Source organism: Ptychodera flava, chromosome 19 (assembly GCF_041260155.1).
Source record: "Ptychodera flava strain L36383 chromosome 19, AS_Pfla_20210202, whole genome shotgun sequence".
Taxonomy (NCBI): domain Eukaryota; kingdom Metazoa; phylum Hemichordata; class Enteropneusta; family Ptychoderidae; genus Ptychodera; species Ptychodera flava.
In genome coordinates, this window is record NC_091946.1 from 32,339,954 (window position 1) to 32,405,961 (window position 66,008).

General features: G+C 38.5%; 4 protein-coding genes across 4 annotated transcripts; all 4 read right to left on the bottom strand.

The window, feature by feature from the left end:
- Positions 1 to 2,487: 2,487 nt before the first annotated feature.
- LOC139119304 (hematopoietic prostaglandin D synthase-like) lies at positions 2,488 to 6,491 on the bottom strand. The gene is made up of 5 exons (XM_070683052.1): positions 6,235 to 6,491; positions 5,790 to 5,882; positions 3,654 to 3,769; positions 3,216 to 3,326; positions 2,488 to 3,038 (listed from the first exon to the last, which is right to left on the bottom strand). The coding sequence occupies exons 1-5, from the start codon at positions 6,374 to 6,376 to the stop codon at positions 2,895 to 2,897; spliced, it is 606 nt and encodes a 201-aa protein (XP_070539153.1). The 5' UTR covers positions 6,377 to 6,491; the 3' UTR covers positions 2,488 to 2,894.
- Positions 6,492 to 8,338: 1,847 nt separating this feature from the next.
- Positions 8,339 to 32,744, bottom strand: LOC139119303 (inter-alpha-trypsin inhibitor heavy chain H4-like). Its single transcript, XM_070683051.1, has 16 exons — positions 32,500 to 32,744; positions 32,231 to 32,278; positions 28,918 to 29,072; positions 27,358 to 27,468; positions 26,428 to 26,566; positions 25,802 to 26,077; positions 24,418 to 24,712; positions 23,092 to 23,639; positions 20,971 to 21,265; positions 19,148 to 19,228; positions 18,847 to 18,897; positions 17,725 to 17,802; positions 15,614 to 15,661; positions 14,868 to 14,990; positions 11,123 to 11,344; positions 8,339 to 8,905 (listed from the first exon to the last, which is right to left on the bottom strand). The coding sequence occupies exons 1-16, from the start codon at positions 32,581 to 32,583 to the stop codon at positions 8,772 to 8,774; spliced, it is 2,688 nt and encodes an 895-aa protein (XP_070539152.1). The 5' UTR covers positions 32,584 to 32,744; the 3' UTR covers positions 8,339 to 8,771.
- A 7,319-nt stretch (positions 32,745 to 40,063) lies between these two features.
- LOC139118161 (galanin receptor 2a-like) lies at positions 40,064 to 41,125 on the bottom strand. The gene has a single exon (XM_070681454.1). It carries the CDS (start codon positions 41,123 to 41,125, stop codon positions 40,064 to 40,066), a length of 1,062 nt encoding a protein of 353 aa, XP_070537555.1.
- Positions 41,126 to 56,240: 15,115 nt separating this feature from the next.
- Positions 56,241 to 57,308, bottom strand: LOC139118162 (octopamine receptor beta-2R-like). Its single transcript, XM_070681455.1, has one exon. It carries the CDS (start codon positions 57,306 to 57,308, stop codon positions 56,241 to 56,243), a length of 1,068 nt encoding a protein of 355 aa, XP_070537556.1.
- Between the last annotated feature and the right edge of the window lie 8,700 nt (positions 57,309 to 66,008).

The following is a 66,008-nucleotide window of genomic DNA, read 5'->3' on the forward strand; positions in this document are numbered from 1 at the left end:
CTAATAGATAAAAGCGGATAAAATAGAACGTGTCAAAGGAAGGTGGAACGACTACAGGAAAGTAAAATCATGATGACAAATCCTGCACAAAGACTAAAAAAGGCGATAAAAATACAGTACTCAGAATAAAAACACTGGAATGATGTAAAATACAGGAATGAAAATGAGAATGTGAAAATCAACATAGGTTAAATGAAGAAGGGACTCTACTAACCTAGATCGTGTGAGGTCTGGATGGAAAATGAAATGTCATTGTCAAGGGAACCCTTATGTACATGTTGAAGAGACGGAGCAACAAGACCCCCTAACTGGAGAACAGAGAGCGGGGGGGGGGGGCTTACAGAAAAGTGGAAAAGAAATTACCCTTCTTTACGGTTGATACCAATGGGTGACAGCTTTTCAAGTGTAGTAATGTATGAAAGTTCAGTTTTTCTTCTGAGTTGGGTACTAATAGAATGCATTTTACAAATGCCACTTACTTGAAAATGAGAAAGATTGTGACCGGGTTTGTTGAAGTGTTCGGAGACCGGAGTGGATTTTCTATTGCGAATAGTGTAGACATGCTCATATATACGTCATATAGACGTATATATGAGCATGTCTACACTATATACACGTGCTCATATATACATCTATATGACGTATATATGAGCATGTCTACACTATTCGCAATAGAAAATCCACTCCGGTCTCCGAACACTTCAACAAACCCGTTCAACAAACCGGTCACAATCTTTCTCATTTTCAAGTAAGTGGCATTTGTAAAATGCATTCTATTAGTACCCAACTCAGAAGAAAAACTGAACTTTCATACATTACTACACTTGAAAAGCTGTCACCCATTGGTATCAACCGTAAAGAAGGGTAATTTCTCTTCCACTTTTCTGTAAGCCCCCCCTCCCCCGCTCTCTGTTCTCCAGTTAGGGGGTCTTGTTGCTCCGTCTCTTCAACATGTACATAAGGGTTCCCTTGACAATGACATTTCATTTTCCATCCAGACCTCACACGATCTAGGTTAGTAGAGTCCCTTCTCCATTTAACCTATGTTGATTTTCACATTCTCATTTTTATTTCTGTATTTTACATCATTCCAGTGTTTTTATTCTGAGTACTGTATTTTTATCGCCTTTTTTAGTCTTTGTGAGGATTTGTCATCATGATTTTACTTTCTGTAGTCGTCCCACCTTCCTTTGACACGTTCTATTTTATCCGCTTTTATCTATTAGTTTTTACCCTGAGGAAGGCAATCTGTGTATTGCCGAAACGTCGGTTTTATTAATAAAGATCGTTTGAAGATTGAAGAAATTGGTCGAGTACGCCTTTCATTTCTCCACACTGTGTCAAGACTTTGCTGTACTCCCGCTTCTTCCTGATGACTTCAATAGTTGCAGTTGGACTGACTCTATTTCTTGGAATTCTATACAACTAATATACTTAATATCTGCTCATCGATTTTGAATTTTGCAAGTGCATTTTTTCTAAGCCAGCACCATTTTATTTCATACAGAAAAACAAACGTGTTTCTATGTATCCCTGTTAAACTTTATTTTAGATTCCTAATTTGATCAAACTTTAACGTACATGTTTTGGCAAAAATTTCACGAGAAACCGAAAACATATATGCAGGTATTATCCCTTCTAGTTTGTTTGTTTGTTTGTTTGAAAAGTTCTCAAGATACTATCAACGTAGAGTTACACGATTAAGATGACTTATTGGCTCTGAGGACCGGGTCGGTCGGGCTGCGGTGCGAAGCGGGCCTGGAACCGCACCGTGACTGGGCGAGGCCCGCCTGCCGCCTGCGGGCGGTTCAGGCGCGGTGGAGCCCGGCTTATTATAAGTTTGTTCTCACAACTTAGCTAATGCTGAGGACGTGCGAACAAACTAGATGTAATAATTTACTCTAGGCGACTGGCCCTCTCCAATAAATTCTGTTCATTCGCAGAGAACCATTTTCAGGTTGCCTCCTGGCACATGAAAATTGATCGAGCCATTTACTTTACACAATCAAATTATTTGTAGATGTTTTCGTATAGCCAAGTCTAAAATAAGAATCACAATATCAGAGTGAAGATAAGACAAACATTTCAAAACAAGTTCTTCAGTTCTGCAATTTAATCACAGCATCTTTGTTGGCAAATATTTATCGCAATGCTTAACACGTGATTCAGTTTTTCTTTCCCTCTTTCGGAATAATACCATATGCAGGATTATACACATTCTGTGTAAATGCAGTAATGATAACTGAGATGAACATTTGTTCATGACAACTCTAAACAGAGATATTTTTCGTTTTTTGTTACATCTCCTAAAGTAGATATTTTTATTATCAGTTTTTTCGTCACCTCTGCTGATTCCGACTGGTCAACAAATTTGCGTAAAACATCATCAAAGTAAGCAAAAAATCGTGGATGTTATCATTCACCGTTACAATCTTTTTACAAATATACTTACAAGACATCAAAACAATAGTTACACAACTCTATCCGTGGTTTATCGAACGTTAAACAGTGATTTATTTATAGTATCGGAATATTTACACACCATAATATCATTTTTACAATTTTTAAAATATAATGCTCTCGTTTTCAATTTCTGGGAAATGCTCGTTGTAACATGTTAACAGTCAACCAAGTTACGTCAACAATAAGGCTCGAAATGCAATAATTTGTTGCAGTGTTTATGTGCTCAACGATGCATAAATGATAAAAATATCCGAGGTGTGCTACAACCAGTTTGATTTTCATAAATTCTACCCATGTCATGCGAGCGCCAACTTTAATACATGAAAATCTTCATTTCCGATTTTTTGCAATATTTTAAATAATTCACAGCTAAAAAAATACGTTGGGAACAACTCATCGCAAGTGGATTGTCATAATATTTGTACGACCAATTACTTCAAACACTCAGCTATCACAGGCATTGCTTTCAGCCTTTCTGCCAATGCGGTCAGCTTCGGGAAGTTTTTCAACACTTCAGGGTCCACTTTCTTCCAGCGTTCGGAGATTGAAAGGAATGTAGTGTCAGCGTAGGTTAGCTAAAGCAAAAATGAAACAAGGAGAGTGCTATAAATGATAAAGGAATGAATCCAATCCAGTCTACAGTCACGGATTGCAAATGGTAAATTTTCATGAAATTGCCCAACACATTCTAAACAGACTGAGAATTATGACTCATATTGTTGTGTGCTGTATTGTATAATGATATCGCTCACCCCGTCGCCGACAAAGAATCCGTCACCACCGTTGTTGTTCACAAGCATCCTTTCCAGGTTGGAGCATGCTGGAGGGAATACATTCTTGGCAATGTTATCAGCAACCGCTTTCTGTGACAGAAACATGAAGCAAGATATAAGTAGCATAATGGTATATTTTAGAGTGAGCAACATTCCATATTTGAATCTTATCTATGTCAACTGGTTGGAATGCTTGATACAAGATTACTACTGCAGGTAACACGGGCTACTTTTTGTAACAAATTCAATGTGTTTCTGAGTTGCACTCTGGTCTTTTATGTTCCAGTCAGAGTACACGTGGTGACAGCCTAAATGTATACTCTGTTGAAACTTTCTTGACTTTGTTCTTCTTCTGATAACTCGAGAAAACAATACAACCTTGGGCTACGAGTGAACACTGATATGCGATGACTTTACCTTCTTTTCAGGGTCTTTTTCATGGGCCCACACCTTGACGTGTTCCACTACGTCATAGATGCTGTCAACAATGGAATCAGCGTAGGCTTGCTCTAGGTTATCTTTGCCTGCAAGGCCTAGAGAGAGGAAAAGAAAGTTAAACTGAAGTAAATGTATACAAAATATAGCATAAATGTTCTTGAATATGTCTGTATGTCTGCCTGTCTGTCTGACTATCCGTTTTGCCTATCTGTCAGTCTGTCCGACATGTATGTATGTATGTATGTATGTATGTATGTATGTATGTATGTATGTATGTATGTATGTATGTATGTATGTATGTATGTATGTATGTATGTATGTATGTATGTATGTATGTATGTATGTATGTATGTATGTATGTATGTATGTATGTATGTATGTATGTATGTATGTAGGTATGTATGTATGTATGTATGTATGTATGTATGTATGTATGTATGTATGTATGTATGTATGTATGTATGTATGTATGTATGTATGTATGTATGTATGTATGTATGTATGTATGTATGTATGTATGTATGTATGTGCATGTGTGTATCGATCTGTAAAATTGCCGAGTCACAGTGATTGTGATCAAAGTCTGCATTACAATCATCGTCTATAAATAGACATGATAGTAACGACGCGCGTCCAATGCCTTGTCGATAACTCTTAGTAGGTACATAGTCGAAGCTAGAGGATGTACACTTGAAGAATGCCTTGATTGTCATGTTCCACAGTGACCAATGGCTCGGGCGCCAAAGTGCGTTCCTAAAAGCTTGGTCTCGTAGAGACGTGCAAATCTTCATCACCGATGGATCATTCCACTTTAGGCTGGGTGTTCAGAAAATATTTTGACCTGTTTTTACACTTGAGACTTTGTTCGAGTCGATAGTTCCGTCCTTAGTGTGGCTTTATTTGCTTTATTGTCTTCTTAAGAAAGTACGGTATGTGTGAAAAAAGTCTGGGTTTTGGTTTATTGCGGTCCCTCGAGATAGTGATTGAAAAATATGAATAAACTAAGTTATAACAAGTGCCAAACGTGTATTTGCATTTGCATATTTAAATGAGACACAAAATAATTCATCAATCGTCCTCCTATGTTTGAAACAATCGCAATTGTACCAGTAAGATGTTTTACGGAATGAACATTCACTACCGTCACTCAAATGCAGAGTTAGCAATTATTGAATTTGTATCTGATTAGTTAGTCGTTGACTACTGCATCCCAGTTGATCTATTAGTACATTCCTTGGCAGATATGGACTTCGAATCTTCGAATACGACACAAATTGAAACGTTCTTGCCCTAGTGGCAATTCAGCAAAGGCTGCACATTTGATAGGCTTATTATTGTTGCCAAGGTTACTTAGTGAAATGAAAAAAATAACTGTAGATTTTCAAATATAAATTCCAGGCGCTATAATAGGGTCTTAATGATCGCAAAAGTATCAATTTCAGCAACTTATATGCTCTAACTCGCTTAACGCTCTCATTTTTTCAGGGCACATGCAATGATCAGCGAATGTTATTTTCCATGCGTCATCACCTAGTTACTACGAACTTATCTACGATCAAATGGTCTGAGAATAAGAAATTTACATTCATGGAAGGCACTGTGGAGTCTTTTTACTCGTAAACATAGCTAAATTTATTTGTCGTTGTATCAATATACCGCTTGTGTCCTATCCTTGTGCATAGCAGCCTTTATGAAAATACCTACATAGTAAAGAATGTTTATAGATTATTGACATAACAAATAGAAATCATGTTAGACAGGATTGTGCCTGTACCGTGGCATGGTTAATATCAGGTCAGATTCCAAAGGGTAGTACTCTAGTTATCTGTGAATACTGACCTCATCACCTGTGAACAAAGACTTCGCCTAGCCAAGTTATCTGTTTATTTACAAGGACGACTCAGTGGCGTTACTAGAATGCGCGGCCCATGGAGCTCGTTCCCAAAAAACGAGTGAAAACTCACTGCTTTTATCCAGAACTGCATCCTCTCCCCTTTCCTCTTTGTCTTTCACTACCACCCAGCCTGGCCCCTGTCTCTGTCAAATACTAGGACCGCCACGGAAGCATGAAATGAATGCTAGTGGCACATTTGAAATGCAGAGTGAGTCACTTACCATTTTCTTTGGCGATGTATCTGGCGATGGCTCTACTCTGAGCTAGTGTCTTCCCATCGAATTCTAAAATAGGCATCGCTTGAAATGGAAACCCTGAATTGCGGAATTATATCAACAAAAACATAGCATTATAAAACGATTTCAACCACATTCCCGAGTCATTCTAAGTGTCTCAATGTTTTGTTCACTCTTTATATTGCATGGTTCAGGTGAGGGTAAACCTCATGTTTCAATTTAAAATACGCATGCTTGGGAACAATATAAGTACACGGTCTTCTATATGTATGGTTTAATTAAACACATCCAATGATGTAATTTGGAAATCCTTCTGTAACTCTACTAAATTAAACTCGACCAGGCTGACATCCTTGCGCAGCCAGCCTCGGAGCAGTAAGGTTTAATCCTTTATAATGGGAAGGTGAAGGTCAATATCCTAGATACTTACTGCCCGAGAATTTCTGTTTCTTCCATTCTTCCGGTGGGATCCTTTCAATGTCACAATCAATACCGGCCAAAGCAAACACTAATTTGCAAGAACCGACAAGACCACACACCTGTGGACACACAAGCTTGTATTTCGCTGACATCGTGAGTGGAGAGATAACTGGCCAACCTTACGACAGTCGCTCGTTGTTTATATAGAAGCGACTGCAGCGCCCGGCAATTTATAGGTCAACATTTCCGAAAACTACCGTAGGTGTCGTCTGCACTGAACACTAGCAGAGTACGGAGCCACTCACCTAACGTGAAGACCTGTACAGGCGTTGTAATTCGACTGTTTTCAGCTAGCTGCGAGCGGCTACCTCTGGGGGCGCCAAATGTAACATAATTAGTTTACACGTTAATTACATTTGTGCAGGTATACAGTCGAATTACAAAGATACAAATTATTGGCATGAAAACAACACACTCAGACATTCAGTCTTTGCACGCGCATATCCAGTTTATATGTGAATCAGTAATGCATACAAGTGTGCTTGAATAAATATGAATGTAAATCACACAAGCTTGCACATACATACATACATACATACATACATACATACATACATACATACATACATACATACATACATACATACATACATACATACATACATACATACATACATACATACATATTATTTCTATTAACGTATTTGGCTAAGAAAAACTACATTGAAAAAAGTGATAAAACAAAGTTTAAGATATTCTGGCCCGCTCGTTGAGGACGTACCTGAGCCGAGGGTACCTTCTCTGTACATAAAATTGTTCGTACACTGTTGATGTGCACTAGCCATGTAGGAAAGCAAGCGCAAAGTCCCCGGGCGTACAACACGTGACTCCAGTTTAATTGAACGGCAGTGCCGTGATTAAAATGTAAGTACGACTAGCTACAAACAATACTGTGCCCTTTTTAAGAAATATAATTGATAACAATGTGTGTGAGTGTGTATGTCTGTATGTTTGTGTGTGTACGCATGTATTTGGTATTATTGCGAACCAGCAAGGGGGTGTCAAAAAGACTGAGGCACGGGACTGCTAAAAATTGCTGAATGCCCGAGGCAATTCTTTAGACCCACCCCCTGGAAGTAAATAATGACGGCTCCCTTACGGCGGAATTTAATATGGTAGAGGCCAAGATTGGTGGCAGTTTAAACCCCTCGGGCACCATTCTAAGGATAGTCATTCAGTCTTCTCAATTTTATATTTGATCACATGAACTGGCCCGGATCACCACCCCAGTGACGTGGACCAGCACAGATCAAATATCCAGTTTACATCTGTACATGTTCTTCTGGAACTTATTGTCTCGGGTGCGTAATGACCGGTCTGTTGCAAATGACACCGTATACTGTATTCTCTCAATGAAAGGTGATGCGATAAATTTAGACATGGAAGGCATGTCCAACAAAACTTCAAGTTGCTATAGCTTTAGCGATTCAATTAGCTTAATAAAGTCCAAGCACCGGTAGTATGGCTAAATGTGGACGTCGTACCTGGCCATAAACCTGAAAGCTACTTCAAATTGTAAGTTCAACAGAATTAATATAGAAGGCTCAAATTATGAAGTCATTCGACGAACAATGATAAATTTCCTTCATCACCTAAAAAATTCCATAAATTAATTTTCGGAATCGGACCCACAGCGTAGCCTTAGGACTAGAGAAGACATAAGCTGTCAGCTGTAGCCTGAAATCTTCAGTGCCGTGGATGTATTATCGTCGACAACAAAACAGAGCTTCCGTCAAGTTACGAACGTTTAAAGGTATCTACGTGTGGGAAATCCTTTTACCTACAGGTGCCGTCTATATGTCTTAAGGTTTTTTCCACGAAAATTTGCCTTTATATTTCATGTTTAACCAAACACGAACATGCATTCTAGAATACATTTCTTCTTTCCAAGTTGAACGCTCGCTCCTTCTGCTTTGTTACCGAAATCAGTGAGTTCATGAACGTCACAGACTTTCGCCGACTCCAACCAGTGGCGGCGCTCTAACTATCCATGTAGAACACTACCATTGGCTTGCAAAGATGGCGCTACCACACCAAAAGAAAGCATGCCGTCCTCCATCTGAGTAATATTTATTTAGAGTATCATAAATGAACAGCTATTACTGAGTCGAGTCCAGTTGTGAATTTAGAAGAATTCCGTCACAGTGCAGCTATGGCACTGACAAATAAGTCAACATTATAATCAGACAAATCTTGTGTACACAAACTTTACCGAATTGAATAACCTGAGAATTTTTCGTGCATTTTTGCTAAGATCGACAACTTCGTCAAGATATTTATACATGCAAAGGTCTTACAATGAAGAGTTTTCTTTGGGTGATTACGAGTATACCATCACCGATGCGTATGCCCCAATACAATGTTATATAGAAGTCGATGGGACACATTTCTGACAGTTTTCTACGGATTTTCTGTTGCAGTAAATCGTTTTGAATATTGACTTTCTTTTAATTTCCACTGCAGCTCTGTGGCTGGCAAGTCACGTGACTATGGTTCGAACAGAGATTCGGGATAATGCCCTTTGTCGCTGGATAAAAGGAGCAATTTTCTGCCTTGAACTTGTGTTATCTCGCCGTCTGTCGTTTTCAGATCGATGTTTGCGGCATACGCTGCCAGTTTACCTGTTGGTAAAAAAATAGCGTTTCATTTAAAACGAACGATGCAAAGGGAGGTTGTATCATTGTATCAGTAAACTTTCCTCTGATTGGACGCCTACACCTTTCAGTTTTCAAATATTTCATATATTCAGGCACCAAAAGACGCATTTAACGACTGCTTTCGAGATCTTGTAACCATGGTTGTTGCTTACTTGTGAACATGTTATTCTAAAAATTTAGGAAAAAAAATCAGTTTGAAAAATACTTTCCCCTCTAGCTGGTGCACTGCCCTCTAGCAACGTGGAAGTTCGTAACTGAAGTAGCACTCTCCCTCTTACAAAAGTTCCTTACCACCCTCTCTCTAGCCTGTAAGTTTGTAAAGGCAGAACGCAACTCGGGGACAGACATTCGGACTCTCAAACTTTTACAATTCTCTTCTGATATACCACATGTGGGGGTTCATTTTAAAGCTCTTGGTGAAAGAAAACTTTTCACCGGCTTAGTTTTTCGAAATTCGAAAATTTTATTTTTCACCATAGAGTTAACAGAGGGATGGCGGCCATTTTGAATTTCTAATATCGGTAAATCTTGGGTGATTTGTTTCTCTAGTACCAAAATTTGCATGATGATCCCCTGTTTTTATTCTTGATTTTGAAAGAGAATGTTTGAAAGATTCCTTGAGGAAAGTTAGAGCAAAAGTTTAAGTCTTTCACTTTCGAGGTGCATACTACCTTAATTAACACTTTTCCTCACGGACAACAATGTTTTCTGCGTTTTCTGTACCCTGATCTTGAAACATAGCTCGCTCAGCGCATATAGGCTGCATCACAAATACTTGGGAGGGGATGGGGCTATAGGAATCGTGATTGAAATCTTAATTCGATTTCAACACATTTCAAAGTCCACAATCCATGCGATCATGAATTTTCACCCACCCTGACTATTATACGGCTAAACACACAGTCAGCAAACAATATTAAACTAAACTTTTGATATCTTTCTTCAGTATTTTGATCTTTGTATCAACTTTATTCTCTTGTTTTACACCCTATCATGTTGACTCATTCAGTATTCAGCTTATCAACACAGCCCGTGTATGTGTACTGCGCACTCGTACCGTTGACAGATGATTTCAGTCTGGACTATGACTCACTCGTCAACAAGAGTAGTATATACACATACGCAGGCTTTGGTGACAGGTGAAAATTGTGTGTTTCAGCATGTTGTAGGCAGATAACAAGAGACTGCAGTTGATCATCAGTTGCAGCTTCCGTCACCTATTTCAAGCTTTAAGGTCTGCTTGTTGTTTTTCACGTTTATATTCAATGGCATTCATACTATTCATTCATTCAGAATAAAAGTGATGAAATGCTATGATTCCAGATTTTGTTTAATTATTATTAATATTAGAGCCATTGGATAACATAAGTGTTTTTCTATCATTCATTTTTACTATGCTAAAAAACTGTGGAACCTGAAAATATAAAAAGTAGGCAACCAAATAATTTCAGATCCCATCCCCAGATCCACTACAAACCCTTCAAATTACCCTCTACTGCCCAAGGAACTTCCAAATACCCCTTGAATTCCTCCGACCCCACCCCCACCCACCAGTATCAGTGAATGCAGCATGACCTAGCTATTGATACAGATGCATTACAGACCCCGGGACTGATGGAAATTGAGCCCTAACAATCACGTGACTAAGGAAGATGTTATCCATACATGTAGCAATTGCAGCCAGCAGTAAGCTCAAAAATGCTGACCATTTCATCATTTTTGCTACAACAAAACGCAATCACCTGCTACATTATTATCCAAATACATAAATTTGACAATATCTTCACAAAGCGATCGTACCGTAGCTAACATCATTGTCTGCTGTGTGTCTGAAAGGGAAAATTTAAACCTTAAACCTGAAAAAATCAGTTCAACCTTCACAGAAGTTGATGTCCCATAGAAAACAACTTGCTTGTGTCAAAATTTGGTAGTGAAATAATAGGTGAAAGGTAACTCGCCACTTACATATATTCTGAACAAATTTGAATGTCTTGGAAGCTTGAGATAGTTCGCCCATATACCTTTCCATTTAACCTTTTCGGTGAGATATTGTATCATCTAATTCTACGAACCCACTTTCACTGTCTTGATGTGCAGTTGGGTACAAGGGTTATATAAGTAAATAAATTGCGTTACTTGTGCGTGTATGCGTGTGTTTATCCTAATAGATGAATTACCTACCGATGAGGGCACTAACATATCGTGTCTTGTCGTCCCCAAATAGCGCGTGGAAATAATGGCACATTCTAAAGCCCACGCCACTCAAGTATCCTTGGGTTTTTAAGAGCATAAAGTGCTCCTTGTCGTTGTTCAGGAGTTTGAGGTTCCAGCACGCTGTAGCAGAGTTCCTTACTGTTCGACTTCCAAATGGTTGAAAACTTCCTGTCGTTTTTATTTCTGTACCTGAATAAACATTCAGAAATTGCACAATTCATATTACCTACAAAGTTGTTGTTTTTTGGTGTTTTTTATGTAACCTTTGTTTTCGGTATAAACCTATCTTTGCTATACTACGCCTCAACGGAACAATTTCTGCCTGGTGGTCACACGAGTGTTCGTGAAAAGTTTTGTCGTGCTCATGACATTAACGGTAAGCCACGACTGTTTGTAATATTTACACAACTTTCCATGTAATCGGGCTGGCTGAGAGATAAGTATGTGAGTATGACTAACACACGTGCTGGAAATGCATTTTGCAAATGTGAAGAAGATAAAAATGATGGTGAATATAAAAACTTAGTAATAATGCACATGACAATTGGAATTTTCACGGGAACAACGTGCTATCATTAATGTGAACCCTTAACACCGAATTTTCTCCACTAGGATGTCGTATTTTTCGTTTTCTTTGTAATAAAATAAGTTTTTTTCCAAATTGACTGGATATTTTTTAAGAAGTGAAAAGTTAGATGTGTATGCCAAATTGAATTCTGCCACATTTGAAATTTTTGTAATGTCTTAAAAGGCTATTCCGTCTAAGGAGCAGAATTTAAAAAGTGTTCAAGAAAATTGCAAAATATTTTGACGTCGAACGTTTTTGAAGGGAATGCCGATCAAGGGGTTTGAATGTGTCAATACAGGTGCAGGGATATGTATCAATCACGTATACAGTTGTATTAAACTCAAAGAGCAAGAAATTTCATGCCCGATAATGCAAACTTACCAAAATTTAGAATTTGATACTATAAGTCAAACATTCTTCATTATGTCCTCTGTTCGGTATCAAATCGGTTACTCCAGACAATAAAAACGGAGACATTTCTAACCGATTACTTGGCGCTAGTGTTTTGGTTAGGGTGAGAGTCTAGTGGGTAAATGTCGTAATGGACGGGGGGAGGGTAATGTATTGTCTTTGAAAAGAACCCAATAAGCTATCTCAATCCCCCTTACCGGAAAAAGGCGGTTATCCCTAGGACATGTCTCATTTGAACATATTTGGGACTGTGTTTAGTGATTTGGTAAGGGTAGGTGTCCATTGGCCAAATGTCCAGGGATTATCTGTCCTAGAAGGCCATCAACCAATTCACCCTATTCAATTTTAGGATGTGAGAACCGTTACCCCTTTCCCCTACACGTACCATCGGGATATAACCAGGGATGGGGTTTGGGTAAGGGAGCTTTCAGTAATTACAGGGGGGTGGGCCGGGGAATTTCGCGACACCTGTACCGTAAAATGTGACCCTCCCCCCATCCTCCTGTCTAAAATGTGACCCTCCCCCTTGTCCGACATTCTAAAACTTGACCCTCCCCCCAACCACTGCGGTATTCTCCTCAGGAATAACTAAAACAGTATCAGCTAATTTACATAACAATTGGTTCAATTGTTATGTTAGGGACAAATTACAGAGGGGAGGGCTGGTGTTTTTTGGAGGGACAGTCGCAATTTATCACGCAAGAATTTTTGAAGAGATATGGTATTTCATACATTTTAGGGAGGGTCACCATATTTTGTGCAACTATAAGAAGGCAAGATGTAGCTGATTTAGTGCTTCATCCAAAAATATCAAATCATAATACATGGCGTCTATAATCAGGCAAATTATTGACAATTTACCCCAGCAAAACATGCTATATCTGTATTTTATATATGTTTGATAATGTATTTAAATGTACTTTGCTTGAATAGGGAAGTAAAATGTGCATTTGTGTACAAGAAATTGATTTCTGAATTTCATCTAAAAAGTTGGTTCACTATCCATGGTGTCTATGATGAAATTATGAATAGTTTTTCCAATACAAAAATAGGTAAATCTTTGCATTTGTGTACTCTTGATTATTGATATCAATTTTCTTGATTAGACTAGAATGGTTACAAGGCTATGGTTGTGTAAGAATTTTGATTTTGGAATTTCACTGAAAAGTCGATTCACTATGCATTGCGGTCTATGGTGAAACTATGAATAATTTTTTTTCAGTATAAAATTAGATAAATCTGTTCATTTATGTATGCTTGATTATTTAGATTATTGTTCTTGATTAGACTAGAGTGGTTACAAGTCCATGGTTGTGCAAGAAATATGATTTTGGAATTTCACCAAAATGTCAATACACTATGCATTGGGGTCTATGATGAAACTATGAATAATTTTTTTCAGTACAAAATTAGATAAATCTGTGCATTTATGTATGCTTGATTATTCACATTATTGTTCTTGATTACACTAGAGCGGTTACAAGACCATGGTTGTGCAAGAAATTTGATTTTGGAATTTCACCAAAATGTCAATACACTATGCATTGGGGTCTATGATGAAACTATGAATAATTTTTTTTCAGTACAAAATTAGATAAATCTGTGCATTTATGTATGCTTGATTATTCAGATTATTGTTCTTGATTAGACTAGAGTGGTTACAAGTCCATGGTTGTGCAAGAAATATGATTTTGGAATTTCACCAAAATGTCAATACACTATGCATTAGGGTCTATGATGAAACTATGAATAATTTTTTTTCAGTACAAAATTAGATAAATCTGTGCATTTATGTAGGCTTGATTATTTAGATTATTGTTCTTGATTAGACTAGAGTGGTTACAAGTCTATGGTTGTGTAAGAAATTTGATTTTGGAATTTCACCAAAATGTCAATTCACTATGCATGGCGGTCTATAAGTGTGTGCGTATTTTGTTGGTGATTTCCTATTCAGGAAATATCACATGGACAATCAAAGTTTTGGCCATAATATCAGCTTCTGTCAAAAGTGACCCTCCCCCCAAAATAGGTTATAAAAGGTGACCCTCCCCCTTGTACTGTTTTCTAAAAAGTGCCCCTCCCCCCAATTCCCCCGGCCCACCCCCCTTGTAATTACTGAAGGCTCCCTAAGTGTCCGTGGGTCATATATCCAGGGGGTAGCTGTCCTAGAGTGCCATTAACCAATCCTGGTCCATTGTAGGGTGTGAAGACAGTTACCCCCTGGATATTTACCATCGGGATGTAATTAGGGATGGGTTTGAGTCCGTCGAGTACACCTGCAGCAGCTATCCTGATGTCTTCCCCACTCACAGCGCAGGAGTTATATGCATATGTATAGGCACATTTGATTATTGTGAATATTCATTAAAATTATAATAGAATAGAGACACCAATATGATTTTTCATTCTTACCATAATTCGTAGGTATTAATCGATCAGGTTGACTTCAACAGGCCTACTGTAGGCAGTATTTAATGAATTCTTTGATTGCTAGTCTATATGCACCTTCTTTTTGAAAAAAGTGATTTTATCTCGACAAACTTTTCATTTTTTAGTACTATATACCGCTAAACACACCGAAATATGAAGTCATATGCAGGCAATTGACAGTGTGCTATTTTCTTGGAATAATTCAACGATTTCGATTTGTTCAACTATTACCAAAATTTTAGTGAAAAGATTTGAAAGACCCAGATAGAATTCCCCTCTCGTTACAAAGATTTCATGACTTACCCTGTGATTGTACTTCAAATAGAGTATAGGTCCTGTTGATGAACTTGCGTGGGACTCTGAAGCAAATGAATGGTTCCATTGGATTGAATGCCACACCAACTTCGCACATTCCATTGTAACCTCCTAATATAAGAACAAGCATCAAAAATGTTGGGCTTTGCTGAAGGACACAGTACATACAAAATAAATTAATAAACATAGATAGATAGATAGATAGATAGATAGATAGATAGATAGATAGATAGATAGATAGATAGATAGATAGATAGATAGATAGATAGATAGATAGATAGATAGATAGATAGATAGATAGATAGATAGATAGATAGATAGGTAGGTAGGTAGGTAGGTAGGTAGGTAGGTAGGTAGGTAGATAGATAGGTAGATAGATAGATAGATAGATAGATAGATAGATAGATAGATAGATAGATAGATAGATAGATAGATAGATAGATAGATAGATAGATAGATAGATAGATAGATAGATAGATAGATAGATACGTACATACATACATACATACATACATACATACATACATACATACATACATACATACATACATACATACATACATACATACATACATACATACATACATACATACATACATACATACATACATACATACATACATACATACATACATACATACATACCAATACATAGACATAACACATTCATAGCACTTGTCTCGTTTTGCTTGTTTTCAAAATCATGAAATTAAGTTGTATATACCAGTACTTACCGATAACAAATGAGTACATTTCTCTGGGTTGAACGGCAATTTGTAAACCTACAAACAAACAGAATTCAATAATCACTATATTACACTCTTTTTGACAAAAATATGAAAAATATGAACTCATAATATGCCATCAGTCTTTTCAAATGTTATTGTGTCCGTCCTTTAGAGTATGCGTGTTGTCATGACGAAATAATTAGTGATAACTGAAAAAATCTGCCAAAATCTACGCAATTTAGTATGGACACGGAAATATTTGCTTTAATATTTTATCGGGTATAATTAGACCAATTTGTATTGTTACGATTTTAGCTTATCCACGTTATGTAAATAGTTACTGAATAGCTTTCGTTGTGACCGTGGTAGACTGCCGACCGTCTCCTGTGCTTTTCTTTTCGAATATTCAAGTTGCAGATTTTCAGAGATAAGATATCGACGATTCTGCTGCTGGAAAAGATGTCTTTGTGAGTGTGCCTAAAAGAAGTGGCAAATCCATGTGCTTTGAAGTAGTCCAATAAATATTGATATGGCCAAACACAGCGTTTTAAACTCGGCAAAACCTATGGGCCGGCCAAAAACAACGGCCCTAAATAAGGGTCAGAAGTCAGATGGCGGAATTACAGTCGCTTTGGTAAGCTCGGGATCGGACCTGCGTGATTTGAGTTGTGTTTGTCTGAAAGAAGCTAAGGGGACATTCAAATAAAGTAAGGGCGGAAACGTTTGAGGTTTTACTGAATTACATGCATAAATTTCTATCCTCCATCACACTTAAGCTTGTACCGAATAGTTATTAGTATACTCACTGGCCATGAACTCGACTAGTCCTTTCAGACTATTTTCATGGCCCCCACCAGATTTTACAATATAGCAATGTTCTTTTCTTTTCTTTGACTTTGTACAATTTCAGTAACACACGGTTTTCTGATAATTTTCATTATTGTACATACTGTGAAGCATCTGGTGAAATAAAGCATTCATTCATTCATTCATTCAAATTAGTGGATACAGCCGCTGTTCTCAAACTCAAGATAAGTCGATATACTGTATGGTTTCATTCATGTCACTTGCATTCATGAACTCTATACAATTTCTTCCTCTGTCCTGTTCTTCCTCCGCCCTGTTCTCGACGTCATACACACACATACACCCATACATACACATACATACATATACATACATACATACATACATACATACATACATCTCATGAATAATTAATAGCAATCAATCTATGATGTAATCGCACTTATTAAAAGGTTAATCGAATATAGTCAGAATTTGTTTTATTGAAGCTTTGCTGAAGGTGACACCGATTGTGAACTCATTTAAGGTTTCAAAAAAAGTATTTTAATCAAACATGTGGAGAATTCGTTAACTTGCAGATTGCAGAGCTAGCACTTTAGAACACATTTTCTAATGCAGTCTTATACAGCCGTTCGCACTTATTGTAATAGAAACCATAAACTGCGCGCAAAACTCTTAAAATAAGTTAAAAAGTGCCTGTAATCAAAAGTGTAATATACAAGACTAGATTGCACAAACTTCCTTCCTCCAACGGCCTTTACATAGGTGTCATTACCTAAGTTCACAGGTGCCATGGCAATGGTAAAGTTTGGTCACTCTAAAAGCTTGATACCATTGCCTGACAAATAATAACGTTATTTACCAGTTATGTGTATAATTTATATGAAGTGTTGCAATTACGCTTGCTCATTGCAATAGACCATGTTCCGAACCGCGCGAGCCATTCCGAGATATCGCGAGAATATGTGGTTCGCAGTGGACGTGTTCTCGCAACACAGGACAAACTGCGTAAAACAGGACAAGTCGCTAATTAAGTTAAACACTGCATAAAATATATGAAGTTGCAATCTTTGCTCAGTTCTGCACTTTTTCTAGTTCCATACAAAGTTTGACTATTACTATAATACTAAGCTGGAAACCTGTTTCTACGGGCATGTATTAAAGTCTCGCGAGATCTCGCAATCAGCTGAACATCGTCTATTGAGGACAGTTTGTAGCGAAACAGAATCTGTAAGTTATCAATGTGTCCTCAATGGAACACTTAAGTCTTTACTTGCTTTAGCGATTTCTTGAACTGTACACCGACTTACTTTGTTGTGTCGGAGGCACATGTGTAGTCGGAGGAACCATTTGCTGCACTGTAACTATCCGTTCCTGTAACGCTTGTTCTGAAACGCAGATTGAAGAAAATAAACATCAGGCGATACCGATGATTTAAACGTGCTCGGGGCTACTAATATAACCAACGTACCGAACATGCACACGAAAATTTGTACCGTTCAGATAGCTTTGATCTCACTTTTAGACCCTAATCCTATATTAATAAGTAACTTAATTACCTTCAAACCAGAATATTGATTCCATTGTCTTGAGATGTGGCATAGGCATAGTTACTGCTTCAAACAACATAGGCAAGCATAAATGTTCAAAAAGTCTCTGTGACGTAGTTTTTTTTTGGATTTGCCAAATGAATTCGAATCTGTTCAAATTAGGTCGAAAAAACATTTGCCATTTGAAATCAAGGGTTGCCTAAAACAATGGTCCTTGTTCATGCTACTGGGTGAAGAGGGGTCGCATAAGAATAATCTCCGTAAATTTTAGATATTTGATACAACATTCACGTCGTTAAATCACTTTCAAACTCATTTGCATTTTATATGAACAATCGCGCATTAGCATGCCCTGGGTTAGAGAATTGTCATTTATTACATGCATCATATCTCGAACGTCACGCCCCATTGGATTCGGTGGTAAGTTAAAGATGACGTAGAAAGCCGCATAGCCATCCCTTCAGTGGTTGCCTATATCTTTCAAGCCGTTCTACATTTCAAAGACTTTCATTTATCATGGCGAGCCATCAAACAAAATTGTGCCTGAAAATTATATGTTTTATTCAATGGTTCTCTTTTTAAGAAAGGTACGTGCTAAAACACATTAACCTTAAACTCCGGCTTGAAAAGGCCCTTAGGATGAGGTGTCTGTGTCTTTTTTTTCTTTGAAATTGCAATCGTTTTATAAATATGTTGCTAGATTTTAAAATTAAGTCCGAGAGGGGGTTTAACGGGGGACTACGGAACCGTCGGCAGTAGCCCTCTAATTCCCAAAGCAAGGCAGCAGCCGTTACTTAGCGTTTTGAATCGTTCAGCATTGCACTAAAAACTAACACAAAAAAACAAAATGGACGAAAACCTTCAGCTCAAACTCAAAATTACCTGGAAGTCTTATTTTCGCAAGTACTGGTGCTGTTCTCAGTAACACGGGAGCTGCAGAGGAAGGGAAAAAATGATGAAATGACAACATTTTACAGTGAAGTCCCCAGAACCATCGATCATCTTAAATGAAACGGCGGTACTCAAACCGTGAATACTTTTATTTAGATATGGATTATGTGTCTAAATATCAGTTTGCACAGAAAGAGGCTTGCTCGTCGAAACAGCATCAGCACAAATAAGAATAGAACAGTGATAGACAAACACAACATAACTGATGTAGTAAAGAAAATAGGCAACCTACGGTTAGGATTAAGTACAATTGGACGCATTGTTGCGTAATAGGTAGACTTCACCATAGACATTGATCTCAGTGCCGCAAACTCTGTAAATGCAAGGAAAGTAAGAATTAAAATGAATTGCTCGACAGAACCAGCAGAGCGTGATAAACGTAGACTTATATCAATATGTAGACGCGAGGTAGGTCATTGCTTTGTTTCATTAGACCAACATGATAATGTGTGTTTTAACGCGGTTAGTCTGGACATCCGAAACGGGAACAGCTAATATCAAAATCAAGCGACCGCTCTGTCGTCGAACAACAATTCAAAAAACTCCGGGAACAAGCACTGTAAACGAGGATGATACGAAATCTTGGCTACGACAGTGGAAATCAAGCTGACGACGAAAAGTGACTTCTCATGCATGGCAAAGCGTATGCCAAATGTTCCCATTGAAGCACAATTTTATAAGTTCGAATAATTTCTAACCCCGTATTCCCCTTGTTTTGTTTATAAACGCCTGTTTTCGGCATAAGCTTTGTATGCTAGTTCAGAGGCCCGTCTTGGTACGATTAAACTATTTATTATATGATCACATCAGAGTGATGATGGCGAAAATACAGCCATTTATTTTTCAGGATGTGAAAATAATTAGAGGTTATTACCCAATATCGTCTGTTCCTGTGTCGTACCAGCATGAGTGTCATTTGTGCTGCGTCAGACACGAGACGAAGTCGAGGGAGCAGGCGATATCGGGTAATAACCGATTTATCATATACCCATGCCCATAATTTTACTAATAGTACGAAAAACCTTAAATTTTGAGGCTTTACTTTATTACGCCTTGCGCATAAATATCGGAATATTTCTGTGAACAGGCTTCATTCATAAAGTATACGACGAAGAAAACATCACGCGCGACATGGCTGCAAGTCCTCCATATCTCAATGAACCCCGAGAAAAAAGACACCGGGATACAAAAATCGTCATACAGGAGGAACCTATTAAGGTGCAATATGCTATTACGCAATTGTAAGCGATCAAAACTCTCCTCAGCTTTAAGTCTACCCTGATTTCGATCGCGCTCGATCGTCGTACGGTATGGAGCTTGCGCGGAGGGGACCGCCATTTTGTTTGTTTACCCGAAGAGTTGCAATGTCGACAGTCGTCGCGCGGGCGACATCGTTGTCACGCCACGCGCTCACTACCTGTTCGGGGATAGACCGTGCACATGCATAGTGCCGGCGCCGTAGAATGTTTGCTAGAGCCTGACCAAAATACGAGAACTTTAACAGGAAACCATGGGAAAACATTACAAGACTCAACATATTATTTCCGCATTTGGCAACCAGAAATACCCGTGTTCCTCGAAGCCCTTCATTTTTTTAAGTCGGCAACATCGCTTCGCAGGCGGAGAGCGGCAGCCATTTTCTTTGTTTACGTTATTTACCAACAAACTGCTAATGTAGTTCGGGAAAACGCCAAAACCGATGACGTTGATATCGTGCATATCTCGACGTTTACCGTGAAATATCACGGAAGATATTTTACGGTGAACGTCACTTGGATGAAGCAATATGGGCATGGGTATATGGTACAAGCGCTCTATTCGCGATATAGCATATTTTGAATGCCTGCGAGCTCTAAGAAAGAGAACAATCATTTTTTAACGTTTCCTGCCTGAATTTCTATATACTGTTATAATACAATCCTGACAAACTCAGAACTGGGATCTGTCGAATCTCAGGGTATGATCATTGCTGTACTTGAGTCACTTTTGTAACTTTTATGGTACCTCCCCTCGATGACATTTTATATACACTGATATGCTAAACTGTATTCTTACGTATAGGGGGCCTATTGAGTCTTCTATCTGTATTATCAACATCATCTCTGCCCTTAGCAACCCAGTCGAGCACCTGATAATCTTCATCGTCAACGACAACCATTGAGGTGACCCTTGTAACTAAACCGTACGTGATGGATAGGCCAACTGCACGCTGTTTTAGCTTCTCTCTCGAATCTCGATCGTCAGTACGTCTCATCTCGTTCAGGAGTTGATTTACCGTGAGGTAAACCCACAGACGCTCCGTCACGTGATCGACCGAGTCTTTATCTAATTTACCGTAGCCATCGGACTCCTACAATTAAGAGGAACAGCTTAGATTAGTCAATACTCCATGCTTCAGCATGCACCTAGACACGATGTGCTATGTCCTGCTCACAGGGAGACCTCGCGAAAACTGGAAATTTCATGCTCCACTCAGTTGTCTGCAATGTTAAACCAGTCACCTTTAGGGCCCTGGTCACACATTGACGATTTAGCCAGCGTATGCCGACGTGTCAAAATTCTCCAAAACGCTGGCTTTCGCTGAACTACGATGTATTTTTCAATTTTGGGCATATGCATAGCGTATTCATAACGTACTCATAGGTTTTAAAATACGTTTTGGGTACGCTAGACAATTATCTAGACGCATTTCGACTTATGAGTAAATTACAAGTAACGTGTCTGAACGTATGTCAACGAGCGCATAACCTACCTACAATTATGGCCCGCGTGTGCGGGACGTATGAGCCATATGTTAACTGATACAAAAATTAACCATGACGTATTCGACGTACGCCCAGGGTTTGGTAGCCGCCAAATTTTTCATACGTTGGCATACGCTGGCTAAATCGTCAAGGTGTGGCAGCCCATAGCACCTATTGTGCAATCTCAACGCATCTGCTCTGTCCGTGCCGAGTCACTAGAAAATGCCCTAGGCTCTATAGCCTTCACAATCACTTAAGGTGAAGGGCGACGAATTCGGACGCGCACACGCTTTAGAACGTTTCTGCGCAGATTTAACTCCAGCCTGCCGCAAATGGGTTATTTTGTAGCGCATGTATTTAACATCACCTGTCATTGTTGAAATTGCGCTTTAACCTAATTTTTTGACCCAGTGTCTTAGAAATGCATGTGACCTATAACCTTGTCATATTTTGACCCCCTAGGAAGCTGGTTTTTATTCAATATGAGCGAAAAATTAACATTTCTCTCCCATTTATATGGCGCAAATTACCCATTCACCTGGAGATATTGTAAAAAGTAGCGTGGTGACACCCTTTTATTAAAAGTGTAAACTAAATGGTATTATGTCAGGATTTTATTCGCCAAGTTTGGTCAAAATGACACCATTCAAAGCGACAGGAAGAAAGTTCCAAAATTATATAGTGATATAATTTCGATATCGTCATTTTGTAATCGATACTTATGTTAAAATTTCTTCACAAACATCATGAAAACTATACATTCAATAAATATGGATCTTAAGTCTTGGTATTTATTAAAATTAACTCATTTGCTAAGCGTTTTATAATTGCTTTCTTTAGTTTAAGTGAATTATATCATTTTTATTTATTTCTAACGACGCCATTTTAACGTCCGTTTCCATGGAAACAAGCGTGGTGACCCCCATTTTTTATTTCATTTTTGCACTTGCAAAACTTCAAAGAATATTTGTGCAAAGTTTCAAGAAAATGACACCACAACTTAATTTTGACGTAATTCGTAGTACTTCACCTTAAGTTCTCGTCATGCTTCATACTCGCTCAACGCGGAACATGGACAAATATACCGAAAGACAATTGGGGCAACATCAGCTATACTAGGAAAGAGTTGTATATACACGCGATATAACAGTGTTATAAAGTATCGCGTTATTATAAGTCTCGTTCGTCAACTTGTCTCCGGGGGGGGGGGGGACAATTGAGCATCCCAACTCTGACATATCACTTGACTGTACGTCGGTTCGAATGTCAACTTTGTTGTCATCGCAAAATCCACCAACCGGATTCGTGTGTATTCGGTTGTGTGTGCTCCACAAACTTAACGTCCGAAAACTCATCTGTTTCGGAAAGGTGTACAAATAACAATTAGAACCCAATCAGGTTATAATAAGTGCAAAGTAAATAGTTTGTTTACCTGTTCCAGGCTGATTTCTCCCTGAAGGTTCACGGTATTATCCGGAGAAAGAGCGGTCACCTCAGTTTTCAGTTGTTTCTGCCCATCATCTGTCAATTTTCCTACTACAGTGATTTCTGAGCCGTCAAAGAAAACGGGAAACTCTGTCTGGGTGAGTGAATCTTGAACAACGGAGTTCCCAGGATAACTTATGTTTATGTTGAACATAGCAGGGTTAGCGACTTCGTCATAGAAGCTTGCCAACTGCAGACGTGCGTCGGCCGCCACGAATATCTTCCTGGCTACCCCCTTGTTCTGGAAGGACAGTTTTTCTAATTCTTCAAAGATAACGTCGCTTCCGAAACCAAGGCAGAAAATGGAGAACCGACCTTTCGCGAGTGCTGCGACGTTCTCCTGGATTTTCTCGTAGTTGGTGATGCCTTCCGTTGGATTTCCATCTGTCAGCATGATTACCATCCAGGCTTCATGTTCTACCTGGCCTGCTATGTTGTCTCTGAATGTGTTCAACATCTTGAGTCCCTTGACAAGGGCTGCGTTTAGGTCAGTGGCTGAAGAAAGAAGAAACAGAAATGACGTAAGCACAAGATTTTTAACGTCGGCTATGCACTAAGAGTTGTATTTTTATATTTGTCTAAGTTCCTTTCGGCGTATAAATTGAACACACTTTGTCATAGATAATCCACTAAAATACGTGGACACAGACGACGTATGTCCATTAAGACCTATTATAAGTTTAGTGCATATGACATTTTTAAAGTATGAAATACAATGTGCATGCCATTGCATATAGATAAAATCATAAATCAAAACTTTCCATTACATTGCCCTCGGTGTACCAAAAAAAAGAAATAGCGGCATAGGTGTCTCGGAGTGAACACGTCCTGGCAAGATAAAGCCCCTTGTATAAAGGAAGTTATAAACGTGACCAGACTATAGCTGTTGTTTTTTTATTAAAGGTATTCAGTCACCTGATTTTTAATAGCTTATCACATATTTTACGCGGGTGGCCGCTTTTTAAAAAGGGCGCCTCCACATGACCAGTCATAGCATACTCAGCAGCGTTGTCTGCATATCCTTCGACGTCTCAAATATGGAGGATCGACAGCTACAGGTTTTACGGGTAATACTCTAAGCTCCGCCCCTTTACCATATATGGAATATGCAAATTTACAGTGACCGTGTACCTTTAAAGTCTGCTAAGTTTAAAAGTGACTTTTCTACTCGTAGTCTTCTAGAAGGCAAACCTATTATAATAAAGAAAGTTTGTAAAGGATACAGTGTTTTTATAGCCAGGCTTGAGGAAAATGTTTAGTTCAATTTACTTACAGCCTTGTGCAACGAGACCATCGACGAAAGCGACAGCAGAAAGACGATTGTCGTCGGATACGGACATCAGGCTACTGTTATGCCACATCGCCAGTTCATCGTTGAAAGCAATTATGTTAAATTTATCGTCACTGCGCATGTCGCCTAAGATTTCCCGGAACGCCATCTTGGTTTGAATTATCTTTTCTCCAGTCATGGAGCCACTAACGTCAATTATGAAGAGCACGTTCTTTTTGGCGGGTCGCTTGCCGTCGCTGAAAGGGGAAAAGTGATGGACGAAATAGCTGCCGAGGACCTATTGTTTGGACGAGAAACCATAAATGACTTCAAAACGAATTGAAGAGAAATGCCCATATATTCTATATAACCAAGATATCTTCAGCACGTTGAGGCTATCTGTAGTACGTCTATTATACGATCAAGCAACTGATAATGTATGCATGAGCTTTTAACTTGCATTGTTGAATACAAAACAAGATATTATTGGAAAACAAAACAAGAACGAAATAGAAAATTAGCGATAATATTATTACTGAAGATGCTAAATAGAAAACATTTTAGATCGTTCCATATATCCTAAACAATCCAGAATTATAAACATTGATGACGCTGAACCTTCTGTAAACCAGTAATTCGCCTTCATATTTGGTAGCAGTGTATGTACATACTAACATAGATATAAACAATGTATGTACTAACATAAATACAGAAATGAAGGTTACTGATTTTGTCAAGTAAATCGACGGACAACTAAGACTTCGTTCACTTCGATGCAGTGAGTAATTTTTTTCTTGAATTTTCGACTTCAACGATTATGTGAAAACATTGGTTTAGGGCGACAGCAAGAATATAGGGATCTTCGCCTTCAGTTGTACTGCTCTGACGCCAGCCTGGTGCGTTCACACACACACACACACACACACACACGAGGCGGTATTAATTTGCGCTCAACAAAGGCATGTAGTTTGGCAAAAAACCCGGGATGTAATAACGTCTTTATTTCGAGAGCCAGCTCATAGACAAAAAAGAGAAATGCACTTAAAACACAATTCACGCAGGTGAACCAAATCAACGGACGATTGTATAAAATATACATAGAATCATGTCTTTTTTTAACTCAGCGTTACATTTCAGGCAACCACATCATTATCAGTAGCCACAAGCTAGCTTTTCAATATTCCTAACCCTCAGAGGGCTATACATGTGTAATTTGTTTCATAGTAATAGTTATATGCCGGATAAAAATATGGGTTCTGCTTCCAAATCATTTGTCGTTGAAAAGATATATCTGAATTATGTGTTGCCGACATTTTAATATAGAGTTTGTGAGTCTTTTAGTGTGAAACGGTATTTGTTCTGAATATTTATTAAGCTCAGTTCTCACCTGAAGTTCACCTGCATTAAAATTATGCGTGACGTCGTACTGAACAACAAAGTCTCCAGTTATGCCGGTCCAAGACACTGCTCGTTGCTCTTCTCTCGATGGTGTGAATGCAACGCGTACATGCTCCGGTGAAAGTAGGTCAATTGTCGCGAGTTTGTTGGTGGCGTCATTGCCACTCCATCTATCGATTGCATTGGCCTGAATAGGCGGTACTTTTACAAAACGCAATCCCTGCGGTTCTGTGATGAACACACTGACTTTCAAGTCGTCAATTATCTGAAAGAATAGAGAGATTTAATTAAGAATAAATGTATGATCATCTTTTCTATGGTTGCACATTCAGTGAAATATTTTGCCTTCATGTCGGTGTATTTTGAAAAGAAAAGTTGCTAAACTGTGACAACGAGCAATTTAATTCAGTTCCCACAATGCGTCTCCTGCCCCTGCCGCATTTTCTTTCTGTCTCTCATCCTCTCTGTCTGTCTAAGTCTGTCTGTCTGTCTGTCTGTCTGTCTGTCTGTCTCTCTCTCTCTCTCTCTCTCTCTCTCTCTCTCTCTCTCTCTCTCTCTCTCTCTCTCTCTCTCTCTCTCTCTCTCTCTCTCTCTCTCTCTCTCTCTCTCTCTCACCTGACGTGGTCGAACGCTGATGCGGTGTTCATAGATGCCATGACGTCGGTATAGCATTTCCTGGTAGGTTAACACGAATTTGACCCGTGTTCCAGCCTCAACGTTCATCGCCACTCTGAATGACTCTCTTGCACGTACTCTGAAACAATAATGCGATTGTTGAAGCAAAATGGCCTTGATATTTGATACGATATTATATACCACTTAACATCATCTCGTACCATTGTATTGATGGTGCAAATATACCCATCTGACTAGCAGTGGTCGCGAGGTGAAAATATTTGTGCTACATTCAAGATATAGCACAGTTGGAACATGCACAAGTTCTCAGCCCGAGAATATTTTGACGTTTTATGTCAGAATTCTTGTATACTGTTGCAATAAGCCACCTCGCTCGCTTGACCACGTTCAAAATCTCGTGGTACACCCGTCGCTGGGGTGGTTCATTGCAAAACTATTTTCATTATTTATTAGATTTACAAGAACATTCTTCTTTTTCTTCTCTATCTTCTTTTTCTCGACAAGTACCACGTCGAAATAAATTGTCCTAGTGTTACAAACTCCGAGCCCACGGGAGAGTCGACGGGTGATTGTTGACAAATGAATTCTTGTCCGAGCTAAAGGTTGGCTGTTAGCAGTCACATTCGATATGGCACACATACAGGCTGTGTTAATAACTGAACACATTGCATTTTTGTATGACTTTGGTTAAAGCAAAAAAAACTGTTATCATCACAGATATGGAAAACTCGTCAAAAATTACAGCAATTTACGATTTAATACACCAGAGTTGACAGTGAACTTCGTGTCTCCGCAGCGGCATTTGGTTTCAGCGCAAAATGTAAGCTCATAGATGTATTTGATGAATGTTAAGTAAAAGCTAAACATAGATATGGACTTGATATGACCATGCAACTCTGTATTACATACCTCACCCTTACATGACCTGCAGTTTTGCCATTCCTACGAGCTGCTTTGTATACCTTTGCGGCGTCGCCTTTCGCAAAAACTTTCCCGGAATACGTTTTGTTTCCAATCTTGCTGATAATGTGAAGAACAAGAGGATTAATTAAGTAAAGGAACGGGATCGCCGTCGTTATGAGTAAGAAGAAGTTTTGGCGTTTTGCGGTGTGTATGTGTGTTTTGTTTTGCAAAGTGATTATGCTTTCTCGAAAGGACGGGCCACTATTTGGGAGAGGTTGGTAAGGATGAAAACATGCATTGTTTTCACATTCCAGAATTTGAGATATTTTCAATTTCAGATTTTGCATTAATTGCATACTTTTCAATATGTCTACATTTTTCTCTGAAACCTTAATGTGAATGTATACAAAGAAACACTGCAGTACATTATTATTGCACAAGTTATCTTCTTGGCTTGGAACTTGAAACGTTTACTTCCCCCGTGTCCTTGTTTCAACGGAGTATTTTAGCAAGCCTTGCAGGATTTTGAGCTATAACAATATATATAACACTTCATTTATAACTTCCGATTTTCAGGCGCCTAGGGAACAAATAGCATATTAGGACTCTCAAATGTTTGCAATACTTTGAATATCCTATCGCGTTGATCTACTATTAAAAGGTATACTGTCACCTGTTCCACTTTTTGCCACAGTTACCATGGAAAGAGAAAATCTAACCAATCACAGATTTTAAGCGGGTAGCCGCTTTTTTTAAAAACAGCGCCCTCACTTGGGCATTTTGAATGCTAAGGAACGCCCCTTTGACTATAAATGGGCATATTTAGATTACAGGTGACTGCATACCTTTAAGCTTAGGGAGTGAATATAGCTTGCATAGTCTTCAGTTTTTGTGATGCAATCCATCCTCATCGCGTAAACTATTTTGAATTTCAAATATCCCGCAAAGTTTGTTGGTAATTTTTTCTTATACAAAAAATAAGACTTTGATTCCTTCATTATAGTCTTGCTTTTGAAACCCAATAGCTTAAAGTTCCGAAGAGAAGTTATAACAAAAGTTTAAATCTCTCTGTTTCGAGGCGCGCATTACCTTAAACTTTTGCTCAAACTTACCATAAGGAATTTTTCAACCATTCTCTTTCAAATCAAGCATATTTTGCAAATTTTGGTACCAGAAAAGCAATTAACCCAAGATTTACCGATATTTAAAATTCAAAATGGCCGCCATCCCTGTGTTAACTCAATGGAGAAAAATAAAGTTTCATTTTCGAAAACCTAAGCTCAGGCTAGTGAAAACTTTTCTTACACCAAGAGTTTTAAAATGAACCCCCACAAGTGGTATATAAAAAAAGAATTGTAAAAGTTTTGAGAGACCAAATATTTGTCCCCAAGGCGCGTTCTACCTTAATGAAAATAGCAATCGGCCAACATCAACGGTAAAAAATGTAAAACAATCATGTTACGGCTCCATCCTTGATAGAACCTCACCGTTCAGTTCAACCAATACTATGTGACCAGTGCATATATTTTGCCAGCGCATAAAAATATTTAAACTTTTACAACTTACACGTTCAAGCCGGTGACGAAGGCGCTTTCAGGTATTTGCATATCGAAGGTGACCTCCTTAGAGATATCTGCTTGGTTGTCAACCTCGCTTGTAACTTCTGTCACGGCGAATCGGGAGGTGACCCGCGATGTAACATGGAATTTCTGGATTGTCACCTGTGTGAGTTTTAATTAATAACATGATTAATTTTCATCTTTTATGCAAGTTATGATAATAATGATTAAGAAATAAGTCCCATGTTAATAACTTAGCTTTCATGGTTCTAATCATTTCAAACTGATGGGAGATTCTACCGTACTTTCTCCCTCAGTAGATCTCTGTGACGTCATTTTTATGCACATAAATCAAAATGCCATGGGAGAAGCTAGACGTGAAGGCCATGTTGAGATGAGGCGTGTCGTATTCAAAGTATTTGGAACAGATAAAGGAAGAAGAAAAGGGGTGAAGACTCAAGATAACGTTTCGAACACCATCGGACATTTCATTTAGAAGTAAACAAAAACACCAAAGCAGTGACGGAGTCAGATAACAAGAAAGGGGATGCGATTGGATTCGATTAAAAGTAACATCTCATTTGCATTGAAACAAGAGGAGAAAAAAGCTCCCAAGCTCCCAAACCAAGTTTAATTTAGTCTCCTCGCGTGGTCGAGTGTCATGCATTTGATTTGTCGGTTGACAGGTAGTTCATTTGCCCTGCCTCGATCGTCATCGTCATCGCAGACTATGGGCTGATTTGCAGCGTCTCGGAGGCTGTTATCCAATTTGGTTGCTGAATCTTACCGTTATTTTTGAATAATACAAATAGACTCACTAAGTTGCTGTGAATAGTGACAATCGACCAATCAGTTATGACCTTCTGAGCACGCTACACATCAGCAGGAGGCGATACCCTATTTGACGCATGTTTTGAATTATAAACCATTCATAAGGAGAATGGGTATATACTTTAACTTTAACTTTATTGACGTTAGGGACCGTCTCAGATTGTCGCAAAAGTTCAAGAAACGAAATTTCTTCGTTTAGATCAAAACCCCCTCCCCCTCCCCCTAAACGAAACTTCAAAAGTGCAAATAATGTTCATGTCTGCCTGAAAGTACAATGTTGTATTTTGCTATAGCTACTTAAGACGTATTCCCCTTGCCACATTACAACATTAAACAAACCGAGGCTTGGTCTGCAATGCCCTAATGCCATGCACTTGCAAATGCATTAACATCAGAGAAATCGTCATACGGTTCAGGCGATTTACCCATATAAGGATATCCCTCACTTGTTATAGGAAACCCGGTCGAGTTCTGGCCGTTCCAGTATACATTGACTGTTTGATTGCGTTGTCGCAGACACTTGCTTTGATTCCTTACAGCGAATTTAGGCTTCGGTTATATCAGTCTGTTAACACGGTGGTTTTTCCTCACCAGGTAGACATATAGCTAGAGTCACTCCGGCGAGAAACTTCGACATGGGGGCCCAGGCGTGTTCAATCATATTAAAACGACTATGACCAGGTGCATAACAAGTGAAGTAAGAAATCTAGTGGTTAGAGCAGACGCTTATAGATAGCACATTTTAAAAAATGATACTTTTTGTCTTTGAATAATTTGATGAATGAAAGGTTTAGGATACAATGTTACTATCGGTAAATTGTGTTTGAGGAATGAACGAGATGGAAACACTTACAAAGTTGTTGGCACGAGTGAGCATTTTTTTCTTTAATCTAAAATAAAACACGATAACTTGTGATCACAAAATAAAAGTGCGAAAGTGAAGTTCACTAATTGATGGAGGTCAAACCCCCTCCCCCCTAAACGAATAAATTTCGCTTTTTGAACTTCTGCGACAATCTGAGACGGTCCCTTATTCCCTCAAATGTGAACATAGTCAAGAACTAATACTACAAAAATAAGAAAAGGATACTTATCAAAAAATAATAAATATATATATATATATATATATATATATATATATATATATATATATATATATATATATATATATAAGATATAACTTTATGCAGAATTTGAAATGTGGGGTAATCTTAAAAAATATCTGTTTCTTGTATATGTTGCTGGGTTCTGCGCATTCCGCTTCACAGTGAAAAAGGACACCTGGGTAAATATACCTATAAACCGACCCACATTGTATATTCATATACTATTGGCCAATCACGACGCAGAGTAGATAGGAATTGGAATACATCCTCGCATGTATTTTGCTTGTCGGGCATTTGCGGCATACGAACGACAGTGCATGTGTGAGAGGAGTCAGGACAAAATGTGCAGTGTGTCGCATATTTTAACTCATAAAGTGGTAATGTTCGCATTATAATGCAAGTGAGAAAAAACTCATCATGCATAATACAGATATTTAAAAGAGAGAGAACAGCTATGTTTAGGAAGGTGGATGAATACGGTAAATAAGGGCCGCGAACAAAATAATTAAATGTTTTCACGAAAGCAAACAGTGCGTTTTAATGCAACTTTAGAATGTTCTCAATGTTAATCCGAACACTGGAGATACATATAATGAGTGGCATATTGAAGGTAGATACACTTCTTCAATAGGAAAATTTAACACTGGCGGAAAAAGAAACCAAAAAATAGTATATCGCAATTTTCCAAAATACTCCGTCCCACGAAAAGTGATTTCATACAGTTCATAGGCAGTGGTCGACTTATATGTCATGGAGTCAAAAGGTCATCGATCATCGGTAAGGTCACTAGGTAAAGGGTCGGCTCTGATACACGATTGATGCATGTAGGTCGAAGTACACAAGCAACGGTAACGCTCTCGCGATATCTGACGGATGATGACATCGATAATGACCAGGGTATGAACAAGACAAACGCAATTTTCACACGTTTTTCATGTGTCACAAATTATAAAGTCTGTGCTTTCAGATAGAACATGTTAAATATGCTAAACCCCATACCGTAACTTTTGATATACTTTTCAGGTTGTTTTCTTTTTGTGTTTTGTCCGTAAAATACAGTTTCTTGTTCTGAACTGAATTTTACCATTCAACTTGACAACTCAGCCTGTATCTGTATGATTTGCAATATGACTTTCCGGGCACCTGAATGTCAATTGGACGAGCATTGATTTTCCAAGGAGAAGATTGCAGTATTTTCAAACACTGCTTTGTGTCTGCAAGACTGAAATACTTTAAGGACAAGATGTACTTTTACGGCACTAAATTTTGAAAAATCTATCAAAAGTTAGTGATATTGTTCCTCTAACGATAATGAAAATTAGTCATCAAAAAAAATCAGCTTTTGCTGCATGATGCGTGGCAAAACGAGTTTAAAATACTTACATTTCCTTTATGTTCATCAGCTTCGGCATATCTCCGATGTCCAGCCAACTGGAAAAAAGATGATCGAAGGAACTTTTTGTCATTCTTTATCTGATAACATCCGATTGAAAAAATGTACATCGTTCAGATGAAGATTCTGTGTCACTTAAAAGATGTTTCTTCATAGTACAAGAAACGAAGGTCAATGAATCATGACAACTTTGCCTTTGAAGGGAATCGCGGACAAATAGGAAAACAGCATTTTGCGTTGATGCGCAAAGTTACCTTACCTTGCCTAAAGTGAGTATGCCCATAGTGGAACCAGAGGTGGCCACTAACAAGAAAATGACCAGCACCAGCCTTGTGGCGTCCATAATTGCTCGAGTCACGGTTAACCCTAAGAAGCTAGCAAATAGACGTTGTTGCGTTATCACCTACTACGAGACGTAGTGTACTCTCGCCTGAGAGATCTGGACGAATCTCAGATTCTCTAAACTACAACAGGAAGTTAGCGTTGTATGTTATCGGTTTCTACACTCACTTCCTTACATATAAACAACACTATATTGGTGGCGATGGTCCAACAGGTCATCAACAGGTCATCCAATAAGACGAAGGTTAATATTTAGAAAAATAGAATTCGACTTGTTAATTGTTCTTGTTTTTGTAATTTTGTTTGTTTGTGTAACAAGCATACGCTAAGCGTAATCTAACCCAAACCCTTAACTTATGTGCTGCAAATGAATATAATGCTCTACAAGAAGTTAAATTAGATGAAATTTTCTTATTTTATGTAAAGTTTACTTCTTAAGTGGTATCGTCACATTAATTTTATAGCCATCTTATTAGCTTATTTGCTGCCGTTTATGGGTTTTGGTGTGCTGATTCAAATCTCGCATGATGTTCAAAAGAGGGAGAAGAAGACGACACAAGCTAGGGTGACAATTTTGAGTAATTTATCACAAAAATAAAGTTATTCTTCTTTCGACAGAATGTCTGCAGATTTTAAGTTCAGCACGTTGAAGGTTATACTTGCTAAAGGTACCTAACGAGACGTAAAAGATAGAATAATTAAACAATTTTCTATATTTCATTTCCGATGCTTACATACGCGGTTCCCGACTTCTGGGAAACGAGGAAGTTCCCACCTGCTAATCACGTGATCACGCTCGATCTGGGTAAACTCTCATGCAGGACACGGTTGAACTCCGTATCCGAGGTTAGCTAGGTTCTCAGTTTCATGTACGTGTGATTTTTGTCACCTAATGGCAGCTTCACAGATAAAGTAAAAATACTCAAAAATACAATGCAGTACTGGTATACATGTAAAAGAACTACTAGACACTATAGTACGAAACAAATGCAGCAAAAGCAGACAACTACAATGATACTTGGATGAGGATAAAAAGATACTTCCGTGCCTTCTGTACTAAACGTCATGGAAGTTTGTAATTCCACGGGAAACTTCTAAAAATAAATGATTGAGCTGTGCACATGAACTTTAACCGCGTTTCTAAGCGTGGAAACTGAGAATGTGTTTTAAATAATGGATAGCGTAGGAAACATAATAAAATGATGTCGCTAAATATTTGAGAACTATGTCATCCCGGCGAGCTCTCAAGCACTAAGATATCACAACGCAAGTCTTGGCGCCTTCACTCAACAATTCACGATTAAAATACTTTTCACGACTAAGGTATGTTGCTGTGGTCATGATGCCCGTTTTAAAAATCGCAAGAAAATTGGATAATTAGAGGTTATGGTTAAACCGTTTCTATTTAACATCGTTTGGAAATTCTCTGAGTTCACGATGAGTTTTCCGTGTCATTGGTGCTATTGCTGTCTGTAATTTGCATAATCATGATAAAGCACTGTAATTGAAAGACAACTGACATCATTAATTACGTCGTGGTGTTTTGATTGTTCAGGAATAAGATTTTCTCACAGTTGATTGATCCCATTCCATTAGGCTTTCTGAAATTGAAAGATAATTATTGAATATCCATCCCTCCTAATACCTATCACGTGATCTATAGAAATTACACATTCCCGAGTTTTTTCGTGAGAGGAATTGCTGTCTGACAAGAATTCACTTGTCAACGATAACAGTGCAGTTTACACCCAGGTACTGGCTGAGTTGACAAACTCAACACTGTGTATCACTTTAGGGAGTAGAACAAGAAACTGTAGCTTACATTAAAAAGTAGCTGAGGAAAAAAAATTCAAGTTAAAGCTTCTAGACCTTTATAGTCAATTTAGAAGATATTCTTTTTTCCAGTGTATAGATTTTATGTCCTTCATGTCTTGATGTTCGGAAAAGTGAGATTATGTGCCTACAAACAACCGAAAGATAATGACAACTGATAGTCCCTTGCCAGCAGCTTAACTTCCCGGGTCAAGACATATTGCTTTACTACTCAATGCAGTGCCATTGTAAATAGTCAAGACACCATTTACCAGGAATTCCGGCCTTCTCTCCTCATAATCAAGTCAGTATTCAATATCGTCCGAGTATAGCTTTCACATTTTCAACACCGAACCTCCAATTACTTCACAAACGATAGGCGAGCGTGATCGTTACAGCAATTGTATGAAGGCTAACGTGTGGGCGCCGGAGCAGATTAAGTCGCCGAATTATTTTTGAACGAAAGCGCATGAAATAAGAAGCAGATTACAAAATGAAGACACGCTCCTGACATTTACACAGAAAGTCGAAAATATGGGTTGAAGAATATGAGACAGTGAAAATGCCATAGGGCAGTGTACACGTGCCACCTTTCATCTCTAGTAAGCTTAATGCTTCGTGAAATGTATTGCTGAGGCTCGATTCGGTTACAAATAAGCTTTGGTATCGAACACTTCCTATAATGACAAGACAGGACTTATTCTACTAAAACTACTGTGCTACACCCAAACACACACATATTAACACACACACACATAACATATATAAAACACACACACACACACACACACACACACACATATTATATATATATATATATATATATATATATATATATATATATATATATAACTTTGTTAAATATATAGAGAGATAAACTGATAAATACTTTTAAGATAGATAGATAGATAGATAGATAGATAGATAGATAGATAGATAGATAGATAGATAGATAGATATAGATAGATAGATAGATCAATATGGAGTAGATTTTTGCAGCCTATACCAAGCCTTTGTACATTTGTTTACTCAGTATCTGCGACTTTGTATATATAAGTAAGAAGCAAGGGGACTCTTTACCATTCTCTTTTAAAGTCAAGAAACAATCATGGGTCACCGTGCGAGGTTCGGTACTGCATATAAACAAAGTCCCTAAAGGACTGGAAAGAAATTAGCAGGGGAGGGTAGGTGTTTTTCGGGAAAATTTGACCCTTCAATAACGTTTTCAGGCAAAAAGTGACCCTCGGACCCTCCTTAATGCTCATGCATGAAGACATCCATCCCGGCGTGTCACAGTCTATATCAATAATTTCATAATTGACACATAATTTATCATTTGACCTTTTAAAGAATATGATTGAGATTTTCAAAAACTAACCTGTATGCAGGGTTTCAATAGATACCATGAAAAAAGGTCAGACTTAACGATTAATAATTCTATTGACTGCTTACAAATGGCAACTAATGAATGATGTCCGCGACGTTTGAATACATCTTTAGTTTTGTTTCTTTGTTGTATAGTCATTACTGTTATTGTTTGTCCAGAAATTAGTGTAGCCTAAACATGCGTGTCCGTCAACCGCTGTTTTTACTATAATTTCAAGGACTGAGTTTCGTGTCCTCTTTAGAATTCAGAGTATCGAGAATAGAACCGGCACAAGGCGACCTCAATTATAATATAATTCGGGCAAATTGAACTGCGTCAGCAGAACGTGATTTCAGCTATTAACAATGCTGAAGCGGCATATTACGAGATCACAACTTAAATAAGGCGGATCATCAAGCCATAAATGGTTATAGGGACCAGTAATGATCTTATCCAGCCATTATATCGATCAAGGTAGGGAAATTAAGTCCGTTATGTAGTCAACTCTCATCGTCAGCCTATTCAGCGATATGTTCACCAAAGCTTTTATGGGTGTCGGATTCTTGTAATCGTATCCGAAGAGATAATTCCGTGCACACAGCTGTGTCACTGAAATCCCGCTGATTCAAGGAGAACGAAAAGTTAGGAGTACCTTCGAATTACCCTTCGGTTGTTTATGGGGACATCCGATCTGTTACCCGATCTTAACCAGACCTCATGGGAGTAGCCTCTATGAGTAGACAATAAATCATCGCCCGACTACATAATTTATGCATATAATTATTCAAATTACTCAAAAACGCACGTGCAAATTTACACACAGTTAATGGAGCATTGTGTACCTATACAATAGTGTTTCCCTACTTGTTTTCTACAAAACAACAAACTTCCCTTTCATTTGTCGAGTGCCTTATAATTTCGATAATTTGTATTTTTGGACTAACCCTCGAAAATTGCTCTAATGGTAACAGAATAGCCTCATTTTTGTTTCATCGATAAAAATAAAGGTATGACAAAGAAATACATTAGGGCAATTTTCAAAGATGACGTGAACACGTGCAGGAAAAAAATCAATTCCTTGCAGCGCATGTGATATTAATTTTTACGGGTTGACTCATTGTTACGTAAAGTACTTCACCTACAACGATGTAAATTTGTCTCATATATGCCTGTATTTCTTAAAAACCTTCCGTTACTACACGATTGGGACAAAAATCCCCAACAATTTGGTAGGAGTGATTATCCGGCCGAATGCGAAAACTCTACAAAGGTCCGTTTGTATCAAATTATGCAAATATTTTACACCTAGTCTGATTCGCACCTTATTAGGAGTCTGCGCTACCCATCTGCCCTGGTCCCGAAGAACTCTAACCCTTCACCTCTCTTAAAGAGATGCGTAGCACAGTAACGTTCATTCTTTTACTGCGGTATAGATCGGACAAAGTCTAGCGGCAGTTTCTTTCACGTCAAAAATAATTTATGGGTTTGAACCAAGTTTTTATATATTTTAAAAACAATATTATCAGCATTTTGTCAGTATACTTGATTTGCTTCCCTTAAGGTAGAGTACGCCTTGGGAACAGATACTAGGACCATAAAAGTGTAACAGTACATTTTTGGTCTACCACTTTGGGGGCTCACTTTGAAGCTCGTGGAAGTAAATAAAGTTTGTACTGGCTTATTTATGTGAAATTCAAAAAAAATTATTTTTCTCAATAGAGTTACCACATGGGTGGCTGTCATTCTGAATTTCAAATGTCAGTAAATATTGGGTAAGTTGCTTCTGTGGTACCAAATTTTGCACAATGACCCCTGATTTTTGTTGTCGGTTTCTAAAAGGGGTGGTTTGAAGTTTCCCTTAGAAATGTTTTGGCAAAAGTTTAGGTCTTTCAATTTCGAGACGCTAACTACTTTAGATCTAGAACGAGATAAAATCTCATTAAATCAACTTAATTTTTTTATTTTTGTGGTTTGAGACCAGAAGCTCGTACAAAAATAACAAAATTGCAGTTTAGATGCAATGGCAATCTCTGACGTGTAGCAAGATGTCAACAATAACTCTACATTACAGAACTGGACATAGCGTTCGTATGATCCCAGAAATATACTTTTTCTGCCGTGCCGTAGCGCTGTGTCACATTGACATTCTTTTATTTCATTTTTTAAAGCCACGAATCAAAGTGAAAATGGCTGACGCGACTAGTCTCGAACGACGCACACTGGGATAAGAAAGAATACACTTTTGTTTCCTCTTAGCTTGGTGTATAATGGTTTAGATGTTAGATGATGATATAGCTGTTGTGTTGGTGAAAACAGCGAACAATATCCCTCAGCCGGAGGTATGAGCCGATTGCCGAGACAAATTGTCGTAAATAGATCGTTTCTCGGGATAACTAGTCGACACTAACGACTTTTGGTGTGAAACTCTTAACGCAGGTCAATTCTGTACAATGAACATGAATAAGCTACATCTTTTGGGCTTAACATAGAAGAAACAGCAACAGGCAGTATGTTTAAAATCTTTATTTTTACAATTAAGGTAGTTGGTCACAGTGATAATGTAAAACAGTCCTTCAGATTTTGAAATCATTGGTTCATATCAATCACCCTAGAATAACAGAATCATAAGACAGACGTTCCATGTATGATTAAATATTATATAATAAGATTATTGAATACATAATGTCTTAACAAGGTCTTTGCCAAGTTTTACATCACTCACTGAAATACCTATTACTACTATTTTACTTGACAGAAATTTTTATATAAATGTTTAAACATTCAAAAAATTTCAATATGTTTTCGTGAGATGTCGGTTGCCCTAAACTGGCTTCCTTTGATAAATATTTACTTCTTTAGTAGCTATAAGATGGACACAGTGATCAAAGAGAATGCTATTCAACCAAGCCATCACCTGTTCTATAAACGTGATAAAAGGTGCACGCTTTCCATCGGTCGTGAGACTTAGAACGTCTGCCAAAGCCATGACAGTTTAGTATAAATACTAGTACCAGAAAAATGTTCTGATAAATAAGTATAGTAAAAGTTGTGTAGGACCTCGAAGTAAGTCTTACAGGGGAAATCTTGGATCTATTGATGCGTCTTGCTACAGGAAAATAAAATAAGACACACGATTACCAAACGGACGCTCGTCAGCTCTTTCCATAAGCATAACCCAAACTAAGTTGTATTGATGAATTTTCCCTTTTTTGAAATCGCCCTGATACCATGGCAAGGACCCGGGTTAGCTAATGACGTTTTGGGATATTTCTCGCTGGACCTAACCGACAGGAGACTTACTTAACCCCTATTTCTAACCCTACCGCCAACCCAAGCCGGACTTATCAGTTGTCTGAGCTCTGGAATAGATGATGTCTGTGCTTGGCGAATGTCAAGGGCTAAATAGTAGAAATCTGGATGTGACAAGATTAGGTCTATTGGTCTTCAGTGCCATATTTTAACAATTTGAAGCCATTTTAAGATACATCATTGTAAATGTGATGAATATTGTCAGAGAGTGAGAGGGTATTTGCCTCTCTTGTAAAAGAAAAACAAAAAAAAAAACAAAAAAGGCAGTTTTCCAGGATAATTGCTCGATAAGGGTACCAGTAAATGACATACAAACGATTTCTTGACTAATCGAAAAAGTATATTAATGTGTTGATAATTGAAATACTACAATATATTACTATTATTTGTTAAACATGAGATACATGTAGTGCTGCAGTAAACTGCCAGTAGGTTGCTTAAAGGTGGAATGCGCCTTGGGGACAGATATTCGAAATCTGAAAATTATACAATAGATTTCTGATCTACCAATTGTTTGGGCTCATTTTTATGCTCTTGAAGTAAATAAAATTTCTATTTTTTAGATAAAATTTTTGCGAAAATCGAAATTTAATTTGTGTTCCAAAAGAGTTATTTAAACCAGTATACGGCGGCCATTTTGAATTGTCAAAATCGGCAAATTCATATTTATGGTATTTTGTTTCCCTTGTAAGTGTTTCTATCAAAATTTACACGGTGACCCCTGATTTTTATTGTCGATTTTAAAACAGACTGGTTGAAAGTTTCCTTGGAGGAACATTTGAGCAAAAGTTTCAGTCTGTCACTTTCGAGAGACATACTCAGTACCTTAAAATTATAGTCCAGACCAACATAGAATGGACGTGCCTTCCTTCCTGTCGTTAAAGTTCCTGCCACGAATCGTTTCCTTAAGTTGTAAAATTTTACAATTCCATCTTAACAAGTTATAGTGAGATATCCTACAAACCGTCTTGTGTCAATTATTGAAATAGGTGCTCTAGGTGATGCTGCTAACTGCGTTGGTGCGGCTGAATGCTCTTATGATACCGGCCCTGAATTGTTTATACTTCAGCGCATAGATGATGGGGTTGATGCAAGAGTTGAGGTAAGCCAGTGCAACTGTAGCCTCATGAACACGCTGGTTGATTGAGCTAAAAACTCCGAAGTTGATGAGGAGAAAGTAAAGCTGGTTCGGCGTCCAGCAAATGGCGAACGCTAAAAACACGAGGCACAGTGTTTTGTATACATTGCGACGCGCTCGATGAAGGCTCTTTGTTCGTTCGTCGAGTCCTTCCGTACGTTGCGAACTAGCCGTCGAAACCGATACGGTAGTAGGTGCCGCCGATGCGGGACGAAGCATCTTCGGCGGGCACAGCACGATGGCGATGTGTGTATATGCGAAAGCCATGGCAGCGAGGGGGATGAAATACTGTATGGAAAACGAGCAAATTCCGATGAAATGGCTGATTTCTGTAGATATTCTGATCTTTTTGCACTGCCCGTCAATCACACGGGTTCGTAGTATGGCGTAGGTTTGCCACGCGAATGCAAGAACCCAAGAAACCATTATCAGCGCTTTCGCTCTGCGCAGCGTGAAGTTCGCTACGTACTTCAGAGGATAAACTATAGCCAGGTATCTCTCAAAGGTCAGCACTACAAGACTGTAGGTTGACGCCAGAAGCGAACTCCACATCAGATAACGTGACGCCCAAAAGCGACAAACGAACTGATCGAAGACGGACGACTGGGAGTAGTAGGTCTTTCCCGGAATTCTGTGAATCGAGATGATCAAAACTGACGAGAAGAAGTCTACCGCTGCCTGGTTGACCACAAAGATGTTCGTCCGGGTCTGAAGAGCGGGCACGCGGGCGATTACAAAGCCAACAAACAAATTATCGATGATTCCGATCGCACCAATGACTACAATGGCGATTTTATAGCTGTCGCTATATCCCATAACCCAGCTGACACTTTTACTGGTTTCGCCTAAATCGGTGTCGTTACACGCCAGGCTTCCGTTCATGATGTAGTCTTGACAAGCGCTTGATGAATTAGCCATTTCCTAAGAATACAATAAAAGTTGAAGTTATTATTTGAAACATAGTTCTAGAAGCTGTTTTGTGTTTTCACTATTGTTGTTCTTTCTGTTAAACAATTGTTTCTTGTTCTGCTCACGAAATCATATTGAAATGTCACATTTCATTTGTTAACTATGGCAACGTATAGTGCGCGAATGTTGCGTTTTGACGTTAAACAACTGCAAAAAATGTGAACGTCAAAAATCATTTGCTGACTGCTATTTGACTTTTGTAGCGAAGAGTTTATAGGAATGTTAAAATTCTTCAAATTCTTTTCCTTGTCAATGCTTATCGTTACAGGGAACACAAAACTCAAACTTCAAATCACCATTTATAAAACCACCGTAAGTGTAAAAGCAAAACTTCTCTTGCTGGTTTGTGAAAGTGAGCATAGTTTATATCTGTGTGCTTTCTAAAGTCTAATATTCCCACGTGTTGGGAGGATCAAAATTGGTGTGAAATATTGAGAATCTAGAAATTCGACTCAAAAACTTTATGTTGAAATAGTTCGAAAATAACATATAAAATAGCATCATTCCACTTCCTTGACATATACTTAGTTCTTCTACTTCTATTTTTGAATGTCTCAGTGACTGCGAGCTTCTAATGGATTTGGTTAACCTCTCATGGATTGCAAAACAATCATAAATTATTGGTCAAGAAATCGAGAAAAGAAAGCAAAAAATGATGATGGTGATCTTTATGCCATAGTCATAATTTTTGCATGTTGTAGTGTTCAGAATTTAATGGAATCACGATTCGTCATCATTCGTCATCGTCATATATAGAACATGTCGTACGACTGAGATCGTTTGGCAACGGACGCATAGACACGTATTTGTATGTTATCCATAAACGATTTAGGAAAATGAATAAATTTTGACGAATGGTTTGCGAATAGCGATTTTCAACATACGAGAGAGAGAGAGAGAGAGAGAGAGAGAGAGAGAGAGAGAGAGAGAGAGAGAGAGAGAGAGTCAACGTACCGTATACGGTAACTTGGGTATTGTCGTGCAGAGCAACTCAGGACGTGATCTTATTCTCACTGATATGTATTCGAGGTGGTTTCAACGTCTTTCTTAAGTTCCGACCTTCCGAGGATAATCTGGCACTCTCCGTCTACGAGTGGAGACGCTTATATACCCGCTTTTCGTTCAACAATACTGAAGAATTATTTATTCCTCTATTTTTTCCTACGGCCCGGCATGATTTCCTGTACAGCCTGTAATGTAACACGTTGTCCTTTGGGCCGTAGCGTCTTATCATATGTTCAGTGATATAACAACGGTTGCTTTGCACCTCATACGGTCAATCCTAATGACGTCAGCAGGATATCACCTTCCGACTCTTGGGATTAAACGAGAAAGAGTATAATTTTAGACCCGCACCGATCGGTTTATAACTATAAATTTGACATTACACAAACGTTTAGAAGGACATTTCGAAACTGCAGAATGCGCATACGAAAATATTATTACCATTCTATTGTCTTGCGTTTTAAAACATTGATATGCATTTTGAGAACACTTTTAGCGCATTTTCTTTCGGTTTCACGATATAATATCTACAATTAGATTATAATAGTCGTGAGCACTATTATGTTTCGGAATTGCGAGCACTGTCTCCGATGGCAATACCGACAAACTGACGACCGTCCTTCTCATTAATCATCATACCAAAGAAAATGTCCTCTCTTTTAGTGAATTATATTTTTTGTCAGTAATCGGATTCGAGGAAGACTTTGTGCATCATTTCTCCGTCTTTAAGGTTGGATGTGCTCATGAGACATATACTTGTTACATATACTGTTTTGCAGTAAATTTTCTTGTCGTCTGCTGGTGTAAGCTCATCGTGGAGTGAATGGAGTTTCTGCCTTTTTTTGTATTTTTGTGAAAACGAAGCTTATAATTTTTCCCTATGGTGTTACCACAATGATGGCAGCCATTTTAAATTTCAAATGACGGTAAGATGTCGAGTAGTTTGTTTCTCTAGTCAAACATTTGCACGATGATCTCTGGTTTTCAACTTTTGATTTAAGAAGACAATCGTTTAAAGTTTCCACAAAGAACTTGAAGTTTGAGCAAAAAGCTTACGTCTTTCTGTTTTAGAGCTCATACTACCTTGAAGCACTACCTATCTGCAATGAAATCCATTGTGATTTTAAAACTGTGATTGGGTTGACTAATTTTGACTAGCAAAATGCAGATCAACATGGCACTGTCAAAACGATTTCTAACAGATTTATCACCATCGAAATCTGGCTTATATCTAGCAAGATGCAAAGCATTCACTCGTTTTAGCTGCTTGTATTTGAAGGAGATTATTGGTCACAAAATATCGTGCACATGTCTAGCAGATCCGCGTTTGACTGATCTCTCCAACTTTTCTATCCGCCTCAAAACAGAGTGTTTGAGCGTTTGCTCAGCAAAACTATACATCATTCATTAATTCATTAATTGATTATTTCATTGATCCATTGATTGATTGATTGATTCATTCATTCATTCATACTGTAAGAAAAGGCGAAAAAAGAGTCACCGAGCATATATGATACAAGAGAGACAAATAATCAAGAACAATCGATATTTGAAATTCGAAATGCCTGCTCTATATCCGGTGATAACTTTGTCGGAAAAAAATCAACTTTCGCTTTTCTCAACATTCAACACGGTCAACGTTCAAGAGATTTTGTCCTATCTCTATCCCATTTCTCGTATTATTGGAGAAAAGCATTGTGCAACTTTAAGGGTTTTAATATCTGAACCATAATAACATACACTGAGACAGCTAACAGACAGAACAAAGAAACAATAATTGAAAAAAAACCCGAAGACCTACTAGCGCCAAAGAGCCACGGCTCCCCTAACTAGCTGCAAAGCTGCCGCTTATACGTACTCCTTAACATACTGGAAATCCGTAGCGTACTTTGCAAGGATGATTGATTTTGATGCGAAGTATCACTACTTTTTACTTCCACGTATATTTTAAAAAGAATGAAAGTTACGTAAAGCTTCAAAAACAACTACATCGTTTCTTTAATGTCACAGTTGAATGAGCGCTTTGTAATTTCCTACGGGTATTTAATCCTCCCCCCCACCCCGCGCGCCAACATGACCCGATAAACAAATAAAATCATTTGATAAATAACTCACTCGTCAAGTAACAACGTCCGTCAAACAACATGTGACAATCCTGTCGACCTGTGTACATCGGGGGGAGGGTTATACGTACTGTATAACTACCTGCTTGAACTCTTTAACTCCAGTGAACTTGTCTGGTCAAAGACCCTAAGCGACCCCATGTCAACTCCAAATGCAGATAATTGTTCGTTTGTTTATTTTTTGTTTGTTTTGCTTGTTTTCTGGGGTTTTTTTGGCGATGACTAACCTTGTTTATAATGTCAGTTGAAACTTGGTGGAGATTATTTAACTGTCAAGTGGAATGCTTTGGTTACCCACGTATGAAGATAGTCCGTAAGGAAAGTAATACCCGATTCTGATTTTTCCTACATGCAGTCATGCTTGTTTAACTTTAGATTAAGATGTGAAAGATACATGACCATAACATTTTTTTACTCCTGGCATGTGTAAATTCAGGTGAGGAGAGAGCTTCAGAAAGCCGCGAGTTGAGTACTCGGCCGGCCGTGTGGGGCGTTTTTGGCGCCCGGTCCAAAAAATTGGCGGAATTTTTCGATTTTTCCTTGTAATTCAAATAAATAAATTCGCTTTGAAGTTCAAGATTTAAGTCAAGCATGTAATTGACCTTTTCTCAACATACAGCCGCCCAGCAGGTCAATCATTGGTTGAAAAGCTTCCAGAGGCAGGAATACGCCTCAATGAAAGACTTCAACTTTTTCTCAGACTTTTTTCAAGCCATTCTATTTCAAAATCACTAATAAAAATTGGGGGCCACCTTGCAAATTTTTGTACCAGAGAGAAAAATTACTCAAGATTTACCTATATTTTAAATACAAACTGGCCGCCAACTCTGAGTTAACTCTATGGAGAAAAAAATGAAATTTTCGATTTGCCAAAAAAACAAAGACGGTGAAAGGTTAGTATACATCAAGGACTTTAAAATGAACATCCAGAAGTGGAATGGTAGATCAGAAAAGAATTAAAAAGATTTGGGAGTCTGAGTAAATGTGCCCGGGACGCATTCTACCTTAATCCAATAAAAAATTGATAGTATTACATGTTTTCTAGATGACATTTAGATGCAAAACTGTCGGGCATCGGCATCGCAGATAGCTTCGGAAAATGCTGTCTTCTCAAGGAAACAGGGCCGAGTACTCGTCCGTGTGGGGGCGTTTTGGGCACCCCGACTTAAAAAAGAGAGTCCGCCAGAGCGGAGAAGGTTTCTAAATCGGCCGAATTTTCCCGTATTTTTCTCTTGAAATTCAAATAAATAAACTTGCTTTGAAGTCCAAGCTTTAGTTCAAGCTTATAAGTGACTTTTACTCTCCACCAGTGGTGGATCAGAAAAAAATTGAACAGATTTGAGAGTCCGAATAACCGTCCCCGCGGCGCATTCTATCTTTTATCAAATCAAACAACTGAGATTGTTACGTGCTTTCTTGAAGATGTTTCGTTGCGAAACTGTCGGGCATCGGCATCAATTTGTCGACATCCCCCGATTAATGAAGAATTGAAACAGCAAAGCATGGCCTGCCTCATTATGGTGAACGGTTGACCTAACCTTGCACCTCTGGCGAATCCCTCTATATAGAGCAAGCCAATCATGACATAAGTCTGGATGTACCAATATCGTATTTCGGGTAAAACTCGTCGAACAAGTTCTTTTGAAAGCCTTAATTCTCGTATGCAAAACATTACTTGATGTGATATGTTTTCCTTCATGCCATGATCATATGACGGGCATTATCTACAAACACCAATCGTGTGCTTTCAAAAAATCTTGTCTACGTATGAAATTGTGGCACCCTTGTTATGCACACTTTCCTAAGTTTGTGATAGTCAATTGTTGATAAGCGATGTGATACCTGTTCATTTTCCAATAGCCATATATTCATCACAGACACTACTGACTCATGTTAAAGGGAGTTGATCGTCGGAACTGCGCATGTGCGACTTTCTTTGAACGAACAATGTATTTCACGCACTATATATAGATGCATGATGTCAAAATAGCTGCAACATTTAAAATTTACGATGTGCATTATGACAAACATGTTTTAACTTCCATCAATCGCCGTATTTACATCGGTCGTAGGGGTCCCTAGCGACCTTTTAGCGCATTTCCGGCATGTCAACTGCCTCCCTTTAATAACAATGTTAGGGAATGTTGGCAAGTGCTAATCTATGCAGGGTCGATTTTTACTGATGCTGAGAGGTAGTCAACCGTCCGAGTTCGAAAACTGATAGAAAATGAGTTTTTCGTGAAAATTTACAATTGAAAGGAATGCTTAATGAAATTAGAAGTTTAGAGAGAAAGTTGAAGCCGTTCACAAGTGCTCTGAACATTTAATTTTCCCCTCCCGCCCCAAGGAGACCCCTTTCTAAACTCTTTACCAGGAAAACTCTTCGCTTACCCTCTTCCAACCAAACTACCCTTTGCTACCCTCGCGATCTTGCCCTCGGCATACGCTGCAAACAGGCTGACTAAGACTACCTTCAAAATTGCGCTCTGGACAAAGGAATAAATTTACCCGCCCCATTCTCCAGAACTCTCCTTAGCTGCTAATGCAAACAAGAGGGAAACTGCCCGTCCTCCATCCTCCAAGAAAACAGGTTTGAACACGTTTTATAACAATGTTGCTGAGTGTGCACCTCGGAGTCACCGTGAGCATATCCAAAGTTATCGTAGCCTTTGGTCATATGGCACCAGCAAGCACGTGACGCTGGTGAGCACACTCAACAACTCTTTAACTTGAACATGTTGGTGTTGTCGAAATGATTTTACAAGCAAACAAATATTTTTCTCAACAATTATGGGCATTCATTAGTATTCAGAACTATATATCGAAGTTTTTTCAGGTGTCAATGTTCAGAAGTCACGTGGTGGGGCTAAAGACAGGGCCTTCATCATGCTGAAGTGCCTTTTATTCATCTCTTCCACCAATACTTCTAGTGAATGTGACCAACTCTCTGTTCTTGCAGTAAATTTATACTTCGAAACGCACTCTCAGCTTCTTGCTTTTTTTTCTATTGAAAGGTATTATGACCGTCAAGGCATTTGTTTGTCAGTTTCGGAGTTGTCAATTACACATCCTTCAATGTATCAATTTCCGATCGTACTTATGATTTAAGAAAATTACTAAGGAGTGATCACTTCCATCCAAGACACTGCCGTATTGATTTATGTCTAATTGGACTGATGAACAAACATTATAAAGTCATATGTTTGTACCTCACTTTGAGGTGCCATACAATTCGATATGGTCACATAGCCCTTTTGCAGTGGTTCCATTCGACGTTTCACCGAGTTATGAGTAGATGCTCAGAATTCGTCAACACAACCCTTTCAAACTTTGCACTTTCCAATTGTTCGCCATGATTCAACATGCACGTACCTTTGTTTTCTCAAAACGTGACCCGTGCACTTTGTTATTTCGTTGCTAATTTAAACTCACCGAGGCTTTAGCGATTATCTCGTGGTACTTACATGTGATGTCAACCATTGAAAGAGGAACAGGCAAGAAAAACCCGCCGAAACATCCTGTTGTCACGAAGACGCTGCAGGCATGTGGCATTTAAATATGATAGAAGGATGAAAAGTGCATTTTACAAGGGATGTGCGTCACCTGTAAAAATTTAACGCGACAAGATAACTGCCTATAGGGTATTTTATGTGTAAGCTTTGGATAAACAGTAAATTCGTTGCTAAATGTGGGCTTTGGATAAAAAATAAACCCGTGGGCTCAAAGAGTACTCCAATACATTTACATGCATTGGGAACGACAAGCAAAACTCCCGCAGAAAAAAAATCGGAACTAAAGCGATAATCGCCGTTACAAACTCTTTGGTTCTTTTTTGTGTTCACCGAGATTCTTCGAGTCGCTGAATTTCCATTCGACGACGCATACGGTCGCAAAATTCTATTTCTGCTTTCTCCTTTTTGGATACTAAAACTGAGGAGAAAAACAACTCGTAAAAGCTAGAATACAAATGTTGATATAATAATGTACATGTATTGTTGTATTAAATGAACAAGGAAACTTGCACTAAAGGGAGGCTGTCGTCGGAACTCTGCTCAAAAGTTGCCGGGGACCCCTACGACCGATGTAAACACTGTATCTAGGGTACGTTGGCGATTGATGAAAGTTAAAACATGTTTGTTAACAATGAATATCGTAAACTTTAAATGTTGCAGCTATGTTGACTTGATGCATCTAGATATCATGCATGAAATACATTGTTTGCAAGCAAGAAAGTCGCACACGCGCAGTTCCGACGACAACCTCCCTTTAATACCTCTATGGAAAGGCATGACAACAATTACGAGCTGCAACTGTTACAATATTCTGTATTCCCGAGCTTATCCATTGTATTCAAACGAATTCAACGTCAAAATAGAAAGACAGGATTAGAAAACAGTAATTTTCATTCATAGTCTCCGTCGTTGTTTTTTTCTGTTAGTATCAATCATAATTCATTCTACAAACAGTAATTTTTTTGAAGATATCGGTCAATATTCTTGTTTCTGTTGCCTCCAAAGTAGCAGATATATTGTATCACAGTCAGATCGATCTCACTTCGGGCATCAAAATTGAAGTATTCCGGTTTTTGTCTTTTTCTTTCAGAGTACAAAGTATTTGTTGGTTCAGCACTTGTTCTCAGATTACACCTAGGGGCATCAAAACTTTGTATCACCCATACTTAGGGGGCAACCCTCTCGTACCCTTCTTCAGGAAATGTTTTAGTCTGGCAGAGACCCTGCGATTCGCGTTCTTCCCTGTTGAACACGCGCGCGCCCTTCAGAGACGCGACGCGAATCCCAGGGTCTGGACGTTCTTGCAAGCGACCGGTCGGATTTCTGCCTGATCCGGGTACTTTACAGAACTCTACGCATCCGTCAATCAAAAACAAATGACAAGTACCATAGCCAAATAAAATGTAAAATGAAAAATAAAAACATACCGCGTATATAGGTCTACCAGTTTCTAGAATATATTCTCTCCACCCCGTTAGATAGGTGTTTCTTTAGACGTCACTGCCCTTATGAATATTCATATCCTTGCAAGAACCGACAGTCGCTGTGTCTGGCAGCGCGTGCTCACAGCTGCACAGCGTAGCCTTCGAATGCAGGCCCATCGTGGGCGCGCACAAAACAAGGCACAGCGACTGTGGAGAGTCTAGAAATGTTTAAGCTTAATTCTGTGAAAATAGAACACAGTTTCAGCAGTTGTATTTTTAAGATTGTACCTTGAGGCATCAAAACATTGCCATACGAAAGAGGATACCCCTCTGACACTCACCCTCCCGTATGTGAGGGGGCAACCCTCTCGTACCCTGGCCCAGAAATATTCAGGTTCTTTCTATGAGCGTGAAAATAGAACATATTTCAGCAGTGGTCTTTTTTGAGATTGCGCCTAGAGTCATCAAAATATTTGAAATTTGCCATACAAAGGGGAGACCCCCTGTGACACCATTCCTCCCTGTAATTACTCTCCTTTTTTGTCTTTGCCTTTGAAAATGTAACACATTTTCAAATTACTGGCTGTCAAAGATTACACCAAAGGGCATCAAATTTTGTTTTCACACAGTGTGGTTTACATTTTTCAAAGTTATCGGACGACAGAGGATATCTCCAATTCTCTCCTCTCGCCATTGGCTCACTCGGTTTTTCTCCGTCTATACCATACATTCTCTGCCAGACATGCCGGAAAATGCCAAGAGAGTTTGACCGGTTAAGAAGGGCTTGACTACGCAGTTTCTGCGTAGTGAAGCTTCATTACGTATTCATGGTGACCCCTGGCCAGCTGTCAATAACTTTGGGGGCTTTTGTCTTTTGGCCTGCTTTGCATATGCGTCGTTGGACACGACCTGCCAATCACCCAGGTAGTCAATTAAACTGTTAATTGACTGTTTACCGACCCAATTAACACTATCCAGCAGTATCAGTCATATTTTAATCGCGTGGCCCGGGTGGGCACAACGTAGGAACGCGTGTATTTCTATGTGTACGTTTCACTTGTGGTGTTGTTTGTACCATCGTGTGTTTGAAGTCCTTGTTTCACCCACCGTCCCTCCACCCACGGTGTTTCACCTACAGCATTACCTTCAAGGTGACAGGCTTACTATTAATGTTCAGTATCATTGCACCGAGTTCTGCCCACGGTGAAAACCACCTGTTTGCCTACTAATTACTGCCCGTCGCTGCCCGTCCTGAATGTAGCCTATCTATAGCTACAGTAATCACATAAATCATTTATCAGTTTTGATATATGCTCCTAAATTTTAAGTTTGATCAAAATCGAGACCACATTCAAGGGCTATGCAGACTGTCCATGTACGCACACACAGTGACAAGAAGGCGGCAAACACCTACTCACCAAGCACATCGAATCGGCGAAAAGAAGCATAAAAAAGCTAGGCTCATCGCCAAAACAAACGCGCCAAGCGCTAACAAAAACCCATACCAAGCGGCCCTTTTCAGGGCCACCAAATACTCCAAAAAGGGAACTACCAAAAAATACGATAAAATGACATAGAACACACAAACACTTAAAAGAAATAACAAAAATCGTACACATATCAAACAACTGAAACACAACATTAAATACAACATAAACAATCACAGTAACGTAACAGAAAACATGGCCGTGGAAATAAATCAGCTATTTCCAAAGAAAAGCCGACAACAATATGAAATTCAACAACAACCTATCATCGCTCAAACTATGAAACTCCGAAAAATAGTACTAGGCAAAAGCCTTAAAATTCATTCGGACACCAACAAAACCAAACCGAATAAAACCACCTCAGGATTTCAACAAATAAAGTCGTATAATGTGACTACGCTACATCGTGAGACACAAACAATCGCAACAACACCAATTCAAAGAAAAGTCAAATTGGACTCCATGAACAACAAAAAAACAAAAACTTGAAAGCTATCTGAAGCTTCTAAACTCGCACTTCTAGAGATACCCTTTCAAACAAGGAAACAAAACATGTCGCGTGCCAAAGAATCGCGATAAACCAGCTTGCAAACATTGGACAAATTTGGGAAAATAACCCTTCGACAAGGGTCGGTTTTCGTTATTGTCAACACAAACGATTACGTACTCGAATGCGAAAGGCAATTACGTAACACTCAGTATTATACACAACAAGTCAGAACAAACAGTAAACAAAGTAAACGAACTATTAATTAAAATGTACGAGAACAAGCACATCAACCAGGATACTTGTAAGTATCTTGATCCAATAAACATAAAATCCGTCCCCCGCAGTGGTACTTATTGCCTAAAAATTCACAAACCTCCGCAAAAATCTAAAGACACACCAGTCAAAACAAAATTTACCGAAGTAAAGAAATATAGAACAAACAAACCGAACCACCAAACGGACTCACAACGTGACCAAACAATTAATATACTTGCCTCGCTAATCGGAAAGCAAGACCACTAAAATGCATTAAAATAAATTTTCACAAACACAAACTAAGGAAAGAATCTACACTGCGACTGATGAGAAACCACACTCGGGTTTCGAAACGCAAGCGTCAAAGGGCGACTCTATCAACTTTTGTAACAACATAGGTCCGGCTGCGTCTCGCCATAAGCTTTCCCCACACAAACAAAACATTACCGTACACACTAATCCAAACTTCTCTACAAATATCCAAAGCGAAACAAACATTTCACTAACACAAACAATCGGATAAGAATGTAGGAACACATTTTCGAAACGAATCAAACACAAACTCGACACAAAAACATTTAGGATAGTTAGGTGGGGAGCCTGTTTCACATTTTTTACATCTCGCTATACTGTCTATGATTCTAAAAATAAAGTCATCTGCCACTTTTCTGTATACGCGGTTTGGCAAAACTCATCTATTCAATCGAAAGTCGGGCGATTTCATGGTTCTTTGGGGCACTAAGTGTACGTCGAGCTTAAGGAATGTAGTTACATTCGCGATGTTTTATTCGAAAATTATTTATTCCTTAAAGGGCAAATGCACATAATTTATGCTGTTGGAAATACTGGCCGCTCATAAACAAGACAATAAACTCAATATGTGCATCTTTACTTATATTGTCAAAGTACCACCGACACCCACAAAAAACCAAATGGTTCAGTCCAGGTATTTGCAACTCTGCCATCCGACTGGTCACGTGGGTGGAGGGACGGTGGACTGGTCAACAGGAAATCAACCATAGGTGTCTTTTGGCACGTGTATACGCCAGTCACCTAGGCGACGGTAATCTGCACAACTTATCACCATCGGGAAGGTACTCCTCCCCATATACCACTGGTGATCCCACCCTAAAGGCACTGCGTCATTCGACCAAGCATTGTTATTGTAATTTCCTGCATAAAATTAACAGCGAGGTCAACCGGTCAAACTCTCTTGGCATTTTCTCCCAGAAAAATTGTATTGAAAATCAATATGTATGTATGTATGTATGTATGTATGTATGTATGTATGTATGTATGTATGTATGTATGTATGTATGTATGTATGTATGTATGTATGTATGTATGTATGTATGTATGTATGTATGTAGCAATGGTATATCCAAGGGTAGGACCTGGATGTTGGTGTCTATCATTCGTGGACTGTCGCACGTTGACGTCAACGGTATCCAAGCAAAAAAGAGTGCTCTTGTCGGACACTGAACACTTGAGTTTGCCATCATATTAGATTTAATCAGTCACCTGGTCAAATTTAGATTAAGGTTTATTGTCACTTTTTGTTAATAGACTAATTTTTATCACTGCTCTCCGTAGTTAAAAAGATGACTTTACCTTGCTGAGTACTTAGAGACCGTGTCTTCTGTTTTGACCAGCTTTTAGCCAGTTTAATAAAACCGAGAGTAACGAAGGGTCATAGCAGTATGTATCTATTATGTGTACATGTACTTTATATGTTGAGTGCACGAGTACGGAAATGGGGCAAACAGTTCTAGGCTTGCTTGGCAGCTTTCCAGAATAATTTAATCAATATGCTTTAGCTCTCGTTTGTACTTTAAAAATCTATAGGAAACCAGTTATGACTCATTTAACCAACGGCGATAATCGAGTCAAAGAAGTTAAGGCAAAACAAGGAAACATGTGTGTTTCTAGTAACCCGACCTACCCTAGAAAAGTCGGCCGACCCTAGACTTTCTTTTAAGCATTTTCAAATAATCTTAGTAAATTCTCTAAATTTTCCCGTACTTTATGAGTCTCAACCAACAAAAAGAAAACGAAAAAGAAAAAAATTCCTTCGTCCTACCAACCCTAGTTTTCGGAGGCATTTTACTGGAAACATAAATTGTTTTTGAAGAATTGGGTAAAACCAAGTACATAACTTAGGTTTAACTGTCTCTGTCTGTCTGGCTGTCTGTCTGTCTGTCTAGCAACCGATCGATCGGTCTGGACCTGTCATGTTTAGTTTTTGTAAGCCATAATAAAAGTTAAAAACCTCTGTCAAGTCAACATTTATTCGCTGCATTTCGAAGGAACCGAGACTCCTCATTGACAATAAAATGTTAACACTATTGGAACTAATTTGGGATAGTTGGATAGTGAAGTAATGTCTGTTTAATCTGCAAATGTAAGCTTATCTGCTTTTCTTTTTATATTATACACTTGATTTTATGAGTAATTTATAATATTGCAACATTAAGCTATAGGACATGCACCTAACATTTTTGAGAAATTTGAAAAATATGAAGATCCAATTATCTCAAATTAGTTCCAATCGTGTTTGTTTTGTTTTTTCTCAAACGTGCTTTGTGTTTTACTTTTTCTTAGAGCCCCTTTGTCTCAAAACGTTGAGTGCGCCAACTCACAAATAAACCCGTTGCCGCTAAGCACTGAATTAAGGTATTGGAGGCAATAGCTCTTTTGGTGTTTTTTTCAAGATATGCTACATTCTTCTTTTTCGCAGACTACCATCAGGTTTGGCCTGCCTGAATTCCTGCACTCAAGACGCTCGGTGAGGGCGCTGTAGGCCATACAATATACGTAAATTGTGCTGTTCACAACACTTTTTTAGTAAATACCTAGACTCTACTCAAATTGTAGTCACTAACACTTTAGGTTGTCTAAATGCAACATGGCCAGTTTTCCCTATTTTAATTAGTTCTATCGAACATTTGTACGAGGTTTATAAAAACAAATTGACAGATGATTCTTTTACATATGATCAGTATGTATTGCCTGTTGAAAGTTTGAATTCTACGATCAAATGCAAAAATGGGAAAGTGTATCCGTATGTGGAAACTCAGGCCATTATGTGGAATTTAAAATAAATACTAATATGCATGAAGATTTGATGTTTGTTTCAATTTGCTATCATTGTTGTCTTATATTTCAGACTTATCACTGGTTTATATTACTCATCCTTGCCAACATTGGCAACGTGATGTTCTAGTTATTGGATCTAGCCCATTATTGGTAAATATTTTTTTTTTAATTTTTATATTTTATGTGACATTGTAACTGTTAAAATTATAATTTGTATTATTACTCTTCAGAGAGATGAACAGATTTTAGAGGACTTCCTGAAGGAAATCAACGCAAAAAAGAAGAAAAGGCAAAAACCAGCTACAAGCAGATGTCAGTCAAATGCACCAGTGGCTACTGATGATGGCAGATTTGTCATCAACCAAAAGCCTATGAGTGTCGCGAAGTCAAAACGAGTCAGAAAAGTGTACTGATGTATGACTCTTAGAATGTAAACACCACTTTAAAATATGTTTAAATTTTATATAGTTTGACACTCCTGTTCCAAAGTCAGCAGTTTCTTTCAGACTCTGATGTGTTAATATATGTGAAAACAATATTATAATTCAGCATTGACCTGACTCAAATATTACGTCTCCCTCTCCTGGATTTTGTAAGTAAGGGGGTATTTTGAGTCGTATTTTCTCCCATATTTCTCAAAATAAGGGGGGTTTTTTGTTGAAAAATCCCAGATTAGGGGTATCTTGAAATTTTGTGGAACGAGCATGGATGCCCATGCTCTCTGAGAGTGTCACCGCCGCCTCAGCTACCGTTCGGTCATACACAGCACTGTACCTCCATGGAGATCGTATCGCGGTATCACGTTGATCGTAAGTTTTCATTCAATCAAGGTGATGAAATAAATGCTGACCAGCACTAATAATGTACCAACCCTAACCATCGTTGCTGTGAGGGCCCTCACTTCAAGCCCTCACATTCGCTCGCGCTTCGGCACCGCATTTGTCAATTTCCGGTACGGATCGCTTGAACTGTCTTTTAAAGCAGACAATGCGACTGATTTTGAATCGTGACATCGGTACCTCATCCATTGAAATGTTTACACTTCTACAATGGTATCCGCTATCCTAACGCTATAAGTACAATCTGGTAGTGTCTGTTCACGAGGCTATTTCACAGTGTGGCCTGTCTCCTCCATACATCCGGGATATGATAACAAAGTAAGATCCACAAGATCTTTAATATCTGTTTGTAATAAAGCTCTACAAGTTCCATTTGCTAGAACCGAATTATTAAAGCAGTCTTTTCGAGTAATTACCTGTACAAAGATTTGCCTACAGCAATATGAAGCTGTGCAAGCGTTAGAGTTTTTAAGCAGGCTTGTTACAAATTTTATCGACAAAGCTTTTTATACACTTTAACATGAAACCTGTCTGTGTTGTAATGTTGTTGTTATCCCTGTACATTGTCTTCTTTGTATAATTTTTTTGTGCTGGACCCTTATGAAAAGAGGCGTATACCAATCAAGGCTATTGAGTTGAAATAAAGTTTCTTGTTGTTGTATTGTTATAAGATACTTATTTCATAAAATTGTAGAGGATTTTTTAAAAATACGAATTTTAGTTAGGTAAATCGCATAACCTTATCATTAATTAAATCTGTGCTTTTAAAACAATAATGATTCTAAGATAAAACTAACATTCGGCCAATGGTCTCGAAGTTGTCGCGATCGAGTTTACGGCATGCCATGAGATAAGTCCCCAACACTGTTATTGCTGCAGAGGGCACGTTTTAAGCCGGCACGGAAACTTCGATACTTCAACGCATAGATTATAGGGTTTACACAGGAGTTACAGTAACCCATCACGACCGTAATTTCGTGAGCTTTCCAACTGAATTTACCGAAGAAATCCAGAACATAGAACATAAAATACACTTGGTTGGGAGTCCAGCAGATGACAAAGGCGAAGAAAACAAGACACAGGGTCTTGAAGACATTTCTTCTGGCCTTCTTGAAGGAAGCGGCCTGCATGTTGTTTACTGGACTGCTCTGTTGTGCGGCAGTGTTGGCGTTTGAAGGTCTTGGCACAGAAGCATTGGCGTCTGTTGGTCTTGAGGCGGAAGCTGGGGCAAGAATTTGTTTCTTATCATCACCTAGAATCAATGCTATGTGTATATATGCAAACAGCATGAACGACAGCGGTAAGAAATACTGAGTTAAAAAGACGAAAGTGGACAGCGCTGTACTTGGTCCCTTTGGGAGTTGTATTCGATAGCATATGCCGCTAGGTGATACATCTCTTATGAAGAACGGGTATGTAGAGACGATGAAGGCGGAACACCAGACTGTAGCTATGATTGCCCAAACCTTCCTGGCGGTAAAACTGGCGATGTATCGTAGGGGATAAACGATCGCAAAGTATCTCTCGAAGGTCATGGCGACCAGACTGTAAGTAGACGCTGTGAAGCAAGACCAGAGAAGATATCGAGATTTCCAGATGCGGCACAGAACCTGGCCGCCGACGCCATGGTAACTCGTCGGATCGATGAGGTGATTGACGGCGATCAGGAACGAAGCCAGTGAATCGACCACCGCCTGGTTGACGACGAAAGCGTTCGTCATCGTTCGCAAGGCACGGACCCGGTAGACCACGTAGCAGACGATAAGATTGTCGAACATTCCGATCACGGATATCACTATGACCACCTTCTGAAAAGTATCACCAAAGCTGTAATGGCCACCCCCAGAGTGGGTACCGTTAGAAATCCCATCGGTGTAGCTGTCGTTAAATCCAACATCCATTTTTTTCGACTCGTTTCAAATCTTTCTTTTCCTGTAAAATCCGAAATGATGTCGAGCTAGGTACATGTATTTTTCAGGGAGACATAAAAGAGATAGAGAGAGACTGGGAAGCGGAGAGAGAGAAAAAAAGATAGGGATCTTAAGAAGGACTCGAAGGGTGGATGCAGATATGGATGGAATTGAGGACTGACGCTCGTAGATAATATATTTAAGTTTCTTCCCTATTTTAATACAACTTAAATAATGAACACTTTAGGGAATCGCTTTTAAAGGCGTCTTTAAATGCAACGACTTATTTTTTTAAAAAAAGGATGCTATTAACTTCAATATATGGTACAACCATTTTCAGTAATAGAGCGCGAAGCCACTGCAGTGAACTGCAATAAAACTGCTAACACTAATTAGTTTCAGCTGTAGCCAGCTGGCAAAGTTGACAACATTGTATGCCCCATGCAGACAGTTTGTCTGGGAAGTTGAAATAAGAAAGATTTGTACATGGACCAGTGCGTGGTAATGTTACATTGTATCTTAATCTTGAACACAGGGTGCCAATCGTAAACTCTCATTTACAACTCGAGCCTCAGACAGAGCTAGTTTTGCCTTTGTACAAGCAGACTTTTTGGTCTTTATCAAGTAGCCTTGTTCAACACCAAAGTGGCCACGGCTACAGCTGAAACTAATTAGTGTAAGCAGTTTTATTGCAGTTCACTGCAGTGGCTTCGCGCTCTATTACTGAAAATGGTAGTAATTTGAAACTATCGTTGTAATGGTATGCGTTTTTTGAGTACAGAAAACACCACTAAAGAAATCTATATTTTCATGCAAAGTTGTCGGTTATATGATCATGCGGGGCGTATTTACAGAAAGAAAATGGCAGGGGAAGGGATAAAATAAATTTTTGGAACAAAAACGCGAGGAAAATACAAACTCATCAGATGTAATCAATACGGTGGCAGCGCAAACGCGATAATATTTTCCCGACAATTCGTTGACAGTAGCTTTGCTCAGTACTTACTTACCCTTTCCACTGTTTTATCAATCCTGATTCTTCTCGCCGTCCGTCGCTTGCGAAAGAGGAATGAGCCAGTGTTTGCTAGATGTTGGCGAAAGCAGTAAAGAAAGCAAGCAGTGCTACGTGTAACTTTTATAGCGATCCGTTTGCAAAGAAAACCTTTCGACAGGGCTCGGCGATAATGGAAATAAAAACTTTTATTAGCGTCTAGCTTTCTGCGTTATCACAGCTAAAGGCTACTCTCGCTCAGAAAATGAATCGAAAGATAAGATGGCGCTTACGTCTTGGTTGCATTTAAAACCAGATAACTAAGTTTACAGAGAGTTTGTAATGACTTCATGGCGATGAGCAAATCTTTCTCGACCGTCATTGTATTTCCACGAGCATGTTGGCACTCAAAGGCCGAGTAAAGTTCGTATCAGTATTCAGATTTATTTGAAAGTCCAAAAGCAATTGAAATTCACTTAAATGTCACATATTTTGCTTTGAGTGGACTTTGCACAAAAAATGTACCCGTAAGTCTTGCCGATAAGTACCATCCATAATTTTTGATAGTAATATAATCTGCTCCGCAGAATATCTTTTAAACTTGCAATTTTCATTAGAAGTTTTTTGAAAAGCATAGTATGGAGGAAACCTGATGAGGTTCAAAATGCCTTCAGAAAATCAATTTTAAATCTAAACTCAGCAGATATTACATTTTTGACGCTTTTATTGGCCGCCTGAGAAGCCCCAGCTAACAATCTGTGTTGAGCCTTGCTTGCTGCTATCTTCTAAGTCACGGACTCGAAAGCAATTTCCGTGGGCGCCAAGATACATATACAGTGCGCTATGTATACCAGCTATACGCTTCAAATTACTTCACTCCGAGCATTAGCTCGCTCCGTACCCGTGTTTACGCAGTAAAATCTGATGCGGAGAATTTGAATTTTTAGTACATTCCCAGATAGACGAGCAAAGAATGCTGTTACACGTGGGATTACAAAGACCTTCCTCAACAAAAACGACACAAAATGATGAACTGTATTCCCATGTGTGATGTACTGCCGAAAGCGGAAATAATTCCCGTAGAAGAGCTAAATCTTACTGCAGTTGTGTCAGCAAAATCCTTTAAGAATTTTCGGATACGCATGTCAGTATTTCTTGTTAAGGTCTGAGTAATTAAATTCCCCGTTTTGCGTTCGCTTAAAATCTGAAAGGTAGGAGAGTACACAGTTCAACATACGCACATAAAACTTTACGCACAAGTCGTATATTGACCTAATTATTTTAATTAAAAGTAATTTGAATGTTATCTCGAAAATTAAAGCAGAAACTTAAGCTTCTCTCACCTCCATAATGTACCCTATACAATGTGATATTTTGCAAGCATGTAGGGGTTTAAGATACATTTTTCAAAATTTGTGAACAAAGATTTTTATGCAGAAATGATACGCAGTAAAGATTTATTTTAAAATACACTGTTGATGTTTTTTCATGGAAAACCAAACACCCTACGCGTGCAGAGACTCAAAACATAAACATTAATCGATTTTAATCTCAAATGTTAGACTCCCTAAATTGTCTGCCACACAATTGTTGTGTAAACAACAAATTGTAGATAGAACATGTTGCAAGAGCAGCGGTTCTTGACAATTTCCAGTCTTGCTATGTGCACGTTTTGTATAATTGCGTTAAAGACCAGGTAACCGCACATACGTGCATGAGAAAGAAACCATTGAGTGGGAACGCCTTTCCTGTACGGAAAAGCGGGTGTACAGTTGCGTAAAACACTTTTCTCGTTATTATATCATTTCATAGCAAAGACACAATTAAGACTTACTTACCAGTCTGCAAATGAATCGATGAAATTGATCGGAGATGAACGTCGGAGGAAAGACCCACGGCTCCACCTATACAAATCTCTAAAACTCAGAGGGCATACTCAAGTAAGTACGTACTCTCCAAGTGTAATTAATTTAAGAACGGATTGGACTGAATGGAGTAAGGTATTTCCTTGACATACAACTTGAACAGACGGCGATACGAAGTGGAAGAGCCGTGATCAGTGATGTGTTCTGTCCAATCTTGAAAAAAGCACTGCTTGTCGATGTCCTCGGTGAACCATGATTTTTTTTTAAACAAACTGGATTACGTACAAGGCGTGATCAAATAAATAAATCGTTCCCAAGAATCACTGCTTCTACTTTAATTGTCAATTTTTCGCGGAAATCTCATCAAACTGCCGGGTTTGCTTCCTCATGCATGGTTTCCATCATTTTGTTTCACCGAAATTTTATTCAGACTCTTTCCCGGGAAACATGGAAACCATAATTATAGTGAAACAAAAAGCTGTGACTTGCGCAAGTCCAATGGAAACGACTTACAATACCGAGCAACAACTGTTACAGTATCTTTAAAGCAATATACTAAATTAGTTGGGTAATAATGTAGTCTTGTCTAACCGTTGTGTAAAATATGTCGAGAAACGTGTATTGATGCCTCAACATGGAGTCAAAATAAAATTAAAAAACCAAAACATCAGGTTCACACCTGGAACTTCAAGGGATAGCAGGACTATACTTATACATTTCTACCCTATTATGCATGTTTTAGCATTTTCGTGTTCCACAAGGAAACACGTATACAATTGGTCATATGTATAAAGGGAGTACAAACTGAATACTGGCCATTCACTTATGTTCAACGTATCGCTACACTGTAGAGAATTCTGGGTAAAAGGCAATGTTGCAGCTACTTATCACTTTAAATCAAACAATCGGTAACTGTGTGACTTGTTTAGGCAGCACGCATTGTCGTAAAATTGTTATGATTCATAAATTCGTTTGCTGCTTCTGTTGCTTTGTCAGAAAAATTCGACGAACAATATTTTGTCTGTCCTGATGAAATATGTCAATGGAATTGTTTTATGTCTATTAACATTACTAAAAATCAAAAATAGAGGATGATTATAGGGAAAAACATGCAAGGTTCTCACGAACGCATGAAGACCTAGTTATGTATTTTCATATTTCCTACCCTAATGTATATAGATGAAAACAGATTAGGTGTGAGCAGAAATACTAAGGTACACCAACTCTTAACAATATGCTCAATGCTATAAGACTGTCTATTCAGCTTGTGATGCTACTGCAATCAGTAAAAGAATTTTTGCTTTCAGTGTGCCGATTCATGTTCATTTTTATCAGTTGATATTTAATTCGTTTTTAGCACATTTAAGCATTCATTAATAAGTTACCCAATTTTACCGTTTTCTTTGTTTGTCGGAGATCCAACATATAAACGTCCCTCACCGAGTAATTCCTTCACACATACAATTAATCTATCCATTGACTCACATTCTCAAGTTGACCATTAACACAAAATATTTCTGTCAAACGGCAACATATGCCAAAAATATGACACATCAAAGGCGGATAAAAACGGCGCTTCGTTGCTACTCTGTTCTTAATTTAGATTCAGTATGCATAATTTACTCACGATGAAAAGAGAGGGGTGATAAAAATTTAAAAGTATAGTCCACAGGGGTCAACAAAAGCGCAGAATCAATGAGATATGCGATACTCTTTACTCTGGGTACAAGGATCAATTTTACATAGCCAAATAACTTTAAGTTATCGTGTCACCGGCGATAGAGATTTAAGATGAACTAGTCGTTCCTTTTATATCTCCTAAATGTCTTTAACATCGACAGCGAATCATTGTGCGCAAACGCAGACTGAAACCCGAAAACCCATTTGCTATTCACAAAAATTCGCTTTATGTACCAAATATTAGAATCAGTATCTGCTTAAGTGAATATGAGTTGAGTATCAGGGCCAGCGAAATTAACTGACACTAACATTTTGCGATGTTTGAACTAAAAACATATTTTTCGATGATTTACATGTAATTATGCATGACGTCAAACGTGCTGTGTTCGGCCGAAATCGGAGGGCCGCCCGCGAGTGCTAAAATCATTACTGAAAAACATTACTTACTACCGTGATCAGCCTACAGGTAACAATCTTTGTAACTACTACGTGTACTTATCGACAAATATAAGAAGTGTAACTGTGTCACATATAAAACAGCGTTTAAGCAGTCTCGAAGTCTTATATGAAAGTATTAAGTAAACAATTGTGACTCGTTTTCGAATTGTGAAGTATGATGAGGCTCGCTAACAAATATGTAGTTGGCAATATTCCAATTAACTTTTCATGCAATTGTATTTCAAAAGATACGGCTACAGGTAACTCATGCTGTGTTTAACAGAGAGGCAACTTGGTTCAAGGACCATGCTCGGTTGTAAAACATGTTTAGAATTCGTTTTGTTATTTCAATGAAATATGTTACGATACCTTAGAGCTATTTTGCAAATTTTGCAAAAAAACTGCTGAATTTCACATTGAACCGTAGATGATGTACGCTCATACTGATCAATAACCCGTTTGCGGCGGGAATCTGCAAAGGGTGGCTATGATAGCAAGTAAAAGGTATACTACGATCTAAAGCGATTCATGACGGTGTTTACCTAAGAGATTATGTAGCACATTGATAATTATAACTCGGCGTTTCTTTGTCGGTTTGAGAAATCTGAATTTAGTTTGTTTCACTGACCTCGTTTTTTTGTATGCAGAGCCTCATCAGTGTGTCTTTTGGACCATTTGTCATACTGAAGTGCTATGTGATTCACAATATATCAACGATAGGTTTTTCATATAGGTTTTGCTTTATTGACAATGGCCTTGTCCAATATTGACGATACCAAGTATAACACATCCACAGACTTTTGGACTTTTGATCATTTAATGTTGCAATATTTTAGCTATATCTTAATGAACACCAACGCATGCGCTATTTTCTTCACAAATCCGATTTCCATATATGGCCATATCATCTCGATGTGTCCTACACGATGGTTTCCTGACGGCTAAAATGTATTTGTAATGATTTGCCATTATCCTTTTAGTTATCTTCTCTGCACATGAATGAGGACAGTAATTTACATTTCTGCTTCATAGTTTGTATTTGTCCGAAAGCCAAATTATATGAAGTCCCTGAAAGACTAAATTCAAAATTCGCATTGAGAGGAAGATTGATGCAGCAATTTATTCTTTACAAGAGTTTTTACCTCTTGTGATTAGAACTCAAAATGGACGATTCGGAACTATGGCCCAAGGTCCTTCCTTGGGTAGTGAATAAAAAATCATCTGAAATATTAATTATCATCAAAGTTCCCAGTGAAAACTGTGTATTCTGTTTCTTACCCAAGGAAATATGTTTTATTCTTTTTCTTTTTTTAAACGCCGGCATTAACGGTTACCGTAATAGAGCTTGACTTTGATTGGATGAACACAAACCCTGTTATCACACTTGCTGTATTCTCTGTATGGAACCATCACTTTCGTAATCGTGTTTTGAAGCGGAGATTAAAAACAGTAATCAAAAGTATTTACATGTGACAAGAACATTCTAAAAAGTGTAAGAAATCGATGTTCCCACTTGCTATAGAGAAGTGGATTTTGTATGTTGTTAAGGTAGAGCGCGCCTCGGCCACATATGTTCGGACTCAAACTTTTACAATTATTTTCTGATCTACCACTTGTGGGGTTCACTTTAAAGCTCTTGGTGTAAGAAAACTTTTCATCGGTTTACTTTTTCGAAAATCGAATAATTTCATTTTTTTCTCCATGGAGTTAACACAGGAATGGCGACCATTTCGAATTTTAAATATCGGGTGATTTGTTTCTCTAGTACCAAAATTTTCACGGTGACCCCCGATTTTTGTTCTTGATTTAGTAAGAGAATGGCTGAAAGTTTCATTAAGGAAAGTTTAAGCAAAAGTTTAAGTCTTTCACTTTCGAGGTGCATACTGCCTTAAAGAAAATTGACAATGTTACGAAAGTGTGTTCTAGCATTCGTACATGCAAGTCGAGAGGCTTTGAGGCCCCCGTTTTTAGTATGTAATATTTGATACCTTATGGTAATACGCATCGCGAAATTAAGTCTATTAATTATCAATTTCAGTTATTAGGCGCAGCGGTTTAATATATTCTGAGATGTGAACTTGTATTATCATCTGCTGAGGGAACTTCAGATTATTCTCTTTCAAGGCAAAGCATGAAAATTACGGTTCACTGTACAAACTCCTGAATGAGGAAATCTTGGTTGCCTTGAGTTACCTGAAATTAAGTGATATTTGAACCGAAGAAGAGCCGTGAGTTCTCTGCGTGTATTCTATGGGATATTAAACTTTTGTGTTTCTCAAAGTCAAGACCTCGGAATAGCGTGTTTTAAGGTTTCAAAATGAGTTAGCTGAGCTGCGGACTGGTAAAGAATTCACAGGACTTTGACATTTCGAGGGCGTTCTGCCTCACAAATCTAAATAAATATAATTCCAGGTTTTCTTTAAAATAGTCAGGCCAGACGAACGATATCCATTATATGTCATCAACTTCGAGTACTGTTGTTCCATTAATTACTCGTCGCGTTTGAAAAGATATCAACAATGATTGTGAAATTATTCGACATGGGCCTTTAACTTTCCCCCTAGGCCATGTTTACGAGCAAAACGTGTTTGTAAGTCCGTATTCTTTTCTCTGGTAATTGTCCGATACCAGGACAGAGAGGGCGCTGCACTGTCACCGGCATCGCAGATATCTATGAGGAGAATGCTAACACTCTAAACGAGGGGCAGAGGTGGCACCAGAAATGACTAAGCAAATTTCAGTCAACGGAATGTGTCCCATATATAATATACACTTTTACATTGTCGCAGGACTTGAACTTGACGAAGCAATTGATTTTGGGATTTAACTCGTGACACGACTTCACGATGAAGATCTTTCCTTTGGCAACAAGGTCACCTCTCTGGATATTCAGCTGAATAGCTACAGTGTCCTGGAAATTAACACGACAAGTGATTGGAGCTCAAACCTCTTTCTTGCTTTTGCGGAATGCATTTGATCGTCAACGTCGAATGGGTCTTCTAAGGATGACGTTCATGAAGGAACAGGTAAATACTGCCTTGTTAAAGCTGTCTTAATGGTACTCTTTCGTAGCGATATTACAAGCCCATCGGACAGCTAAATCGTCAAATCACCTTTACATGGGCGATGCCCGATCGTCCTGGTACCGGGTGGAGAGCAACCTGTTTTCCGGGGGTCCGATTCGAGGTAAACCATGATGTTATCAACATAGCGTCGATAGTTGTAAATTGCCATCAAATTTCCCTTCTAACATTTCACTGTTCCCAGGACATATAACTGGTATAACTGGTATCATATCATACCAGCGATCTGATTGGTCGAGACGCGAATAGAACCGTGGTATATTGGCGATATGCCACGGCTGGCATACGTACGAGCTCCCAGCTTGTACAACAATCCGTTTTTGACATTCCACGCCAGAATTTCAATATACTGTTATGATATAATAGTAATAAATCACACCCAGCGACGGTATACCACGAGATTTTGACCAGTTCACTTCATATATGCACTCGCTATCGCTCGTGCATGTATGTCGTGAACTGGTCAAAATCTCGTGGTATACCGTCGCTGGGTATGCTTTATTGCTTGATTTTATAACAGTTTACTGGTATCAGCGCTCTTTCTGTTCAGTGTTTGGAACACTCTCGTTCCAAGGCAACTTACTCTTCGCCTCACGGCAAAGTACTAGTATACGTCAGTAAACTTGCTAACAGC

Excerpts from the sequence above, each read along its gene's own strand:
- LOC139119304 (XM_070683052.1), bottom strand. The coding sequence starts at position 6,376 with ATGTCAGCGAAATACAAGCTTGTGTGTCCACAGGTGTGTGGTCTTGTC. Across the intron at positions 5,883-6,234 it reads GAAACAGAAATTCTCGGGCA|GGTTTCCATTTCAAGCGATG; the intron begins GTAAGTATCTAG and ends TCCGCAATTCAG. Across the intron at positions 3,039-3,215 it reads GATTCTTTGTCGGCGACGGG|CTAACCTACGCTGACACTAC; the intron begins GTGAGCGATATC and ends TTTTTGCTTTAG.
- LOC139119303 (XM_070683051.1), bottom strand. The coding sequence starts at position 32,583 with ATGGACGCCACAAGGCTGGTGCTGGTCATTTTCTTGTTAGTGGCCACC. Across the intron at positions 23,640-24,417 it reads TGGTCTCGTTGCACAAGGCT|CCACTGACCTAAACGCAGCC; the intron begins GTAAGTAAATTG and ends TTCTTTCTTCAG. Across the intron at positions 14,991-15,613 it reads AATGTACTCATTTGTTATCG|GAGGTTACAATGGAATGTGC; the intron begins GTAAGTACTGGT and ends TTCTTATATTAG.
- LOC139118161 (XM_070681454.1), bottom strand. The coding sequence starts at position 41,125 with ATGGCTAATTCATCAAGCGCTTGTCAAGACTACATCATGAACGGAAGC.
- LOC139118162 (XM_070681455.1), bottom strand. The coding sequence starts at position 57,308 with ATGGATGTTGGATTTAACGACAGCTACACCGATGGGATTTCTAACGGT.